Source organism: Pipistrellus kuhlii, unplaced genomic scaffold, assembly GCF_014108245.1.
Source record: "Pipistrellus kuhlii isolate mPipKuh1 unplaced genomic scaffold, mPipKuh1.p scaffold_m20_p_54, whole genome shotgun sequence".
Taxonomy (NCBI): Eukaryota; Metazoa; Chordata; class Mammalia; order Chiroptera; family Vespertilionidae; genus Pipistrellus; species Pipistrellus kuhlii.
Window position 1 is genome coordinate 457541 of NW_023425556.1, and position 72089 is coordinate 529629.

The following is a 72089-nucleotide window of genomic DNA, read 5'->3' on the forward strand; positions in this document are numbered from 1 at the left end:
GACTTACATCCAAAAGGCTGTTCAGCTGTTGGGTCTAATTAGCATATTATGCTTTTATTATTATAGATATTGTGGCTGGGTCAATAAGGTGTACCTGGCCTTATTGGTTGTTATCTGAGCTCACAATAAGAAGCTGGAATTACACTTCTCTTTTTTTGAAAATATACTCTTTATATAAAAAGAATATTACCATTTTTGCTCATATATCTTCCAAAACAGTTTTTGAAAGTGGACATACTCCTTTGCATATTTTGAAGTTGACATCAAAGATTTTTTTTTAATTTATTTAAATAGCAGCAAAAACATAGTTTCTAACATATTGTAAACAATAGTATTTTTAAATAAAATAGTCACAGCCCTCTTTAAAATGTATGTGCTGGATTCTAACTACCTTATACTTTGATGCTATCATAATCCATTTTTTATCTTTTAGTAATTTGTTATTGAAATATTACACATGTCCTCTTTTTCATTCCATTGATCCTTTCCAGTCTGCTGTCATAATCGACTTAAAAACAACACATGAATATGTTTTTTTCAGCCTTTGCTTTGAATAATTGAATTCATTGGGGTGAAATTAGTTAATAAAATTATATAGGTTTCAGGTGTACAATTCTACAACATATTATCTGTAAATTATATTGTGTGTTTACCACCTTAAGTCTCCTTCCATCACCATTTACCCTTTTCAACCTCTCCCTATCCCCTTTTTCCTCTGGCAATCACTATACTGTGGTCTGTTACTGTGAGGTTTGTTTTTTTTTCTTTCCTTAATCCCTTTACAAGAAACTCTGAAATAGGGTTTGTAGCAGAACAGCTGTAATCGATAAAAGCTACAGGAGCTGCCAAGAAAGAAGACACTTCCCACACACCGGATTTATAGCTTAAAACCAGCAGCCACCAGCTCCGCTCCATGGTGACTAATTTCACCTAACATAATCCTAGCCTTATTATATGCTTATTGTAATACATTAGCATGCTAAATTATACTCCCCTCTTCCATTGCCATCATTATGGGAAACAGAAAGCAGTTATAAGGACACAAAATGGCCAATGGAGCTCCCCTGAGAAGTCACTACCTCTTTCTGTGGAAGATACTGAATATTTCTCCCCTTCATTTAATACCCTTCCTCCCCCCCCCCCCCAATTAAATGAACCTCAATAAAAGAAGCAAATTTTGGTAAAGGGGGACAGCTCTGTCTGTGGAGTGGTCCTTTCTGTCTCACTGCTTCTGTCTCACTAATTAACTCAATTTTACTTTAAAAATCTATGCTGGCCTGTATTTTACTGACGGAAGTGAAGAACCCCAGTGGGTGACAGATGTTCAGGTCCCTGTACCTCAGGAAGACCTGCATCAAATCAGCATCATTCATTTTTTCTTCCAGAATTCATACTAGTATTTCCTTTCCACTTCACTCACTGAATTTTATCTTAACTAAATGTATTTTATTATTATTATTATCTTTTTGTTTATGTTAATTTTTACCCTAGGATATATTTCCATTGAGTTTTAGAGAGAGTGGAAAGGAGAGGGAGAGTCAGAGAGAGAAAGATGGATGTAGAGAGACACATCAATTGGTTCCCTCCGCATGTGTTCTTACTGGGGCCAGAGATTAGCCTGCAACTGAGGTTTGTGCCCTTGACCAGGACTGAAACTGGGATCCTTCAGTCCACAGGCAAACACTCTATTCACTGTGCTAAACTGGGTAGCCCTGCTGTCTGGGTTCTATCTGCCGGGCCTGGGGTTTCACAGTCATCACCTTGTGAAAGAAACCCCCAAGCCCTGCTGTCTCAGCTCTGTCTGCTGGGCCTGGGGGTGTCCCACCACCTCTGTGCTAAGGAAGCTCCCAAGCCCTGCTGTCCGGGCTCTGTCTGCCATGTCTGGGGGCAGATTCAGCTTCACTGCTTGGTTCCTGTGAACCTTCACAGGACTGACGGGCCCATAAGCTGCAGCACCGATGGAGTGGGGAGGCTAGATCTGCCCCCTCGGATGGACAGGCCCAGACACTCCAGCAGTGGGGCTTAGAGGACTTGGCGCTGCCATCTTGTGGCTATGGGGGCCATCATTTTTGTTGCAGAGTGATGGTTAATTTGCATATTACTCTATCATTAGATAGGGTATGAATTAATATTTATTTTAACCTTAAATGACTATGAGGTTCTAAGTGTTAAAATGTGTCTACTATACTGGATTATGATTAAACTTATTAGAAATATACAATTGAGCAAAACAAAAATATTTAACATTTAAAAAAATAATTATTAATCATAAAAAGTAAAATTTTATTAGAAGTACCTCTCTTAAAGCAATGAAGGGGAATATTTTCAATTAGCACATACATTTGAAGATGAATATTTATTATTGATAAAAATGACACAGCATTTAGAGTAAACTATTTTCCTATCTTTATTTTTCTTTATAAATATAATCAATGGGACAACTTATTCACTTATATAGCAGATTATAGAACTATAAGCCTGAAACCTACGTAATTTTATTAATCAAAGTTTCCAATAAATGCAAGCTTCTTTTTAAAGAGATTGGGATGGAAATAATTTTGTTATAACACTGTTTTTTCAATTATTTAAACTTCTTCCAAGTAATATAGTGATGTACCATTAAAGTTTTTAATGTTCTATCAGCTAATAACTTATGTCCAACTTCAATAAAAGCAAAAAATTGGAACCTATTTTATTTGCAAAACAATTTATTACTTAGTCTTTACTATTATTTATCTTCTTAACAAGAATATTTAAAATGACTCCTTTATTGGGCAACCCAAATACTTTGTAACCTGAGGCAGAGTCCTAAAGCAGTGTCCCAAGTAGGTAAGAGCCATGTTCTTCTTTTGTAAATAAAAGGTGAAATGCAAAAATGATAGTGAGAAAGAAAAGCCTCTATAGCATCTTCTTTTTATGCAAAACAATTTTAACAAAGACAATTTATTTCAGTTGAAACCTAAAATTTGATTCTTTTTAAACTATTGATGCTATAGTACCTCTTAGAGAGGCTTCATATGCCTTCAAGGTCACATGAACCCCATTTTGACATTATATGTTTTTAATTTTTAGCTCTAACATGTCATGATCTGACATTCTAAAATGGTCACTCTGGATTCCTAATTTGTTCCCTCTTCAGAAAAATGAAAAAGCTGAATCAATGGCATTTATGTAATTGTGGAAATGCTGGGAATAAGTTATTCCAAGTTCCATTCCTGAAACATTCAATGATAATTTATTGAGAACTATTATATGTTATGCATTGTATCAAATTCTGTTTGGGTAGGAAAATAAGATTACAAGGTTGTTACCCTTAAGGAATTCATAGTCTAGTGAGGGAAACATACATGTAAATGGACAGGAACCAAAGTATTTAGAAGAAGTGAAGAGGGCATTTAGGAATTCTCCAACTTTGGGTGATACCTTAAAAATAGGCCTGTGTATTTCTTGGATCACATGATCTCACACATAATGAACAACATAAACAGACCCAGGGAAAGAGAACCAGTGATCAGACTCTCAAACCTCAGAGGGAAAGTAAGGGTGGATGGGGGTAAGGGGAAGAGATCAACCAAAGGACTTGTGTGCATACATATGGGCCTAGCCAGTGGCCATGGACAACGGGGGTTGGGGGGCATATCTAGGGAGGAGTTTGAGATGGGAATGGGGGGAATAAGGACAATTATGTGAGACCATAATCAGTAAAAAAAAAAATAGGCCTGAGAAGCATTTACTTAAAGAAAACTTTCCATTCCTTCAGGGAATGAACAGACACTTACGTTTATGAGACTTAGTCATTACTGTAGCATAGAGAAGTAGCATATAGGAGCAAGCATATTAAAATTTTATTGATTTGGGACAATACCAACTAAAATAACTATAATATTGCAGGTTTTTAATGTTTGTTAAACCTAATTAACAATGCATATCCATTATTTTAGCAAAATTTGGAGTCCCACAGAACATTCCTAGATGTTAATTGTTCTATCTATGGTGAAAAAAGTATGGAATATGCTATCTTCTATATCTCTTAGGAAGACACAATGTTCCTTAAGGCAGTCTTTCGGAAGTCCTATAGTAAGGAAACCTATATAAATCTATTCAATCCAGTGCTTCCTAAACTTATGGAAACATGGCACAACTCTGTGCCAGAACAGTAGTTGATAGTACACCAGTTTGGGAAATATTGATGTTGATAGTCTCTTTTTCTGTCTTGCCTACCTAACATAGGCTAAATATGCAATTGTGTGTGTGTACATGCATGTGTGTTAGTGTGTGTGTGTGTGTGTGTGTGTGTGTGTGTGTGTGTGTGTATGACAGAGAGAAACCTAAAGATCCATTAGATATAACCCACTCAAAGTCAGGGGCAGCTGATTACTAAAATAGGTTAACTCCAATTTTTGGACATCCTATGATTCTGTGATACTGTTTTAGAAAACTAAGTGTAATTAATTTGATTTTTGAAAGGTTGTGATTCATTTACAGAAAATAAACCTCTATGTCTTGGATAGGCTATCAATTATTCTTTAAATCAACTGCCCATTGGGGTTAAATGTGCCAGCCAGTCTGCAATAGGCTTACACCTAAAAATGATAAAATGGATTCACTCAAATCGCTGGTGGTTCAATGTCTTAGGTGAACTTTTTCAGGAAATTTATTACTATTATCTTTTATGACATTAAATACATTTGCCCTTATTAAAAAGTTTAGTTGGTTAATTTTCACATCAATTATATTGATTTTTGTCTAGATATAAATATTAAACTACTCCTATGACTTTTTTAGAAAAAGAAAATGTTTATTTTAAAGACAGTTTTAAGAAGTGTTGTATCTTTCTTTTCAGCTTTCTTTCTCTCCAATTTATATTCTACCCCTCAGCCTGAGGGAGCTTTCAAAAATTCTAGTCTAACTATGCAATTATACTAATTAAGACATCCAATTATGTATAGAATGATGTCTGAATACCTAACATTGTTTACTAGATCTTACATAACTTGGATCTATTTTGTATTTATTTTTATCTCTTACCATTTCCTGATTGCTCACTTTGGTTTGGTTACACTGACGTGTATGCAGCCACTTATCTCTATATATAAAACCATTACCACAGGAAGAGTGGATGATCAGACAACCAGATGGCCAGCCGGGAGCTATGACATGCACTGACCATCAGGGGGCAGATGTTCAATGCAGGAGCTGCTCCCTGGTGCTCAGTGCACTCCCACAGCCAACCTCCTACAGTCCCTCCCCTGAGCCAGTCAGTCCTAATCGGGACTAAGTGAGACAGCCCCAATCGACCCTGATTACCAATCAGGCTGAGGGACACACCCATGCACAAATTCATATACTGGGCTCCCACTTTCACTTAATTTATTCCTTCTATCATGTACATACTTATGCTTATCTTCTCTTCATCTGGTTAGCCCCTCCATGCTTAATGTTCTCTTCTAAGATGTCATTACTTTAGGGCAGTGGTAGGCAAACTCATTAGTCAACAGAGCCAAATATTAACATTACAACAATTGCATTTTCTTTTGAGAACCAAATTTTTTAAACTTAAACTTCTTCTAATGCCACTGATTCAAAATAGACTCACCCAGGCTTGGGTATTTTGTGGAAGAGCCACACTCAAGGGGCCAAAGAGCTGCATGTGGCTCGTGAGCCACAGTTTACCGACCACGGCTTTAGGGTAACTTTCCACTACCTCTAACAGTAAGCAATGCATTCCTCAAAAGTACTCCCAAGAACTTATAGCATATATGCATAACCCATGCACACAGACAATAGTGTGGAGAAGGTCAGGGGAGTTTGTAGGATGGATGGGGTCAATGGGGAAAAAATGTGACATCTGTAATACTTTCAACAGTAAAGATTAATTTTAGAAAAGTACTCCCATTACATTCTTTGTATTCACACATCACTGTAGCTACCACACCCTATTGAAATGCCCTTTGAATAATACAATTTTAATAATTATTGGAGAGAGAAAAATGGAAATGACATATCTTTCAACTAAAGTAAAAAGAAAGATGGCACTCTATATTTCTTAAACGGAAATCATTTGTTTTAAATATTTATTTACATTTCACATTCTTAATTAGATTTAGCTTTCTGATAGTTTTCTAATATTATTAAGGTAAAAATGTTGATTTATGTATAGACTTCTTCAGTGGAGAAAAGCACACTAATCATTTTGTTTCAGTTTTGGAAAGAGTCTGAGTCTCAAAGGAGAGAGTAAAGAGTAGAATTTTTTAGATTTAACCAACAGCACATCATCTGACCTTGATGAATGAAGTATTGATCGGATTGGTAATGATTTTAGCATGTTTGAAGTTGACAGAGAAATAATTAGAATAATATTTTACAGAATTTTGATGTTTACTTAAAATTTCTAATGTCACTGGGGCATGACATAATAGAATGAAAGCTTAATACTAGTGTTACACTAAAGCAACCTAGCTGTATATTCACAGTCATAGATAAATCCATCATTTTCATCTCTACTTAAACCTGTTCTTCTTCCAGTCTTCCATATATATATATATATATATATATATATATATATATATATATATATATTAATAACACCATCATTTAACCTATAGAAACCCCCACATTATACTTGACTTATTTTTCTCTCATTGCTCACATTCAGTCACTTCATAACATCCTATCAATTATACCTCCAAAATAATTCCTTTTCTTCAATTCCCATAAATACTGTTCCATCTACAGTATTCATGGGAATTAAAGAAGGCGCTGCCTCCATCACTCCACTACTGCTGCCATTGCTGGCCACCAGTCTCCTAGCAGCTGTGGTTGCTGGCCCTCCTCAGCCCTCACAGCCACTGTGGTTTTGTTTGGAAGGATGTCCAGAAGATGTCTGGTCTGGTTGATCTAAATATTAAATAGCATATCACCCTTTTATTAGTATAGATAGCATACATAATTTATTTATTTAATATCCTGATATATAGGCATTCAAATTGTTTCTAATTTTTACTGTGACAATTAATAGCAAATAATTTTTTTAAATTATCTTTTATATAATTGTGCTTATATATTCATTTATGCAATTTATTAAGGATCGGTTTAGTGTCTTTTTATTGTATATTAAAATACTATCTTTAGATTTGTTATTTCCATTGTTGACTTAATACAGCACATCCTCCAATAACATCAATTTGCTCAAGGTAATTTTGTTATGAAATTGATGAGGGGACAACTAACTTTAAAATTTATATACAACCATAAAAGACCCTGAATAGCCAAATAGAACTTGAGAAATAAAAGTGTGTGTGTGGCATCACATTTCCTCATATCAAACTATGCTATAAGCTACAATAATTTTTAAAAAAATGGTGCTGGAATAAAAACAGAAATATAGATCATTAGAATATAATAGAGAGCTCACAAATAAATCCTCATTTGTAGAGTCAATTAATTTACTACAAAGGAGGCAAGGATATTAAATGGGATAAAGGCAGTCTCTTCAATAAGTGGTGTTGAGGAAACTGGAAAAAATAAAATTGGACCACTTTCTTTCACCATATACCAAAATAAATTCAAAATAGATTAAAGTCTTCAATGGAAGACCTGAGACCATAAAACTTATAACCGTTTTTATGAGGCCAATATAGTCATTCTCAGATGCACTTGAAGAAGCTGAGACATTACAGAAATTAACAGATATATCAGTGGCAGGAAATAGAAGATTTGAGGTTTAAGCACAGACACTAAGTCCAAAGACTTGTTAGTTTAATCACTGTTCAGGTCAAAAGAAAAATTACATCATTAACCTCAAAGAAATGCTAATAGAGTCTATATACAATAGAAATTATAAAATATCAATAATATGTTTTCTGGTTTAAGTATTGAGAATTTGAGTACACACAATTTCAGAATATTAACAAATCAATATTCTAGACCTATTAGTCTTAGAATCAGACTTTAGACTGGGATGAACTCACCACAATAAATGTAATTTTATAAAACCTATGACAGGCAACCAGTTAACTACTCCTCAGGACATCTGAATTACCAAACGATCTTCTTAAATTTAATGAGAAGTAGAAAATACCCTTACTAATATAATCACCTTTGCATATGCCAGTGAAAGAGCACAGAGCAACAGGTCATTTCATAGGTGACTCTTGGCAGGTTTTTTTTTTTTTTTTTTTTTTTTTTTTATATAGAGAAAAGAGACAAAAATGACATTCACAGGCACCACAAAGTGCACAACAGATGGCGCAATATCTGCCCTAGTCAGGAAATTGAACTTGTCTAGAAAGAAGCAATTTCTCTTACATATTTTCCTGGTAGAGCAGAAAATTAAATCAACACAGACACCTTAAATTTCTAACTTATTTAAAATATAAAAAGTTTTGGTTGGAAAATTGTTTAACAAAGTGTACAAATAATTTATTGTGGGGCTCTTTTGGTCAGATTTGGATCAAGAAAATAATTTGTTTAGCTGTTAGGAAGTCCTGGTTATTTCAAATGATTGAAATTTAATTTTCTTCTAAATTTTTTACTGATTCCTCCTAGTCAAAATAAAGATCACATCATTAACTTCAAGGGAATGTTAATAAGTAAAAATAATTGAAAACTTTATTAAGTTCAATTAATTGGTTTTAAAAGTGGTTTTGTCATGGTTCAGTAAGCAGTGTATTGTACATAATTTTAATGATCTTCAATTCAGCTCAGCAAATAAAATTTGCATAGTAAAGCAAAAATTGAGTTCTCTTGATAATTACCAAAATCATTGGCCTGTTTGGTATTTGTGATAAATTGGTTAATTAGGTTTTTATTGCATTTTCAAATTTAAGGGCTCTAAAACAAAGGCAATTTATTTCTCTATATAAACTAAAAAATATAACAAACTTGCTATAGTACACTTAATAATAGCTTTGGACATTCATCTTACAATTTTAATATTATTGAGATGGGCATAATCATAAGTTTCTGTCAAATGAAACCTTAATATTCAAAAGATTTAGGCTTATAATACAAAATCTTATTTATTCACTGCTCATCATAACATGGTATTAAATTCTGTGGGTCAAAAATTATACCATAAAAGTCAGGAAACGGCTATTTATGCAACATGCATTTGGGATATGTATTTTACAATTATGTTTGCCAGGCTTGTAACACTACTTAAAATTGATGGTTTTTATTTATCTTGAATGACAAATCCTCATTTCAGTGTAAGAGGTTATATATTGTTACATAAACACTGGCCTATAGAACATAAGCTGTGCTTTTGACATGTAGAGCCACACAAAATATTATAAGTTTTATAAAATATGAGTATTTTAATCAATTTAGAAATCTTGTAACACTGAAATGTTTGACTCTGTCCTCCTAACACTGGAACTATAAATAAAACTTTCTGAAGGTTAGTTAGCTTCTCTAGAGGAATCCTGGCAATAGCTGCATAAAATATGTGACTACAAGACAACAGTCACTATTGATATTTTAAGTGAAAAGATAAAATTATTGCTATCTAGGGTGTAATTATTACCAATTATAAAATATTTATTATGTACCAGGCAAAACAACAGGCATCTTTACACCTTATTTTTAAAATTCTAATAAAAGTCTTATAAGGTGGGTATTGTTATCTCTAGTTTGCAATTACTAATTGAAAAAGAGGTGATTCCAATCCATGTTTGGACTCAAAACCTTTGCCAAGTTGTGGTATTCTATTTAAGCATTATCTAAATCAAATAAATAAGAAAAAAAAACACAGTGATAACACATGATGTTTAATTTAAAAACCATGTTTATTCACAAAGTAGTTAAAATGTAATGTCACCAGTGTTTCATTCATTTAACATTTAGCATTGTTTAAAAGCATAGATCCAGTGGCTGCATAAGATTCTTGGATCTTATGCAGCCACTGGATCTGGGTAAATAAAATTTACCCAGATAAATTTAATTCTAATTTTCTTTATATCTGTTAGAAGACATATACATGTTAGTGATAAACAAAATAAATAGAGAAAAAAGAATACAGGCTGAGTCTCTACAAATTCAAGATGACTGAAATCATATCAAGTATCTTCTCAGACCATAGTGGCCTAAAATTAGAAATCAATTACAATAAAAATCAATGAAACACATGGAGGCTAAATAGCATGCTATTATACTATGATTGGGTTACCAAAAAGATCAAAGAAGAAATAAAAAGAATCTTAGAAACAAATGACAATGAAAACACAACAATCCTAAATCTAAGGGTCATAGTGAAAGTAATCCTGAGAGGGAAGTTCATAGCACTATAGGCCCACCTCAAAAAAGCATAAAAACTTGTAACAAGGCAGATGCCCCAGGTAGGGGACGGGCCACCATCATCTCAGCCATTGAAAACTTCACACCCTCCCCAGCGCCCTGGCAGTCTTCCTACCATCACCCCGTTATGGTTCGCTTCTGAATGTGCCTCTGTTGCAGCTCCTCCTTCCCTGTCACCAGCTGTCTGGTTCACCGCCTTGTCTTTCTCTGCAAGGACAGCAACGGTCTCCTCCCAGGTTTCTCTCTCCAGTCTCAGGCTCTCTGAACCTATCAGTCAGCCAGGTGGCTCTCAGGTCAGGGTGTGTTAAAGAATGAGAGTTCCCTGGGAAAGAGCCCTCTACCTAGTGGTCTCGAGAAGTGGAGCTGCTGTCCTGTTCATTGGAAGCTGTGTCTACTTTAGCTATTGGAGCTTGTCGTCAAAGATTTTATGAAGAAAGAATGACTTACCAACTCCTAAAATCAACAACTTCAAGGGCCCTCTGAAAATCAAGGGTTACAAAGATACTTGGGACACAGACACAAATTGGCAGAAGAATAGATGGATGGGATCTGAGCTTTGTCCCAAAGCAGAAAGAGAGAGCAGCTGAGGGTCATGCTAGGAGTGTTTATTAGCAAGCTAACAGACAGGCAAACTCCAGGAGAAGGTGAGGGACTGCTGATTAGGGTGCCCCTGACAGGGAAGCACCCACGGCGGGGCTGGGTCCCCTCCTGGAGCTACCTACTTGCTTGAACAGGAAAATCTTGCCATTTTTAAAGTAAAAGTGGATCTTGTCAGAGGCCTGAATATCCACAGCCACAGTGACCACCAAGCAGTTGTGAGCCCCAGAAAGCTGGTCCCAGGTGTCGCACACACTTGGACTCAAAGGAGTGCCCCACTGCACAACAAAAAGGAGAGAGAGAAATACATAACCAGACATCCTGATAAGAGAGATCATGGGGAGACAAAAACCAGCCCGCATATGAAAGAAAAGCAGGGATCACCAGAAAAGGAAGTAAACCAGTTAGAGGCAAGCAACCTACCAGAGCAAGAATTCAAAGTAATGATCATAAGATGGCTAAAAAGAATGGAAGACAAATTTTACAATATGAGTAAGAACCAAGAGGAAATGAAGAAGAACCAAGAAGAAATGAAAAGTGGCATTGCTACTATAAAGAACTCAATAGAAAGCATCAAGAGTAGACTAGAAGATGCAGAGGACAACATCAGTGAGCTAGAAGACAAGAGGGGGAAAAAATACCCAATAAGAGCATCTTCTGGAAAAAAAAAAAAATTAAAAAGCAGGAGGAGATCCTAAGGGAACTTTGGGACAATACAAAACAAAACAATATTAGAATAATAGGAGTTCCAGAAGGAAAGGGAACTTAGGAAGGCATAGAAAAAAAAAATGTTTGAAGAAATAATGACAGAAAACTTTCCTAAGATAGAAAAAATAAAATAAATAACCAACCCAAATCCAAGAATCTCACAAAGTCCCAAACAAAATGAATCCCAAAAGACCAACACCAAGGCGCATTATAATTAAATTGGCAAACACCAACTACAAAGTAAGAATCTTAAAAGCAGCCAGAGAGAGACAGAAAGTTACATATAAAGGAACCCCCATCAGACTAGCAACTGATTTCTCAACAGAAACTCATCAGGCCAGAAGGGAATGGAATGAAATATACCAAGTCATGCAAAAGAAGGGTCTGAATCCAAGAATACTGTACCCAGCAAGGCTATCAATCAAAATTGAAGGTGAAATCAGGAGCTTTATAGAAAAAAACCAGACTAAGGGAATTTATCCAGCAGGGAATTTAACCAGCAATGCAAGAAATGCTAAAGGGTCTGCTGTAAAAATAAAGAAATAGGAAGCGAAGAAGGAACACAGGGGTATAGAATAAAAATGATGACAAATAAGTACCTATCAATAATAACTTTAAATGTAAATGAATTAAATGCCCCAATCAAAAGACAGAGGGTAATGAATTGGATAAGAAAACAAGACCCATCTATCTGTTGTCTATAAGAAAACCATTTCAGAGAAAAAGAAGCACACAGAATGAAGGTGAAGGGATGGAAAAGGTTTTCCAGGCAAATGGAAATGAAAAAAAAAAAAAGCTGGGGTAGCAATACTTATATCTGACAAATTAGATTTCAAAGTGAAGGACATAAGAGATAATGAAGGCCACTTCATAATACTAAAGGGAGCAATCCAACAACAACAACAAAATAACCCTCATAAACATATATGCACCCAATACAGGAGCACCCAAATATATATAAACAAAACTGCTGGAGGAAATTAAGGGAGAGATTAATAGCAATACAATCATAGTAGGAGATTTTAATACCCCGCTATCACCTTTGAACAAATCATCTAAACATAAAATCAGCAAAGAAACATCAAGCCTAAATGAAGCACTAGACCAAATGGAATTAATCTACATCTTCAGAACATTTCACCCAAAGCCACAGAATATATATTCTTCTCTAGTGCAAATGGGTCATTTTTAAAGATAGACCACATGTTGGGACATAGTCAAAGTCTCTTCAGATTCCAGAAGATAGAAATCATATCAAGCATCTTCTCAGATCATAGTGGCATAAAACTGGAAATCAACTACAATAAAAATAATCCAAAGAAATCAAACACATGGAGACTAAATAGCATGTTATTAAACAATGACTGGGTTACCAGAGAAATCAATGAAGAAATTAAAAACATCCTGGCAACAAATGACAAGGAAAACACAACAATCCAAAATCTATGGGACACAGAAAAAGCAGTTTTGAGAGGGAAGTTCATATCACTACAAGCCTATTGCAAAAAAACAAACAAACAAACAAACAAACAAAACAAAACAAAAACAAAAAAAAAAACAACAAGAAAAGCCCAGTGTAAGCAGGAGGAAGGAAATATCAAAAATCAGAGTGGACATAAATAACATAGAGACCAAAGAAACAATACATAAGATCAACAAAACCAAGAGCTGGTTCTTTTAAGGATAAACAAGATTGAGGAACCCCTAGGCAGGCTAACCAAGAAACAAAGAGAGAGGACCCAAAGAAACAAAATTAGAAACTAAAGAGGTGAAATAACAACAGACCCCACTGAAATACAAAGGATTGTTAAAAAATAGTATGAACAACTCTATTCCAACAAACTGGACAATCTGGATGAAATGGACATATTCCTAGAAAAATATAACCTTCGAAAACTCAAACAGGAAGAATCTAAAAATCTCAATAGACCAGTGCCTTTGGGAGAAATTGAAACAGTCATCAAAAAGCTTCCAGCACCTCTTCCGCCATGCTGCCGGCATGAGTGGGATAGCCCATGCTAGCATGGAGATGGCTCTTTTGTTTATTGCATCGGACTCGGCTCCCTGGTGGTCCTTGGGGATCATGACTGGAATCCCCAGCCAGGACCATGAGGGACCCCCATTCCGAAGAGCCTGACTGGCCGCGGTAGGTGTGTGTTTGTGTTTTTGTGTGAGCGCTCTGGAGGGACTGCCCCTCCATCGGGGCTCTTACCTGGGTGTTTACCGGCTGCTGCGTCAGCCATGGTTTGAGTCCAGATTCGAATCTGTAATAAATTCTAGCATGCTTAATCAAAAAAATAAAAATAAAAAAAAATTAAAAAAAGCTTCCAGCAGACCTGATCTGTGAATGGGTTGTTGACAGGAGAGCAGTCTTTGGTTGTGAATAGGACTCAGATTCAAGAATTTGCCCTTGCAATGGCACCAAAGTTTGACATAGCCCCAGAAGACTTCAAAACATCACAACACTGGCTGGATAATTTCCTTCAGTGAAGTGAACTGTCTTTAAGAAGATCTACAATATTGTTTAGGTTGGAAGATACTCAAGTTATTAAGCGAGCACTTGCATTCAAGTCCTTTATTGATGATGCTGACTTCTCTAAATACAATCTTTCCAACATGATTGCTATGGATGAAACTGCAGTGTTTATGGGCCAATCATCTCTAACAACAATTGAACAGCGGAGCGCCTCCTAAGTGCACATTCCCTCCACTGCTTACGGAAGTGCACATGTTTCCTGTATTTTGGCAATTGATCTGGATGGCACAAAATCCCACCTTTAATCATTTCTAAGGGCAAGAAGGAAAAGATTGAACGTGTTTTGGGCATTTTTATTCTTGAAACTGAAAAAGCCTGGGCCACACAAGTAGTTATGAGGAAGTGGGTTGATTTAATGCTGTCGCTTGTTATGCGAGGGAGCCAAAGAGGTCTGCTAGTCTGGGATGCAGCCAACACTCACCGCGCTAAAGACATGAAGACATATATTCACGAAAGAAAAAATAGATCAGATAATGATTCCTACAGGAAAGACGGCCTATCTCCAGACTCTTGATATTGCAATAAACAAGCCATTCAAAGACAATTTGAGCATGGAAATTAATAACTACATTGAAAATAGAATGAGAGAAATCAGCGTGGAAACTTTGTGAAACCTAAACTGCAAGAAGTTGTGACTTGAGTGAAGAATTCATGGGAAAAAATCACTGACAGTTGCATTGCAAATGCACTGCGAGCAGGCTACCTTGACAAGAAGACAGTGCTTTTGCTAACCATGAGAGATTTGGTCCACTGATTCTGAAAGAAATGGAGTCACAAGAAATTCACCAGGAAATTCAGGAATTGAATTGTTATGATGATGTTCCAGAAGATGATGACATGATTGTCATTGAATAAATGAGTAAATTATTAATAATGTAGGATTCATAGTTTGTCTGGTTTGTGTTGACAACTACCATACTACCATACCGTATACAGGTAATAAATTTCCTTTATTTTCATTTAACAATAAATGTGTACTGTATTCTTCTTCATGGAAAAATAGGACATCCCCTGAAAATAAGACCTAGTGCATCTTTGGGAGCAAAAATTAATATAAGACACTGTCTTATTTTTGGGGAAACAGGGCATCTATCAAAATTTAAGCTGTAGGGTCTTGGAGGTAGCGGTGCCCACAGGGATGGACAGCCTGGTGAGGGATGGGGTCCCGGGGTGGCCAAGGATAGGAGGGGGTGGGAATTTAAACTATACATATCCATGATGGAACAAGTTCATATTCAGAAACATTCCACAGCAGACTGATTTTCCAAAAGTGTGATGAGAGAGTAATACTGGGCCCACATTCTCTTCCAGAATTCTGCCACTCCAGGTCAAGAGGTGGAGTCTGCCCCCCCCCCCCCCCCCCCCGCTCCGGAAGGCTGGGTGAGATTTGGGGGTTGCCTGGCTGCGTGTCTGACTTCTGGTCCAGGCTAGACCTCTCTTAGAGTGCTGCTCCCGGGCTCACCCATTATGTTATGAGGAAGCCTAGGCTCTCTGGAGAGGCCACATGCAGGGTGTGGATCTAGCTAAAGTCTTAGCCAGCAGCGGCATCATTTGCCAGCCCCGTGAGTGGCCACACTTCCCGGGACTCCAGCCCCGCCGGGAGGTGCTGCAGCATGAGCAGAGCAACCCCACTGAGCTCTGCCTGCCAAACCCACCAGATTTGTGAACAAACATAAATGTTGTCTCAGATTTGAGCTAATTTGTTACACAGCTTCAGCAATTGAGAGAGAGATTTTAGTAATATGAGAACATGCAGCTGCTGGTGGTGAAAACCAACAGACCCTTGTCAGAGACTGTGGGCCGTGGCTGTTGGGCAGCCCACCATGCCTGGAGGACCAGGGCAGGCCAGAGGGATTCTGCAGAAGCTGCCTGGCCTGGCTGGGGAGTGCTGACGCAGGCCTCCGTAAGCAGCCCTCTGTGGGGAGCGTGTATGACGGGCCAGTGCTGGTCCACAGAGGTGAACAGGCAAAAGCCCCGGAAAGGCAGTCACAACGGTGAAGGAGAAGAACAAAGCCGGAGGGCTGTCACTGCCTGACTTGAAGGCTCACTCCGAAGCTGGTCATCAAGAGAGAGTGGTCTTGGGGAAAGGACAGGCAACTAGATCCAAGTGCTCTGCCTGCACGAGGGGTGCGGGACTGTGGAGGGAACAGGATGGAAAGTGAAGGGCCCTGACCTTGGACCGAGCTCTCCTCATCTGCCCGTCTCTGACTGCAGGGCCCTGGGCAGGTCACCTACCATTTCTGAGCCTCAGTTTTCTCATCTGTAAAGTAGCGAGAATGATACCTACCCCATGGGGGGCTGTGAGCACCAATGAACCTAAATTTGGTGCCAATAGAGGGCCCTGCTAATGTGAGACATAACTTGAACACATTTACTGTGATCAGCTTTGAGGGAACAGAGCAGTGCAGAGGCTTTCCACCGGGTCAGTGGTGACCCAGAGCACCCTGTGTCCGGGTGTGTCGGGAAGGGAGCATGAGGGGTCCGCAGTTCCCCTGCAGGTCCAGCAGCGGTGTCTGGGCCCCTCCCACCTGCCCCCAAGTTCCTGGCCTTCCTGCCCCAGGTGGGCACTCCCATGGGGTCTGTCCTCCCAGGCATGCAGCTGCCTGGCTTCCCCGCTGCCGCCCATCAGCTGAGCCTTTAGTGAAGGGCATGTGATTAGGGTAATTCTACCTGAAACTTGTGCTTCCCAAGTTTATTTCTGCTTGAATATTTGCTCTTCCCACCCAATGGAATGTCTACTGCTCCATCGGACTTGCATTCCTACCTGAAGGAGGAGGTGTTTACCAATTGTCTCCTGAGAGCCGTTAGTTCTGGATGGCATCTCACTGGCTCTGATGCCCCGATTGTCCAGGGGGAGCCATTCTGGAGGCAGAGGCTGCAGCTTATGAGGTGACTGGGCAAGCTGGCTTCCGAGGGGTCCTGGCAAATGAATCATGGCCGGGTTTTCAATAAAAATGGAGAATTGAAAAAAAAAAAAAAAAAAAAAAAAAAAGCTTCCAGCAAACAAAAGCCCAGACTAGATGGCTTCATAGGAGAGTTTTATCAAATATTCAAGGAATAACTAAAACCTATCCTCCTCAGACTATTCCAAAAAAATTGAAGAGGAAGGAACACTTCCAAACTCCTTCTATGAAGCCAGCATCACTCTAATATCAAAACCAGATAAAGACAACACAATGAAAGAGAATTACAGGCCAATATCCCTCATGAACATAGATGCCAAAATCCTCAACAAAATTCTAGGAAATTGGTTCAGAAAGATCATACACCATGACCAAGTAGAATTTATTCTGAGAATGCAAGGATGGTACAATATCCGTAAATCAGTAAATGTGGTACATCACATAAATAAATTGAGAGATAAAAATCATATAGTCATATCAATCAATGCAGAAAAGGCATTTGACAAAATCCAACACACTTTCTTGATAAGAACACTCGGCATGGTTGGAATAGAAGGATCTTATCTCAACATAATAAAAGCTATATATGATAAACCCACAGCCAACATCATACTCAATGGGCAAAAACTAAAACCATTCCTCTAAGAACAGGAACAAGCCAGGGATGCCCACTCTCACCACTCCTGTTTGACATAGTACTGGAAGTACTAGCCATTGCAATTAGACAGGAAGAAGAAATAAAAGGCATCCAAATTGGAAAAGAAGAAGTAAAGTTATCCTTATTTGCAGATGACATGATATTGTACATAAAAAACCCAAAAGACTCCATCAAAAAACAAATAGATTTAACAAATGAATTCAGCAATGTAGCAGGATACAAAATTAATGCCAATAAATCTATGGCATTTCTATACACCAATAGTGAACTTACAGAAACAGAGACTAAAAAAGCAATCTCATTTACCATTGAACCAAAAAACTTAAGATACCTAGGAATAAACTTAACTAAGGAGGTGAAAGACCTTTACGCAGAAAACTGCATGACAGTGAAAAAAGAGATAGAGGAAGAACATACCATGTCCATGGATTGGTAGAATCAACATCATCAAAATGTCCATACTTCCCAAAGCAATTTATTTTGTTGTTGTTCTTATTTAATTAAATAATTAATTATTCATTTTTTAAATCAATCTTTATTGTTCATATTATTACAAAGGTTCCTCATTTCTTCCCCCTTCCACCAGGTTCCCACCCAACCCTTCGCCCTCTCCCCACCCCCCATTGTCCTCATCCATAGGTGCACAGTTTATGTTCAGTCTCTTCCTCCCTCCCTTTCCCCAAGAACAGTCAGTCCACTCCCCTCCCATATTGCCGACTCTACTACAATGAACCGCTATTATTGTTCATCAGGTTTTTCAATCTCCTTTTTTTTGTTATTATTATTTTTTTAATTAATAAACTTTTACACTTCTAAGAATAAATTTTAAAATCTAATAATTTTAAACCTTGTTGTTGTTTTTTTTCTGCCCTGGGAATTGAGAGGAAACTTGTTTACATGTAAACTTGCCCTTAGGCTATCAAAAGGTGTAGCCAATCAAGTGTAAATGGACACATTGTTTAAACATAGCTGCTGGTTAGAATTGGATTACCTGTTCTGGGTGGGAAGGGCTTGTCATTCCCTTTCTCCATTAAAATTAAGGTGTTAGCTTTAAAACCTCTTTTGGGCAAGAGACCTTAAACTTTCAGAACTTTAAATTTTTCAGATTGTAAATCAGTTACTTAGCATTTTCTCAAATCAATAATACCTCCACATGCCCAAGGATACACTTCACACAAAAGACATTTCCAAATAGATCAACCAACCTCATCCAGGCCCCACACAAGGCACTCACAGATCAACACCCCAGCCCTATACTAACTCAACACATCCAGATCTAAGCCTTCCTCATTTGATTCAGCAGACCCACAAGTTCCCCCAAAAGTTTCCAGCCATGTCTAAGAGGCAGCCGTGGGGTGGAGGCATGCAAGGAGCGAGCTGTTCCGGGCCTGGATGCTCCAGGCCTGGCCTCTGTTGCTCTGGTCGGTTCCACAACCAGCTGCTCTGGGCCTGGCCCCACCCGACCCGGCTGCTCTGGGCCCGGCTGATCCGGGCCCGGCCGCTCCGGGTCTGGCCGCTCCGGGCCTGGCAGCTCCGGACCTGGCTGCTCCAAGCATGGTTGCTGCTGCTCCGGGCCTGGCAGCTCCCAGCCTGGCAGCTGCTGCTCCGGGCCTGGCCACACCCGACCCGGCTGCTCTGGGCCTGGCTTCTCTGGGCCCAGCCGCTCCGGGCCTGGCAGCTCCCGGCCTAGATGCTCCGGGCTTGGCTGCTGCTGTTCTGGGTGTGGCTGCTCCTGACCCAGCTGCTCTGGGCCCGGCTTCTCTGGGCTTGGCCACTCTGGGCCTGGGTGTTCCTGGACTGGCCACCCTGGGCTTGGCTGCCTCCGCCTCAGGCCTGGCTGCCACTGCCCCAGGTCTGGCTGCTCCAGACCTGGCTGTTGCTGCTCTGGTTCTGACTGCTGCTGCTCTGGGGCCTGGCTGTTGCTGCTCCAGGCCCGGCTGCCACTGCCTTGTGCCTGGCCACTCTAGGCCTGGTCGCCGCCATTCCAACATTCTGTCCTTTTAAAAAAAAAAAAAAAAAAAAAAACAACCACGCATTTATGTTGCAATGTTGGCTGGTGAGTTGAGTTCTGACTTAGTCTTCGAGTTTTCAAGATCTTCCCCAAAGCAATTTATAGATTCAATCCACTCCCCATTACAATACCAATGGCATATTTCACAGACTTAGAAAGAACTCTCCAGAAATTCATTTGGAACAAAAAAATACCCCGAATAGCCACAGCAATCCTGAGAAAGAAGAATAAAGTAGGAGGGATCTCAGTACCAGATTTCAAGCTTTATTACAAAGCCACTGTTCTCAAAACAGCCTGGTACTGGCATAAGAACAGACATATATCGATAGATCAGTGGAATAGAATAGAGAATCCAAATATCAACACAAATCACTATACTCAATTAATATTTGACCAAGGAGGCATGAACATACAATGGAGTCAAGACAGTCTCTTCAATAAATGGTGTTGGGAAAATTGGTTAGATACTTGCAAAAGAATGAAACTATATGACCAACTTACACCAGACACAAAAATAAACTCAATATGGATACAGGACTTAAACATAAGACAGGAAACCATAAAAATACTAGAGGAATCCACAGGCAGCAAATTCTCAGACATATGCTGAAATAACTTCTTTGCTGATTCTGCTGCTAGGGCAATGAAAGCTAAAGAGAAAATAAACAAATGGGACTACATCAAAATAAAAAGCTTCTGCACAGCAAAAGAAACCGTCAACAAAACAACAAGAAAACCCACTGTATGGGAGAACATATTTGCAAATGTTACCACTGATAAAGGTTTAATCTTCAATATCTACAGACAGCTTATACAATTTAATAAAAGGAATATAAATGATCCAATTAAAAAATGGGCAATGGACCTAAATAGAATCTTTTCAAAAGAATACAGAAGGAAGGCTAAGAGGCACATGAAAACATGCTCAAAGTCACTAATTACTGGAGAGATGCAAATCAAAACAATAATGCGGTACCATCTCACACCTGTCAGAATGGCCAACATCAACAAATCAATAAAGGACAAGTGTTGGCGAGGTTGTGGAGAAAAAGGAACCCTCCTGCACTGCTGGTGGGAATGCAGGCTGGTGCAACCACTGTGGAGAACAGTATGGAGTTTCCTCAAAAATGGAACTCCCATTTGACCCAGTAATCCCACTCCTAGGAATATATCCTAAGACACTAGAAACACCAATCAAAAAAGGATATATGCAACCCTATGTTCATAGCAGCACAATGTCCAATAGGATTTGGAAATAGCCTAGATGCCCGTCAGCAGATGATTGGATCAAAAAACTATTGTATACTGTGTTTATGGTATACTATGTTGCCTTAAAAAAGAAGAAATTCTTATAATTTGCAGCTACCTGGATGAAATTGGAGAACATTATGCTGAGTGAAATAAGCCAGGCAATGAAAGAAAAACACTCATTTATGGATAATAAGGAACATTATAAACTTATGAACAAAAAGATAGATACAGAGACATTAAAGAAACAAACAGACTGTCAAATTACAGCGGAGAAGGTAGGGAGATAGGAGGAGATAAGAGATCAACTGATGGACTTGTATACATGCATATAAGCATAACCAATCGATGAAAAACTATGGGGAGGGAGGGCATGTATGGGAGTGGTGAGGGTGGGGATTGGTAAGGTATGTACACATATAATACCTTAATTAAAAAGGTGAGAGAGAAAAAACCCCACTTATAATAATGTTATCCAGTCCTACAACTTAAATAATTAGAAAGAGAGCAACAAGAAAAACATAGAGTAAGCATAATGAAGAAGAAAATAATAAAGATCAGAGTGGAAATATATGACATAAAGACCAAAAAATGTATACCAAAGATCAATAAAATCAAGAGCTATTTCTTGGAAAAGATAAATAAGATTGATCAACCTTTAGTCAGACTCACCAAGAAACAAAAAGAGAGGACCCAAATAAACAAAATCCAAAATGAAAGAGGTGAAGCAACAACTGACTCCACGGAAATACAAAGGATTGTAAAAAAAAGAAAAAATACTATTAACAACTCTATTCCAACAAACCAGACAACCTTGATGAAATGGACATATTTCTAGAAAAATAAAATCTCCCAAAACTCAGGAAGAATCAGAAAATCTGAAAAGGCTGATAACTACTGATGAAAATGAAGCGGTAATAATAATAATAAAACAAAACATACAAAAACAAAACTTCCAGCAAACAAAAACCCTGTTTTGTGAAGATTCACATGGGAGTTTTGCCAATTATTCAAGGAAAACTAACACCTAACCTCCTCAACTTATTTTTATAAAATTCACGAGGAAGGAACACTTCCAAGCTCTTTTTATGAGACCAGAATAATCCTAATTCCAAAACAAGATAAAGATACTACAAAGAAAGATAATTATGGGCCAATATCCATTATGAAAATAGATGCTAAAACCCTCAACAAAATTTTAGCAAATCAGATCCAGCAATACATAAAAAATTATATACCATAACCAAGTGGGATTTATTCCAGGGATGCAAGATTGGTACAATATCTGCAAATCAATAAATGTGATACAGCACATGAACAGATTGTAAGACAACAATCACATTGGTTATTAAGATTACAGAAGTTTCAAGTGTACAAGTGGTGCCTCACACAACGAACTTAATTCGTTCCAGGAGCAAGTTTGTTATGCGAAAAGTTCGTTATGTGAAACGCGTTTTCCCATAATAATACATGTTAAAAAAAATAATTCGTTCTGTAGCATAAAATATGCTAAGATGACATAAAAAAAGATAAATTTTTTGTTATTATTTTTATTTAGATACATCTAAAAACATAATTTAAAAAAAAAACACACACACATTTTTTTAATTTTAAGACAGACTAAGTAGAGTCTACCGAATCTTGCACATCTTCATCCATTTTCTGCTTTTTGGCCGATGGTTTCATGAAAAACCTGTCCAAAGTCGTTTGTTTTTCTCTTTTCTCCAACATCTGCCGGAAATAACGGACAAGAGTATCGGAGTAAAGATCGTTGATCCTGTTTGCTTCAGCTGAATCCGGATAGTGGGCATTGGTAAACTCCTGAACTGCTTTCCATTTGACCAGGATGTTCTTGATGTCAGCAGTTGGGATTGGTTGATTGTTTGATTGTTGCTCCTCGTTATCAGATGACGCTTCCCTTTGAGCATTGTCCTGTTGCTGGACCAGAAGTGCTTGGAGCTCTTCAGTTGTCAGCTCTTCTTCGTGTTCCTCAATAAGCTCCTCTACATCCTCTTCCTCTACCTCTAATTCCAACCTTTGGGCCACTGTGATGATGTCCTTCACCACTTCTGTGTCATCAACTACTGCTTCTTCCTGGGTCCACGAAGGCACAAGCATCTTCCAAGCAGAAATGAGGGTCCTTTGTGACACTTCTTCCCAGGCCTTCTGTATAAGTCGTATTGCCATAAGGACATCAAATTTCTCCTTCCAAAACTTTCGGACAGTCATATTGTCTCCACCAAACTCGCATTCTTCAAACACCTTATTAAAGAGGGCTCTAGTGTAGAGTTTTTTAAAGTTCGCAATAACTTGCTGATCCATTGGCTGAAGAATGGATGTGGTGTTTGGTGGCAAATACTGCACCTTGATAAAAGGATAATTTTCCTGCAATATTTCCTCTAGGTCTTTTGGGTGAGAAGGGGCATTGTCAAGTATCAGAAGGGCTTTGAGCGGCAGTTCTTTTTCCAGCAAGAATTTCTTCACGGCAGGAGCAAAGGTTTCCAGAATCCATTCGTTGAAGATAACTTGGGTCACCCAGGCTTTTTGATTGGACTTCCAATGGACGGGCAGTTTGGACTTAATAACGTTATTTTTCTTGAAAATTCTTGGATTTTCAGAGTGATAAACCAATAGAGGTTTGATCTTGAGGTCTCCGCTGGCATTAGACGAAAACATAAGGGTAAGTCTGTCCTTCATGGCTTTGTGTCCTGGCAATTTCTTCTCCTCTTTTGTAATGAAGGTTCTGCTCGGCATTCTTTTCCAGAAAAGACCCGTTTCATCGGCATTGAACACTTGTTGTGGGCAGTATCCTTCATCCTTAATACATTTTTGAAAGTTAATAGAGAACTTTTCTGCTTCTTTCTTGTCAGCACTGCCAGCCTCACCATGCATAGTAACGCTGTGGATTCCACACCTTTTCTTAAATCTAAAAAACCACCCCCTGCTGGCTTTGAATTCTTCTTCATTATCTTGATTGCTGCTACTTCCAGGGACGTTTTTCTTTAGATCATCATAAATTCTCTTGGCTTTGTGACAGATAATATCTTGGGTTGTTACGTCACCTTTCACCTGCCTGTCCTTAATCCAAATCGCTGATAGCCTCTCCATTTCCTAGTGGATTGAAGACCTATGTTTTTCATGAAATAGTTTTGATACTCCTTTGGCTACTTTGGCTGATTTGATTGCATCCTTATTTGTCAAAATGGTGAAAATGGTGGTCTTGCTGAGGCCAAACTCTTTGACGAGGTCACACTGTTTTACCCCACATTCACTCCTTCTAATTATTTCCTGTTTCATTTCAACAGAAATCACCTTCCTGCTTTTTTTAGAAGCCATGATATAAAAAAAATATTGAGTTTAACTTAAAAGGACGACTGCCGTGATACGTGTGTGATTTAATTCGTAATGAAGAACGATTGCCGCGATACGTGCTTAAGTTAAGCACAGTGACTAACGACTGCCTGCAGTGCCTGCGCGGAAGGATGCAATACATCAGCAGCGATCGTGGAAGCTCGGGCAAAGCGGTCGTGGAAGCTCGGGCGACTTCGTTGTGTGAAACGAAGTTCGTTGTATGAATCATGAAATGAAGTTCGTTGTGTGCAGCGTTCGCTGTGCGAGGCGTTCTTTATGCGAGGCACCACTGTACATTTCTGTGATACATCATCTGTATATGGCACTGTGTTTATCACTCAAAGTCAAGTGTTCCTCTGTCACCATATATTTGACACTCTTTATCCTGTCTTACCTCTCTTAACTCTGCTTCCCCTCTGGTAACCACCATACTGTTTTTGTCTACAAGTTTTTTGTTTGTTTTGTTGTATTTGTTGATTTCTTTTTTATATCCCACATATAAATGAAATCATATGATTCTTGTTTTTTTCTGTCTGAATTATTTTGTTTAGCATGATATTCTCAATATTTATCTAGGTTGTCCCAGATGGCAGTATACACTGAGGGGCCAGATTATTATGATCTCTGAATGCATAAAAATCTATCCACTCGGTGTATATTCTATATAATAAAAGGCTAATGAATATCCTGTGTTTTGGGTTTTAAAAATAATAGAAAAACTGCAGGTTTAACTCCTACTGGCTCCAGACTCCCCAGTAGCCAGAAGCTCTGCTGCCTTTAACAGCTGGATGTTACCTGAGTCCTCGGTCTCTGATTTAGCTCCTGTGTTCCAGGTCAAGAAACCCAGCCTGGGTAGATTAGATATAGATATAGATATAGATATAGATATAAATATAGATATAGATATAGATATAGATATAGATATAAATAAATATATAGATAGATATATAGATATAGAGATAGATAGATGATAGATAGATAGATAGATAGATAGATATAGAGATAGAGATATATGATAGATAGATAGATGATAGATAGATAGATAGATAGATAGATAGACAGATAGAGATAGATAGATATTCTGTGGTACTCAATATGATTCATTAAAAATATTTCCAAATGTGTGCAGGAAATACTGCCTATTCAATCTACTTCTCAGTGTTTTACAATACATATTAGCACATTATAATTCTATGAATTCCTGCAAGTATAAAATTATTTAACTTTTTAATGTTTCCCAAATTTATTTGATCATGGAACCATTTTTTATTTATTATAGCAGCTACTTACATACCATACCATTCAGAGAAAAGTTATGTTAGATCATCTTATTTTATTATTTGGTACTGCTATTGCCTTATTTAGTTTATGTACACTTTATCAAGTATTAAGAGTAATATGTTAATCTCCTTATACTTATTCTAAATGATCTTCTTGCTTTGTGTCCTTACAAATATCACATTAATGGGTACAAAGCTTGGTTTATTTTTGGTCTAAATATATAACTTTTTTTTCTTAGAACTAAACAGTTTATTGCCAGCTGCCAGAATATTGTAATAATAAATAATACAAAATGCTCAAAGTCAATAAAATTATAATGAAAATGCTAAAATTTTCCAAAGGTACACATTTTTGGACTTTAAGACTATTTTATTTTTATTTTTGAATGTTATTTTATAGTTTATCAGTGTTTTCCAAACTTTTGACATATGTGTACCCCTTCTATAATTTTCGTAATGCTGAGTACCCCTCATACTCATGAGAACGTAGAATTAGGTGCAGCTAAGCATGGTGCAGTGCATATCCCCACCAAACTCCAGTGCAACGCATATCCCCACCAAACTCTTCCCGTACCCCTGGGGGTACGCATACCACACTTTGGGAAACACTGGTCTAAGGTATTACAAATAGTAATACATATGTCTCTCTTTTTTTTTTTTCCTCCATTGACCTTCCCCCAGCCTCGCCTAACCCTGGCACATACCCTCCCCGCTTCCCCCAGTGTCTTGCATCCATTGGTTATGCTATTATGCATGCATACAAGCCCTTAGGTTGATCTCTTACCTCCCTACCCCAAAGCTCCCCAGCTTTCCTGATGTAGTTTGACAGTCTGCTCAATGCTTGCATGCCTCTGTATCTATTTTTGTTCATCAGTTTATAATGTTCTTTGTTATCCAAAAATGAGTGAGATCATGTGGCATTTTTCTTTTACTGAATAGTTTATTTTCCTTAGCATAATGGTCTCCAGTTCTATCCATGCTGTTGCAAAGGGTAAGAATTCCTTCTTTTTAACTGCAGTGTAGTATTCCATTGTGTAGATGTGCCACAGTTTTCTAATCCACTCATCTGCTAATGGGCATTTAGGTGGTTTCCAAATCTTAGCTATGGTAAATTGTGGTGCTATGAACATAGGGGTGCACTTATCCTTTCTGATAGGTGTTTCTATTTTCTTGGAATATATTCCTAGGAGTGGGATTATTGGGTCAAATAGAAGTTTGATTTTAAGGTTTTTTTTTAAGAAAAACTCCATATTGTTCTCCACAGTGGCTGCACCAGTATGCATTCCCACAAGGGTTCCTTTTCTCTGCATCCTCACCAGCACTTACCATTTGTCGATTTGTTGATGATAGCCATTCTGACAGGTGTGAGATGGTACTGCATTGTTGTTTTGATTTGCATCTCTCTGATGATTAGTGACTTTGAGCATGTTTTCATAGGCCTCTTGGCTTTCTGAATGTCCTCTTTTGGAAAGTGTTCATTTAGGTCTTTTGCCCATTTTTTGATTGGATTATGTATCTTTCTTTTGTTAAGTTGTATGAGTTCACTGTAAATGTTGGAGATTAAACTCTTATAAAAAATAACATTTGCAAATATGTTCTCCCATGCAGTGGGTATCTTGTTGTTTTGTTGATGATTTCTTTTGCTGTGCAGAAGCTTTTTATTTGATGTAGTCCAATTTGTTTATTTTCTCCTTAGTTTCCATTACTCTAAGGACTGTATGGGTACAACGGTCTGCTATTTTGCTGCCTATGGCTTCTTTAAGATTTTTAGGTTTCCCATCTTACGTTTAAGTTCTTTATCCAGTTTGTGTTTATTTTTGTGTATCATGTAAGTTTAAAGAATATACTATTGATCAAAATTTTTCTTTTTTTTTTGCAAGTATCTGTGTACAGTTTTCCCAAGACCATTTATTGAAGAGACTTTCTTAACTCCATTGTATGCTCTTGCCGCCTTTGTCAAATATTAATTGAGCATAATGGCTTGTGTCAATTTATGGGTTCTCTGTTCTGTTACACTGATCTAGGTGTCTGTGTGTCTGTTCTTGTGCCACTACCAGGCAGTTTTGAGAACAGAAGCTTTGTAGTATAGCTTGATCTCTTGTACAGTGATTGCTCCAACATTGTTCTTCTTTCTCAAGATTGTTGCAGCTATTCAGGTTTTTTTTTTTTTTAATTTCAGATGAATTTTTGGAGAATTTGTCCCAGGTCTTTGAAGTATGCCATTGGTATTTTAATAGGAATTGCATTGAATTTATAGATTGCTTTGGGTAATATGGACATTTTAATGATTTGATTTTTCCAATCCATGAACATGGTATAGTTTTCCATTTGTTCATGTATTCCTCTATCTCTTTTTTTCACCGTCCTGATATTTTCTGAGTACAGGTCCTTTATCTCCCTTGTTAAGCTTATTCCTAGGTATCTCAGTTTTTCTGTTGCAATTGTAAATGGGATTCCTTTTTAAATTTCTCTTTCTGTGAGTTTATTATCACTGTATAGAAAAGCCATTGACTTCTGGGTGTTAATTTTGTAAATATATACCTTTATAAAAGAAGTTCGATGAAGTTAGTTGATAAAATAATGAATTTTTAATTTGGAATTTTAAAGAAATACTAGAGATTGGGTGCATGAAATTCATGCACTGGAAGGGGGACCCTCAGCCAGTACTGCATCTCTCACAGTCCAGGATATCTCACAGTCCAGAGCCCCTTGCTCCTTACCACCTGCCAGCTCAATGCTCCTTGCAGCTTGGCTCGCTGTTCTTTAGCACTGCTACAGAGGCAGGAGAGGCTCCCACCACTGCAACTGCACTAGCCAGCCATGAGCTTGACTTCTGGCTGAACAGCCCTCCCAGTGTAGGAGCGAATTGACCACCAGGGGGCAGCTTCTGTATTGATATTCTGCCCTCTGGTGGTCAGTGCACATCATAGCAATGGGTCCCTCCATCAATTGGTCGATTTGCATATTAGGGTTTTATTATATAGGATATTTTTATTGACTTCAGAGTGTGGGGGAGAGAGAGAGAGAGAGAGAGAGAGAGAGAGAGAGAGAGAGAGAGACCAATGATGAGAGATGTTAACATAAAGACATTCAAACCTGGAAAGAATTTTGTAAGTTTATTTGAGCCAAACTGCTGACAATTCTGGGGAAGCAATATCTCAAGGAATTGGGATAATGCTCCAGAGAATGGTGGTTTCTCATCTATTTTTATACATTGCAATCAAAGGAGTGGACATAGGTGGGTTACATGAAATCCATTGGTGATAGATTAGAGAGGCTAAGGAAGCAAAGCTGTGGGGAGGGCGGGGGGAATCCTGGGATTGGAGTAAAAAGTAAAATGATAGCCACACAATTAGGTGGTACAGGACAGTTAACAGTGAACAATTAACATGATGACAATAACAATGAAGGAATTTGTGGTATCTGTCATGGCGCCCAGGCATATTAGGTTGTGCCCCAATGGGTCCAGAAAAAGGGAAGTTACAAGTTATCCAGACATTTGAAGGATATGCTATCATAGATGCAAAAAGACATATAGGTTCAGTTCAGGTAAAGGTTGACCTTGTCAGGGAAGATACCAGGCTAGGAGGTGACTACCCACCATAACTGCTTTTAGTTAAAGTTTAATTTAAGACAATCCTTTGTGGTAATTTTAGGTCTTTGAGTTTGCAAGACTGTCATGCAGGCCTTTCCTGAACTTGTCAGGTTAGCATGTGGTCATTTTGTCAACAGAGAGAATCATCAATTGGCTGCCTCCTGCACACCCCCTACTGGGGATCAAGCCCTCAGCCTGGGCATGTGCCCTGACCAGGAATCGAACTGTGACCTCCTGGTTCATAGGTAGATGCTCAACCACAAAGCCACACCTGCTGGGCTAGTTGACAATTTTTAACTATTCAATACTTATCAGCTATTATGGATATTACTGCTGTTAAGTTCATGTCTATATTAATCAGGCTTTCATAGTTATAACTTCTAAGTATCTACTTTCTATACTTGAATGCATAGTAATTGGAACGTAAGCTACTACAGTATGAACATTCTTACAAAAAATCTACATTACATAGAGGCAAAGAGTATAGCATCTAGATTTAGACTACTAGATTTTAGGTTTGCTATACCACTTAGTGAATAATACCAGAATTGTCACAGTGAAATGGTTGCTCAGTGATGGCTTATTGTTAGTGTTATATTCAGGCCATTTTTAAATTAATGAGAATGCTTGATGAATTGATGTGGTTAATAACTTGGGGGCAACACATTTTTATAATGACTAATTCCTTTAGTGATATCGGTTCATCTTGCACAAAGAATTTCTCTCTTTCACACTTTTGTATCTTCACTAGTAGTCCATAAGACTGCGTAGGAGAAACAAGTTTTCACAGAGTAGACAGGAGACTCTTAGAGAGAGAAAAAAAAATGGCAGCAGAATAGATGGACTTGTCCTGAGCTTTGTCTTAGAGCAGATAGAATGAGCAGCTGAAACATATAACACCCACCCCAAATTAGCAAAGGAAACTGAGCTGGTGAGACAGTTTGCAGCCAAGAAGGACGGGGACCCCTGGATAAATGTAAATTCAAGGATCTGGGCAGGAGAGTCTGCCAGACCTCTGAGTCCAGAGGGTCAGATGGAAATGTCACGGCACCGAGCCATGTTCCTTGGGACAGGCTCAATGTCTGACTTCAGAAAGGAGGTCCTCAGGACTGCTGGAGGCAGGGGATTCTAGATTTGGGTCCTCTGTCATGAAAGGCTGAGCTCAGAGGGGGAACCCTGAAGGGCTGACCAGACCATGCAGTGCCAGCAGAAGCTGAGCTCACAGAGGACCAGTCTTTCCCCTCTTTGTGGCCTGTGCTTTTTTCACTAAACCTAGTTCTTTTTTTTTTTTTTTTTAATAAAGAAGAACAGTTTTTATTTTTTTATTTTTAAATATATTTTATTGATCTTTTACAGAGAGGAAGGGAGATAGATAGCTAGAAAAGTCAATGAGAGAGAAACATCAACCAGCTGCCTCTTGCACACTCCCTACTGGGGTTGTGCCCGCAACCAACATACATGCCCTGACCAGAATCGAACCTAGGACCTTTCAGTCTGCAGACCGACCCTTAACCACTGAGCCAAACCGGTTTCGACTAGACCTAGTTCTTAGGGATACAGACACTCATGTACCTAAGGTGCAGGAGAAGGTGCAGATTTGTGGTGTTTGGAGAAAGGCTGGGGAGAAGAGAGTGTCCAAAAGTGGCAGTGAGTCTGGCGCTGAACCATACCTGAGCCAGGGACCTGGGCAGCAATTTTCTCCTGAAGAGATAGCCCCTCTCTCCAGTCTCTAGGCAATCAATACAGCCACATCCAGATCCCACCCTAATGGTACAAAGGAGTTTTAAAAAAAATCTGAATAGTTCCTGAGAGTCCACAGGAACTGGCCTAAAGAGAGGCCTTCATTCCCAGCAACAGGAAACTGAGAAACAGTACAGAACAGAAGACTGGGATCTTAAGCCAGGCAAAAGATGACACTTCACCATTTTATTTTTATTTTTACTTTTTAAATTATTATTTTGTCATCTCTCTCTTTTTCTTTCTTCTTTATTTTTTTGTGTTGCTTTGTTTTCAATTTCTTTCCGCATTATATTTTCATCATTCTATTTTATTTTATATGTTTATACCATTTTAAATTAATTTTTGTAAATTTATTATTAATATTATTATTTCCTTCTCATTCTCTTTCTTCTTATCCACTTATCCCCTTTCTATTTACTCTATACTGAACTGAGATGCTCTCCATATTCATCCAATTCTTAACTTTATTTTCTGTATATAAGCTCAGCCTCTATAGATTTGCCCCCAAACTGTTTGCTGGGTGTTTGGTGTCTGTATTTTTGGGATTTATCTATTGGTTCTGTAGTGTTTTCCTTTTCTTTTCTTTTATCTCTTATCTTTATCTCTGTCTTTGATATCATTTGTACTCTATTTTCTCTCTCCTAATTCTCTTTTCTCAGGTGGTCACTTATATTGCAGTTATTGGTGTCTTGAGTACATTCCTGTTTTGTTCCCTTCGTGTCATGTCTTATCCAGGAGAATTTTATCCTGTCCGGCCATTGTGCTAGAGAGCAAGCCACATAATCAGACATGTGGAGAGGAAACTCTGTGCATAAATGGGTCAATAACACCCCAGACCCAACTACAGATGCAGGAATAAGGAGGCAGTGAGGGGGAGAGTGTGAGTGAGTAAGGGAGGAAAAGAGGAGTGTGTGGTCTTGTGGTATGTGTGTGTGTGTGTGTGTGTGTGTGTGTGTGTGGCAAAGTTAGATCCTGCAGGTCCTTTGGGGACAGGCTAACTGAGATCACCTAACGAGGCAGCCTCTGTTACCATTGCAAACAGTACTAGGAGGCCAGGTCTTCCTCAGAGGCCTTGCCTTTTTGAAGGGGAGAGCTGCTATAACTGGGAGCCGAGAAGAGCCTCCATCCCGGGTGCCCTCAAATAACACCTGGGACTCTAGAGCCACCCTGCCAGGGACCTACTACCTTAGCTATGATCCCAAAGTCACAGAGTCTCCAGCCACCTGTGAATTCAGAAGCATGCTCCCCTCTGACCAGACCAACGCTTTAGCCCAGGGCACTGTGATCACATGAGCAGCAGACACGTGAGCTGCCTGCTCCTGTCCAAGGATCAATAGCCCCATGAGAAGATCACTGAAGGCCAAAGAGCCTCAGCCTCACTTACCCTGCCCCTGTCCAAGTAGCAGCAGCTGTGTGAGCATACCACTTCCCGTCCAAGGAACAGCAGATGCATGAGAAGCCTGCCCCCATTTGAGGAGCAGCAGCTGCAAGGACTGCCCACCCCTGTCGGAGGAACAGCAGCCACATGAGCAGATGGCTCATATCTGAGTTGTAGCAGCCACGTTTAGCTTGCATATGTCCAATAAGAAGCAGCTGGGGGAGCGGTCTGCCCCTGTCCTAGGAAGAGCAGCAGCTTCATGTGCAGCTCACTCCTATTTGAGGAGCAGCAGCCACATGAGCAACCTGCCCCCCTATGAGGAACATTAGCCCTGTAAGCAACCTGCCCCTGCCCAAGGAGCAAAAGCCTCACAAGCAGCCCATCCCATCCAAGGAATAGCAGCAACATGCAGCCAGCCACCATCCCAGGAATAGCAACCACATGAGCAGTCTGCTTCCATTTGAGTAGCAGCAGCTGCGCACAGCCCACCCCATCCGAGAAACAGAAGCTGTGTGAGCAGCCTCTCCCCACCAGCTAGAGGAGCCACCACTGCTGTGAACAACACCCAGCAGAGGAGCTGCTGCCAACTGAGTAACAACCATAACCAGAGGTGCCACTGCCACTCTCAAGGAGCAGCCCCTGCATGACTCAACAACTAGATCAGTTCATGAGATCAAAAATGGGTAGACAAAGAAACCCACAAAAGAAAGAAAAGGAGGAATAGCCAGAAAATCAGCTATGCAGAACAGAGGCATGTGATATGTCAGAAAAATAATTCAGAATAAGGGTCATACAGTTCACTGGATGGATGAAAAAAATCAACAAAATATGTAAGAATCAAGAAGAAATGAAGAGCGATATAACTGCAATAAAAAACACCATGGAAAGTTTCAACAGTAGAATAGGAGAAGCGGAGGACGTAATTAGAAGACAGGGAAGCAAACCACACCCAAACTGAACTGCAAAAATTGGAGAAAAAAAATTAAAAGACAGGAGGAAAGCCTACAGGAGCTATGGGACAGCATGAAATAAAGCAACATACAAATAATAGGGATGCAAGAACAACAGGGAGAGGAACAAGGGTTAGAAAACCTATTCCAATAAATAATGTCAGCAAACTTTTCTAATGTTAGGAAGAAAAAAGTCACGAAGCACAGAAACTCTCAAACAAGATGAACTCAAAAAGACCCGCACTAAGAGACATCATAATTATGATGGCAAATGTACAGGACAAATAGAGAATCTTAAAGGCTGCAAGAGATAGAACATTATGTACAAGGGATCGCCCATTAGATTATCAAATGATTTCTCAACAGAAAACATCAGACCAGAAAGGAATGGAAGGAAATTTACAAAGTGATGCAAAGCAAGGGGCTGAATCCAAGAATACTCTATCCAATAAGGCTGTCATTCAAAATTGAAGGGGGAAAAAAAAAGCTGAGAGTTTATCACTACCAAGCAAGTAATGCAAGAAATTCTAAAGGGACTGGTGTAAAAGAAGAAATAGAAAGGTGAGAAGGAACACAGGCACACAAAACAAAAATATTATAGCTCCAAGCAATACCTTTTCAATAATAACTTTAAACATAAACGAACTCAGTGCTCCAATCAAGAAATATCAAGTGGCTGAATGGATAAAAAAAAGACCCATATATATGCTGACTACAAGAGACCCACCTCAGAACAAGTGAAGGGATGGAAAAAGATCTTTCAGGCAAATAGAAATCGGAGGTGGGAATTAAAAACTGAGGTAGCAATACTTATATCTGACAAAATAGACCTCAAAGTGAAGGTCATGATAAGAGATATGGAAGGCCACTTCATACTACTAAAAGGATCTATACAACAAGAGAATATAACTTTGATAAACATATATGCACCCAATCCAGGAGCACCCAAATACATAAAAAACAAACAAACAAACAAAAAACACCAAAAAACAAAAACAAAAACAACAGAACAACAACAACAACAAAAAAGCTTCTGGAAGATATCAAGGGAGAGATCTACAATAATACAATGGTAGAATAAACCACTGACACCACTGGATAAATCCTCTAGACAAAAAATCAGGAACAACAATCCTAAATGACTCACTAGATCAGATGGACTGAATTGACATCTTCAGAACATTTCACCCCAAAGCCACAAAATATATGTTCTTCTCAAGTGCACCTGGAACATTTTAAAAAATAGACCACATATTGGATCACAAGTAAAGTCTCCCCAAATTTAAGAAGATTGAAATCATACCAAGCATCTTCTCAGACCACAATGGCATAATAGTAGAAATAAACTACAACAAAAACAATTTAAAAAAAATTCAAACACTTAGAAGCTGAATAGCATGCTATTCAACAATTATTGGGTTACCAAAGATATCAAATATGACATTAAAAACATCCTGGAAACTAATGACAATAAAAACAAAATAATTCAAAATCTATGGGACACAATGAAAGCAGTCCTGTGAGGGAAGTTTATAGCGCTACAGGCCTACTTCAAAAAACAAGAAAAAATATTAATAAATAATTTAACACTACAACTCAAAGAATTAGAAAGAGAGCAACAAGAAAAGCCCAGAGTGAGCAGAAGGAAGGAGATAATAAAGATCAGAGCAGAAATAAATGGCATGGAGACCAAAAAGCAATGCAAAAGTTCAAGGAAACCAAGAGCCGGTTCTTTGAAAGGATAAACAAGATTGATGAATCTCTAACCAGGCTCACCAAGAAGCAAAGAGAGAGGACCCAAATGAACAAAATCAGAAATAAAAGAGGCGAAATAACAACAGACTCCACAGAAATACAAAAATTGTTTTAAAAATACTACGAACAACTCTATTCTAACAAACTAGACAACCTGAAGAAAATGGACATATTCCTAGAAAAATGCAACCTTCCAAAAACCAATGAGGAAGATTCTAAAAACCTCAATAGGCTGATAACTATGGAATAAATTGAAGCAGTCATGAAAAAGCTTCCAGCAAACAAAAGTCCAGGGCCAGATGGTTTCACAGGGGATATTAACCAACATTTAAGGAAAACTAGAACCAATTCCCCTCAGAATATTCCAAAAAATTCAAGAGGAAGGAACATTTCCAAGCTCATTCTATGAAGCCTAACACCAAAACAGATAAAGACAACACAATGAAAGAGAATTACAGGACCATATCCCTCAGGAACATAGATGCCAAAATCCTCAACAAAATTCTAGCAAATCGGCTCCAGCAGTACATCAGAAAGATCACACATCATGACCAAGTCAGATTTACCCTGGGGATGCAAGGATGGTACAATATCCGTAAATCAATAAATGTGATACATCCCATAAATAAATTGATAGATGAAAATCACATAGTCATACAAATTGACGTGGAAAAAGCATTTGACAAAAGCCAACACACTTTCTTGATAAGAACTCTTGGCAAGGTGGGAATAGAAGGATCATACCTCAACATAATAAAAGCCGTATATGACAAACCCATGGCCAACATCATACTCAATGGGCAAAAACTAAAACCATTTCCCCTAAGAACAGAAACAAGACAGGGATGCCCACTCTCACCACTCCTATTAAACATAGTACTAGAAGTACTAGCTATTGTGATCTGACAAGAAGAAATAAAAGGCATCCAAAATGGAAAACAAGAAGTAAAACAGTCCTTATTAACAGATGACATGATACTGTACATAGAAAACCATAAAGACCCCATCAAAAATTATTAGACTTAATAAATGAATTTGGCAATGTAGCAGGATACAAAATTAATGCCAAAAAATCTATGGCATTTGTATACACTAATAGTGAACTTACAGAGAGACTGAAAAAGCAATCTCAATTACCATCATTCCACAAAACAATTAAGATAACTATTAGTTAGTAATAGTAATAAACTTAACTAAGGTGGTGAAAGATCTATACATGGAAAACTACAGGACACTAAAAAAGGAGATAGAGGAAGACATAAACAGATGGAAGAAGATACCGTCTTCATGGATTGGTATAATAAACGTAATCAAAATGTCCGTACTACCCAAAACAATCTATAGATTCAATGCACTCGCCATTAAAATACCAATGGCATACTTCACAGACCTACAACGAACTTTCCAAAAATTCATCTGGAATAAAATTATACCCCAAATAGCTGCATCAATCCTGAGAAAGAAGAACAAAGTAGGTGAGATCTCAATACCAGATATCTCAATACCAGATATCAAGCTACACTACAAAGCCACTATTCTCAAAACAGCCTGGTGCTCGCACAAAACAGACATATAGGTCAATGAAATAGAACAGAGAACCCAGAAATTGACCCAAACCACTATGCTCAGTTAATATTTGACAAAGGATGCATGAACATACAATGGAGTCAAGACACTTTCTTCAACAAATGGTGTTGGGAAAATTGGACAGATACATGCAAAAAAATGAAACTAGATCACCAACTTTCACCATACACAAAAATAAACTCAAAATGGATAAAGGATTTAAACACAAGCCTGGAAACCATAAAAATACTGGAGGAATACACAGGAAGTGAAATCTCAGACATATGCCAAAGCATATGTCTTTACTGATACTGCTCATAGAACAATGGAAACTAAAGAGAATATAAACAAATGGGACTACATCAAAATAAAAAGCTTTTGCACAGCAAAGGAAACTATCAGCAAAACAATTAGAAAGCACACTGCATGGGAGAACATATTTTCCAATGATAATTTAGATAAGGATTTAATCTCCAACGTTTACAGGGAACTCATACAACTTAACAAAAGGAAGATAAATGGTCCAATAAAAAAATGGGCAATGGACCTAAATAGACACTTTTCAAAAAAAGACAGAAGGAAGGTCAAGAGACATATGTAAACATGTTAAAGTCACTATCTGAGAGGTGAGAATCAAAAGGACTATGTGGTACTATCTCACACCTGTCAGAATGGCTATCATAAACAAATCAACAAAGGACAAGTGCTGGCAAGGATGCGTATAAAAAGGAAGCCTTGTTCACTGCTGGTGGGAATGTAGTTTGGTGCAGCCACTGTGGAGAACAGTAATGGAGTTTCCTCAAAAAACTAAAAATGGAACTATCATTTGACACAGTGATCCCACTTCTACATATCCCAAGAAGCTAGGAACACCAATCAGAAAAGATATATGCACTCCTATGTTCATAGCAGCACAATGTACAATAGCTAATATTTGGAAACAGCCTATGTGCCCATCAGCAGATAAGTGGATTAGAAAACTGTGGTACATCTACACAATGGAATACTACACTGCAGTAAAAAAGAATAAATTCTTACCCTTTGCAACAGCATGGATGGAACTGTAGACAATTATGCTAAGTGAAATAAGCCAGTCAGAGAAAGATAATTATCTCATGATCTCACTCATTTAATGAATAACATAAACTGATGAACAAAAATAGATCCAGAGACAGGCAAGCATCAATTAGAATATGAAACCTAAGAGGGAAGCAATGGAGTCAAGACAGGCAGTCACAAAATAGCTTATAAGGGGTAAGGGGGAGAGATCAACCAAAGGACTTATATGCATCCCTATGAGCCTAACCAATGGACACAGACAACAGGGCGGGTGTGTGAGGGCATGAGTGGAGGGGTAGGGGGATGATGGGGGGATGAGTACTCATATGTAATACCTTAATCAATAAAAAAATTACAAAAAAGACAGAGACTCTAAGAATGTCTAATCAAATATCCTGCTAAATACAAGTATAAGATACTTGAGTTTTCAAAAATAATATAATGTTTTATTTATTAGTTTTTGTTTAGTAACATACATTTTATTTATGATATTATGTATATTCTTATAAAGATGTGTTTAATATTTTTCTTTTTCTTAAAGATTTAAAAATAATTTTAAATTTTCAATTACATTAATATACAATATTATATTAGTTTCATGTATGCAACATAGTGATTAGGCAATTATATAACTTTAAAAGTGATCAGCTTGATAAGAGCACTACCCATCAGACACCATACACAGTTATAACAATATTATGGACTGTATTTTCCATGCTGTATCTTACATCCCAGTGACAATTTTAATAACTGGAAGTTTGCATATCTTAATCCCTTTCCCTTTTGCACCTATTCTTCCGAACTTCCTTTCTATCTGGCAACCATCATTCAATCTTTTTACACAGCAAAAAGCTTACAGTAGTTTTCAGGGTCACTTTCATAAGGAAAAACTCTGATCTGCAACACACTGAAGAATAATGATTACAACAAAGAAGCAAAATCTGAAATAACTTTTTAGTATCGATATTTCTGTTTCTATAAACTTGCCCCTAAGTTTTACCATAAAGATAAAAAGTATTAGAATAATAATCGAATAATCATCATCACCTGCATTACCACCATTTGCCCACCATCCAGAAATGAAATATCATTGCTGACATGTATACATAAGGAACTGTTTGATATAGAAATTGGAACTCAAAAGAACTGTTGGCCCAGAATGAAAGTCACTACAGACTGATTCATTTGCCTCTCAGCATAACCATTATTGCTTGTCTCAATTTTGGTTCTTATAAGTGTATTTCTAATAGCACATGATCTCACTCATCTAGAGGAAATGATGAACAACATAGACTGATGAACAAGAACAGACCCGGAGTCAGGGAAGCATCATCAGACTGTCGGACCTCAGAGGGAAGGTAGAGGAGGGTGGGGGTAAGGGTGAGAGATCAACCAAAAGACTTGTGTGCATGCATGTGAGCCTAAGCAGTGGTCATGGACAACTGGGCATTGGGGGCATGCGTGGGGAGGGGTTTGGGATGGGAATGGGGGGATGAGGACAAATATGTGATACCGGTACCTTAATCAATAAAGAAATTAAAAAAAAATCATCATTGCCGAAACTGGTTTGGCTCAGTGGATAGATTGTCGGCCTGAGGACTGAAAGGTCCTGGGTTTGATTCTGGTCGAGGGCATGTACCTTGGTTGCTGGCGTATCCCCAGTAGGGGGTGTGCAAGAGGCAGCTGATCGATGATTTTCTCTCATTGGTATTTCTAACTTCCTCTGTCTCTCTCTTACTCTCTGTAAAAAATCAATAAAATATATTTTTTAAAAATTTAAAAATTAAAAAAAAAGAATCATCAGTGTTGGGTATATAAAAGGGGCAATGCACATATGCTTGATATTGGGCCCAACTGTTTTAGTGATTTAGTTGAAGTTATCCTTGCTAACAGCTTACCACTCAAAAGGACAGCATTGTTATTATTTTTATTTAATTGCAATAGGGTTCTTTATTTTTTGTTGTTTTCCTTGAATGTCAGTATAATTATAAAAGAAGAATTAAGGCTTTTAGACATGTAATAACTAAAGTTTTGGACACTACATACTCTATGGCTGATGAATGTCCACTGAAGCTTCCTGTGGTGTTCTCAATGAAATATAATAAAGCAACTATAAATTGAACAAGTAGTTTGAAAAATAAAAGAGTCACGGAAGAATAACTAGCTGTTCCATCCATGTCAGTTACACTTCAGCTTATTGTTGGGGATAGTCTTTAGGCTCAGTTGAGTAGACACTGGCATTTATTTATTACCATGAATAGCAAAATATTCTTCTTCTGGTCTTAAAAACACTCTTTTTATTTTTTTATTTATTTCAGAGAGGAAGGGAGAGAGAGAGAGAGAAAGAGAGAGAGAGAAAGAGAGAGCGAGAGAGAGAGAGAGAGAGAGCGAGAGAGAGAGAGAGAGCGCTAGAAACATCATTGATGAGAGAATTATTAATTGGCTGCCTTCTGCATGTGTACTTGACCAGAATCAAACCTGGGAACCTTCAGTCTGCAGGTCAATGCTCTATCCACTTAGCTAGGGCTTAAGAGTACTTCTTTACCACAGATACAGTGATGTCTGCCAGTTTTCTTTAATATAAAGGCAATGTTTTCACCTTTGCAATTAAATAACTTGTAACTTATAGGTAGCTAGTTTGAGAGTGTATATCCTTCTCCCTAGAACACTTAAAAAAAAAAAACCCATACAATTACCAGTAGAATGTATTGTTTTTCTGAATCAGTTATTAATATGATAGCTATATAAATCATGATTTTCTATAATCCTCTATTTCTAAGGTGGAATTTTATTGGTTTTATTTTTAGTAAGTCATATTGCCATTGGTGAGAAAGAAATTGTAATGGTTTTCATTTCTGTGAAGTCAACCACACATCAAAACTTACTTATAAGCAATATTCAGGTTCTATTTTTTAAAATTTTTGTTTCTATATTTTTATTTTAAAATGTCACATCCTAACTGTACTGCTGTGGATTAGTCAACTGATTAATTATTTTGATTTGCTTGGGGAGAAAGTGATTAATCAACATAAGCCAGAGTAAAAGTTATCTAGTACATTAATTATAATTATGAAGCTTGGAATTCCAACTCATTTTGTGTGGGGGTTTCTTTTCTATAATATTTTGCAGGAAAACCTATTATCATTATCATGATTACTCCCTTTCTTTTGCCAACCATAGGAGGCTATTTGTGAAGTAATTTGACTACTTTGAACTAAAGTTTTGTTGCTGTTGTTGTTGTTGTTGTTGATTTTGTTGTTGTTCTTTTACCAAATGTCCCAGTTAGGCTCAGTAAGGATTTCATTGTGATGATTAACCCATGAATAATTGAAATAAACAGATTTTACATGATTTTTATAAATAAATGGAGAATAGCTATCATCTGGATATTTGTGGGAGGAAGAACAAAGAATATAGCTTCTTAGTTTTAGAGTAATTATATTCTTAAGGAATATAATAATTTATTCCCTTATACATTTAGAGACTCATTTTTAAATGTTTGCTATTTCAAAATGCACATAGACTTTTTTGTTATGCTTATTACTGAATGACACAATATTTCTATGACATTAGAATGTAGTTTTTCAACAATTTTACTGGCAATGATTCAGTTCTAAAATTAACTAATAATGACAATTTATTTATTTAGAAGTAATAAGTTGTTAAAAAAAAAATCAGTGCCTGTTCTAGTTCATTAAAGTTTAGAAGAGACCTCCCTTAACCATAATATGTTTTTTATTATGTGTTACTCCTGGATTCAAATGGTTTAGATGAAATGGTTTTTAAAAATATTCATTTACCATAAAATATGGTTATATCAGAGCTCTCACAGAAAGCAAACGATTCCATTCTGGCTTTTTGAATCAGGAAACAAATTTATTAAAGAAAATTTAGCAGTTAATAGAATTGTTAGAAGTGCCAGATATGTAGACTTGAAGAAAAGCTTCCAATAACAATAGGAGGACCACACTGTAGGACTGGACATATGAGGAAACTGCTGCTGCTGCCACAACTGTTCTGCCCACACACAAGTTTCTAGGAACTCAGATCTATTGTGACTGGTATAACTCACTGACAAAACTGTTGAGTCAGCCCCTCTGCTAGGGACAGGACTTACTTGGAAGCCAGGGACTGGAAGAAGTCACAAGCAGCCGCAGGTAGGTGGCACATGCTTTATTGCAAACAAAGCAGCCAGCCATCAGGTGTTCAGGAGCTCGTTTTATACTAGCTCAAAGGAGGCTTCTTGCCAATTGGTGACATCAGTGTTAAAACAGGTGGGTTATATTAAGAGTGCGCCTTCGCAGTGTGTATACTGATGATACTGCTGTGTCATTGCCTTTGCACACGCTTATGGCAAATGGGTCTTTAACATCCGGTGTACTCTGGTCAGGGAACCCACAATTTCCCACTACTGAGGCCAGAACAATGCATGGCCCACTCAGAGCCAATTTCCTCACACTGCTTAATTCTGAAGTCACAAGTTGATGGATCTGCAAAATCATATTAAGCCTTGCTTAAAGGTAGACCAGGAAAATGAAGTTTTCTGGATTCTACATTGGGAAAGTGGTCATCAATATGCGAGACACCATCAAAACATGAAGATGGTGTTCAAATGATGGACAGCCTCGAATGACAGATAACATCTGTATGCAATATTCTACAAAGAAGACGCAATTGCTTGCTACTAAGTGGACACACACGCATGTGCACATACACCTTTCCACTACATAAAGAATAGAAAGGCAGCCCAGAGTTCCAGATGTTTTGCTTGGTATCTGGATGGCTTGGATAAGATAGCTAACCACTCTAAGCTATAGTTTTCTCTTTGAGATGGAAATAACACTAGCACCTACCTCATAGGGATTTACTTAGTATTAAATAAAATTATTCATTAAATCTTCTAGCACTCTGCCTTGCTTATAGTAATGCTATGTGAAAGTAAGCTTTTATATTTGATCAACAGTTCTCAAATCAGTCCCTTCTCTCTCTCTTTGGAGAAAAAGAAGCAGAGAAAGAAGATTGTGGGAAACTGTACTCCCAGATATGCACCTGGAAGCCTAAGATACATTGTTTCCACAACTCATGACAGTTATTGCTCAAGCTCTGCTTATGGAACATCTTGCCGTTGGGACACAGCTGCACAACAGGATGCTCTCTGTTGAGATAACATATTCCTGACTTCTGAGGTTTAGTTACTTAGCTACCTGCTGATGTCCTTGGAGGAACTTCCTCATTCTCCCTGACTATATCTGCCCCCTTTTACCCTGCAATAAACGAGACTTGATCAGAAAGCCTGTCTTGTCTCCATCTCTTGTGTCTCTTGCCCCTCATTCTCACTCCCCCTCTAGGGTCCACGTTGACTTACCCCCGGGCTGGGGCAAGTGGCGCCCAACGTGGGCCAGAGCACGAGGGACTCCGTGAAGAAAGCTATTCAGAGAAGCCGGCAAAAGAGAAACTAAGAGGAGGACGAGATTAAACGGGAACCTGCTGTTTCTTCTGAACCTCCGTAAGTTGAACAGTGATTATGGGACAAGAAATAAGTCAGCATGAAATGTTCCTAGAAGGACTCAAAAAGGCTTTAAAGGCACGAGGGGTAAAGGTTTCTGTAAAACAATTATTAAGATATTTTGATTATATTAAGGATGTTTGTCCATGGTTTCCACAAGAAGGTACTATTGATGACAAAAGATGGAAACGGGTAGGGGACGCCCTTAAAGACTACAGTGGTGCCTCACACAACGAACTTAATTCGTTCCAGGAGCAAGTTTGTTACGCGAAAAGTTCGTTATGTGAAACGCGCTTTCCCATAACAATACATGTTAAAAAAAATAATTCGTTCTGTAGCATAAAATATGCTAAGATGACATAAAAAAAGATAATTTTTTTGTTATTATTTTTATTTAGATACATCATGATATAAAAAAATATTGAGTTTAACTTAAAAGGACGACTGCCGTGATACGTGCGTGATTTAATTCGTAATGAAGAACGATTGCCGAGATACGTGCTTAAGTTAAGCACAGTGACTAACGACTGCCTGCAGTTCCTGCGCGGAAGGATGCAATACATCAGCAGCGATCGTGGAAGCTCGGGCAAAGCGGTCGTGGAAGCTTGGGCGACTTCGTTGTGTGAAACGAAGTTCGTTGTATGAATCATGAAATGAAGTTCATTGTGTGCAGCCTTCGCTGTGCGAGGCGTTCTTTATGCGAGGCACCACTGTATTATCAGACTTTTGGTCCAGAGAAGGTCCCAATCACTGCTTTCTCTTACTGGAATTTCATAGATGAAATTTTATCTCAAAAATAAAAAGACCCAGTTGTAGCAGGGGCGATTGAGGCAGGGGAAGAAGTACTGAGACAGGAGGGGAGAAAGGGTAAAGTTTCCCCCAAATTTAAAAATTCTAAACCCAAGGAGGAGGAGGATTTAATGTCATTTGATAGTGAGGACGATAGTTCTCACCCCGAAAAGGAAAAAGACTCACAAGTAAAACCTCAAGAACAGGGCGCCTCCGTAGTGGAGAGGCCAGAAAAAACCCCTAGTCATACCCTCAGGCCCCCGTCTCCCTCCAGTGATAAGTGATCTCCGGGGGCTAGACCTAAGGAAAGGAAACTTTATCCCCCCCTTCAACATGTCCTCCCGGTCTCAGATGACTTAGGAGACAATGACTGGGCTGATCTTGAGGAGGAGGCAGCCAAATACCATAATCCTGACTGGCCACCCCTAGCCCAGAGTCCTCCTCCCTATACCCCTGCACCTAGTGCGCCTGCCTTGGCATGTCCTGCCATAGACCCTCAAAAACAACTCGAGACAAAATTCTATTTTTAAAAGAGCAAATAAAATTAGAAAAAGAACATCAAGAACTAATCCAGCAACTCGAAGAATTAAAGACAGGCAAAGCTGAGGAAATTAACAATATAGAGCCCAAGCCTAAGATTCAACCTAAACCTGAGGTTTCTATGAAGCATGAGGATGTAGAGGCTTTCCCCATTACAGAGACCACTGATGCTCAAGGGCAGGTATGGAGACACCATAATGGTTTTGACTTTAAAGTTAAAAAAGAAATCAAGACAGCTGTAGCCCACTATGGTGCTACTGCACCCTATACCATGGCTATTGTAGAATCAGTATCAGAAAATTGGCTCACCCCTGGAGATTGGCAGTCCTTGGCTGCGCCACCCTATTGGGAGGCGACTACTTATTATGGAAATCAGAGTATGTAGCAAATTGCCCCGACACTGCTAGACGCAATGTGCAGGCTGGAAATAACTGGAGATAAGATATGTTAGTTGGAGAGGGGGATTATGCTACCAGTGACCAACAAATGCAGTTTGATGCAGGCCTCTTTGCTCAAATCCAGGCGGCAGCTACTGAGGCTTGGAGAAAAATACCCTCTAAAGGGGACGTGAGCGCCTCACTCACTGGTATCAAGCAAGGGCCCGACAAGCCGTTTGCTGACTTTGTCCACCGCCTCATTACAGCTACAGGTAGAATTTTCGGTAGTGCTGAGGCAGGGACTGATTTCGTTAAACAACTTGCTTTTCAGAACGCTAACGCGGCATGTCAAGCAGCCATTCGCCCTTATAAAAAGAAAACTGATTTATCTGGCTACATCCGCCTTTGATCAGATATAGGAGCCGCCTATCAGCAGGGTCTTACTATGGCTGCTGCCATGCAAGGTTACAGTCAGACAGTTCTTATCTCACCAGAACAGAAATAAGTGTTTCAGCTGTGGGGAAACTGGTCATTTTGCAAAGGATTGCAAAGCAGGTAAAACAGCAACCTCTAAGTCACCTGCCCCAGGGCTCTGCCCTAGATTTAAGAGGGGAAAACATTGGGCTAATGAATGTAGATAAAAAAAGGATGCCCAGGGCCAACCCCTCCCTATACCACAGAGTCAGAACCAGGGAAATGGGAATGGGGGCCCGCCCCAGGCCCCCAAACACAAACAAATTTATGGGGCAGTCAGCTTCGTTCAGGCGACCAACAATCCATTTCAGGCCTCCTCCGGGCAACAGCAGAAAGTGCCGGGTTGGACCTCAGTTCCATAACCCATACAGTCTTAACTCCAGAGATGGGGTTCAGGAGCTTTCGACAGGGGTATTTGGGCCCTTACCTAAAGAAACCTTTGGACTCATAGTTGGTAGAAGTAGTAGCACTGTGAGCGGGCTTCTAGTATACCCCGGAGTAATTGATAAGGACTATACTGGAGAGATCACAGTAATGGTCTCCTCCCCTAAAAACGTTAATACTATACCCTCAGGTCAGAGATTTGCTCAGCTATTACTCATTCCTCTCCTCTCTACTACTAACAAAGCACTCACTGATGCCCGAGGTCCTCAGGGATTTGGTTCATCTGATGTCTATTGGTCTGAAGTACTTTCCACCCAGAAGCCCCTAATGACTTTATGGTTAGACGGGAAAGTGTTTTCTGGCCTAGTTGACCCGGGTGCTGATGTAACTATCATAAAAGGGGAAGATTGGCGCCAAGCATGGCCAGTAGAAGACACTCTTACTCACCTCAAAGGTATAGGGCAAAGTAGAAACCTCAAGAGAAGTTCCAAATTTCTGACTTGGAAGGACCAGGAAGGTAACCAAGGTACTATCCAGCCGTATATTATCACTAGGCTCCCCATCAATTTGTGGAGAAGAGATTTACTAGCTCAGCTAGGGATGATCATTTGTAGCCCTAATGAAATTGTCACTTTTCGAATGTTTAAACAAGGATATAAACCGGGGAAGGGATTAGGAAAAAATTCCACAGGGAATACCCCATTGAGCCAGTTCCTCGACCCCCTCGGGCAGGACTCGGCCATTTTCCATAGGGGTCATTGACACTCCTGCAGGCCATGCTGACAAGATTACCTGGCTGTCAGATGATCCAGTATGGGTCGATCAATGGCCCCTGTCCCATGAAAAATTGTCAGCAGCCCAGCAGCTGGTGCAGGAACAGCTTCAAGCTGGTCACATTATCCCCAGCAATTCCCCTTGGAATACTCCCATTTTTGTCATTAAAAAGAAGTCAGGAAAATGGAGACTTCTCCAGGATCTTAGAGCAGTTAATAAAACCATAGTCTTAATGGGAGCCTTACAACCGGGCCTTCCCTCCCTCATAGCTATACCCCTTGGGTACTACAAAATTATAATAGACTTAAAAGATTGTTTTTTCACCATCCCCTTACACCCTGATGACCAAAAACGCTTCGCATTTAGTCTCCCCTCCATTAATTTTTATGCCCCAATGCATAGGTTCCAGTGGCAAGTCCTCCCTCAGGGCATGGCAAATAGCCCTATGCTATGCCAGTCTTTTGTAGCCTCGGCCATTCAATCTATTGGAGACCGTTGGCCTAACTTATATATCATTCATTATATGGATGACATGTTAGTAGTGGGAAAAATTGGAGAAGTTCTAATTTGCTATGCTGATCTCCAGCAGGCACTAAAATCTCATGGCTTACAAATTGCTCCTGATAAAGTCCAACTAGAAGACCCTTATACTTACCTTGGCTTCCAAATGAGAGGGTCCACTATTTCCTCTCAGAAACTAATCCTTAGACTAGACTGTTTAAAAACTTTAAATGATTTCCAAAAACTATTAGGAGATATAAATTGGCTTATGCCTTATTTAAAGCTTTCTAAACATGAACTTAAGCCTTTATATGATATCCTCCAAGGAGACAGCCGTCCCACCTCACCGAGGGAACTTACTGATGAAGGGCGTAAAGCCATTGCCACAGTACAACAGGCTATCCAAAATCAGACCATCACCTTTATGGACTATGATTCTCCGCTACAATGCATCACATGCAAGACCACCCTCTCCCCCACTGCAGTTTTCTGGCAGACAGCGCCTCTTATGTGGGTTCATCTCCCAGCATCTCCTAAACGGGTCTTAAACCCTTACTATAGAGCAGTCTCCAACCTGATCATGATGGGTAGAGATCATGGCAAGTGTTACTTTGGAAAGGAACCTAACATTATCATTCAACCTTATTCCAAAGAACAAATAGACTGGCTAACACAAGCTACCGAGTTCTGGCCAATCGCTCTTGCCTCCTACACGGGCTCCCTAGATAATCAGTATCCTCCAGACAAGCTCATTGATTTTGCCAATAGACATGATTTTATCTTTCCAAAAATCACTTCTGCAAAACGTCTACCCGAGGCCTTGTCCATTTTCACGGATGGTTCCTCTACAGGCATAGCTGCCTATGTTTGGGACTCTAACACTATGCAATTTCAGACCAGTAGCTCTTCCGCCCAAATAACCGAGCTGCATGCTGTCATATCAGTTTTTTCAGCCTTACCCACGCAGGCCTTTAATCTATACACAGATAGCACTTTGATCGCCCAGGCCGTACCCCAATTAGAAACGTGCAGACAAATAAAACATAGCTCTCAGGCTGGTAAACTATTTTGCCAATTAAAAGATTTGATAAAAAAAAAAAAAAAAAGAGTTCTGAGTCCTTTTTTATTGGACACCTTCGTGCCCATTCTAACCTGCCTGGGCCACTGACAGTAGGTAATCAGTTAGCAGACCTGGCCACCTGTCCCTCCACATCAGCCTACTCACTAACTATGGATAGCCCCTCCCAAATAAGCCCATCAATTACATCATCTTAACACCCGCCCACACTGTTCAGCTTATGTTTAATATTACCAGAGAACAAGCAAGACAAATTGTTAAAACCTGCCCTATTTATGCTCTACATTTATCTACCCCTCACCTGGGGGTAAACCCACATGGCTTAATTCCTAATGCATTGTGGCAAATGGATGTCACACACTTCCCTGAATTTAGAAATCTCAAATATATACATGTCAGCATTGACACTTATAGTGGGTTTATATTCACAACTCTACAAACCAGAGAGGCTACAAAAAATATAATAGCTCACCTCTTGACTGCCTTTTCAGTTCTCGGCTGCCCCCAACAAATCAAAACTGATAATGGTCCTGGTTACACTAGCTCCAGTTTCTCAAAATTTTGCAAACAAATGAACATTACCCACATAACAGGCATCCCATATAACCCTCAAGGTCAAGGTATTGTAGAGAGAGCTAACCTCACCCTCAAAATTACTATAGATAAAATAAAAAAGTGGGAATGGTAACCCATCAAGGGGTCCCCCAGAAATCTAATCTCACATGCACTTTTTATTCTTAATTTTTTAAACTTGGATACTGATGGGTTATCGGCAGTTACCCGATTTTGGCAGACAGAAACTAAGACACAATTCGCTTCCATAATGTGGAAGGATCCCCTGAACAACTCAGGGCACGGGCCAGACCCTGTGCTTATCTGGGCCGAGGATCCCTATGCATCTACTCCAAAGAAATGAAATTGGCCAGATGGCTCCCTGAACGCTTAGTAAAACAAGTAGATAAGAACATTGAGAATGATGACAACTTAACAGACTCCAGGGAAGAAGACTCTCCCTGAGATGAGTTTCTCTTTATCCACAGGTCATGGAAATAACTACCCAGATCCTAATATAAGGAATACTGTCCATCCTGATACCTGTGGCCGATGGTGGACTGGAACCCCCGATAAGCAAGCAAGAGCTACTCTTGAAGCTGTTGGGAACCATTGCAACTGCAGAGAAGGAACACTGCTGCTTCTACGTCAACAAATAAGGAATAGTCTGAGACAAGATCAAGAAATTACAGGAAGACCTAGTAAAGAGGCGAAGGGAGCTGTTCCAGAACCCCCTTTGGAGTGGGCTGAATGGATTCCTCCCCTACCTCCTTCCCTTGTTAGGACCCTGGCTTGGTTTTCTGATCCTACTATCACTAGGCCCCTTTTTATTCAACAAACTCATGGCATTTCTTAAACAACAAATAGAAGCCATCAAAATGAAACTCATACAGGTCCATTACCACAAACTTGAAATGGCCGATAGGGACGTGTACGTGGAGACTTACTCAGATGCTGTCTGAAAGTAAAACTATTCTCCCGTACCCTTGGTGAGCTGGGCTGGTTAGCCAATGACGGGCAACTGGAGACTATACCCGAAAAACAAAATAAGACCTCCGTACAATCTAAGACAGGCGCTGGGCCAATAGCTGCCCAGTTAGCCCATGATGGGTAAGATACATAGAGGCCAGATATATGCGATCTCACGACCTAAGACAGGCACAGTCCCCTCAAGGAACGTTCCCTGGCCAATATAAAATAATAAAGGGGGACCTATGGGAAACTGTACTCCCAGATATGCACCTGGATGGCCTCTGATACTTTGTTTCCACAACTCATGACAGCTATTGCTCAAGCTCTGCTTATCAAACATCCTGCGGTTGGGACACAGCTGCACCACAGGATGCTCTCTGTTGAGATAACCTATTCCTGACATCTGCGGTTTAGTTGCTTAGCTACCCGCTCATGTCCTTGGAGGAACTTCCTCATTCTCCCTGTCTATATCTGCCCTCTTTTACCCTGCAATAAACGAGACTTGATCAGAAAGCCTGTCTTGTCTCCATCTCTTGTGTCTTTTGTCCCCTCATTCTCACTCCCCCTCTAGGGTCCACGTTGACTTACCCGCGGGGCGGGGCAGAAGATAAAATTACATGTGAGATAGACATTTATCTAGGGTTGCCAGGCAAGATTTACACAGTCCATTCAAGGAACAGGCAGAAAACACTGTTTCTGGACCTTAATAAATACAATAAAGAGTAGGAGGAGGTGATGTCAGATCAAACAACATTCTAATTCATAAGAGGTTTTTTAATCCCAAGGTAATGACTTTGTTTTTAACTTTGATTCAACATAAAACAATTAGAGTCTCCCAACTTCTAGTAGCTTATACTTTCTAAAAATAATGACAATAAACTTTGGACAAACCTAAAGCAACAATAAAAACAGTAGTTTGAAAGCATTGAATAAAACCCAAAGCAAATGGAAATTAGAGGGGATTCAACCCTTGAAGAAAGGAGACCAGATTGGGTAAGATCCACACTTACTTCACTTTTCCTTTGGAAGACTCCCCATTTCACATCCATTTGGAGTGCGGACTTCAGGAAGAATGAGAGAACAGAGTTATGGATGGAAACAACGAGAAGATATTCTCAAAAGAAGACTGACAGGTCTCAGAGGGGGCTGGAAAAGATTAACCAAACAACATATATATGTACAGGCATAGTCCAGGGACACAGACAACAATGTGGTGAAGACCTGGTGTGGGAGAATATTTCTGTAATATTGTAATCAATAACAAAAGAAAAGAAAGCATGGCAAATTTAAAGACAGAACAGTAGAGGAATGACACCAGGTGTTAGACCGGTGGGGTCAGAGCTGACCTGGGTACTTGGGTTCTGGCTAGGAAAGAATTCAGGGCCAAGACTCAAACTATAAGAGAACATTTATGTATAAAATCACAGAGGTGGAAGAAGTAATTCATAGGGGGTGGGGGAAAGGGCTTAGGAAACACATTATAGAACTACAGGAAGGGCCCTGGAGCTTGGAAGGTAATGGTATGGAGCCTGTGAGCATGGGGAGGTAGAAGAGAAAGGCTCAGGCTCCTGTATGCTCCTCGGAGCGGGGGTGGGGCTGGGAGAGGGAAGCACACTAGGTTCTCAGTTCTAAGGGTTTTAAGGGTGGAGATTTTAGGGGCAGTTCCGAGGAGGATCTCAATGGAATATTCAGCAGCTTTCCAGGTGTGTGCTTTCAGGGTCTAGGTCTCCACTGATTGATTGGTGGGAAGGGGGCAGAGGGTCATTATCCAATGTTGCTGGTCCTGAGGTGAGTATGGCTGTTTTGGTTGCTTTTCTGGGACTGGAGCTGAAATACAACTGAGGGCCATATGTTATGTCTAGGGAGGAAAGGTCTGGGGGTCCAAAGTGCATGACCATGATATGCTAGGTGAAGAAAGGTCATCCTAGGTGTGAGCATCCCACCCTACAATTTTCCTTTGCTGGGCACCTGGGGCTTTCCACTCTCGTGACCTCTGTACCTGGCCTATCGTCCTTGCTCTGCTCATGTCTGTCAACTGCCTACCACAGGGTGAGGGTAGGGAAGATCAAAGTGACTTTCCTGCTTTCTCAAATTCCTTCAGTTTAAAATACTCAATATTCCAAGGTGCCATATTTGGGGGTAGCATGTTCTGAACCCCATCCTTAGGATAGTGATTAGCTTCTGGAACCAGGCTCACCATGTTTGAATTCCAGCTCCAACACTTTCTGACTTTGCGACTTGAGTGAGGCTCTTTAACCTATCTATGCCTCACTTATTTAATGAAATAGAGATAATAATAGAGCCTATTCAATAGGATTCTTAGGAAGATTAATTCTAAAAGTGCTTAGAACTGTAGTGGTACAGAGTACTAGGTGTAGTGGTTAATGATGCAGATTTTTTTCAATAGGTGGAGTTACACATATGTTGATATATATGTGATTTGATATGTATGCTATTTTGTTGTATTGAAAACAAGCTTCAGAACTTCACATGTCAAATTTGCTGAAGGTGTTAACATCATAGATATTTTTACGCTTACAAATGTTGAACTTCATGCCAAAATAAAGTGCATTTGCAGGAAGTTTTAATTCATCATTTAATTTGGGGGGTGGGGGGGAAGTTATCGTATACTTTGGGAAGCTTATGGTGAACATGCCCCATCGCAAGATACTTGTGAACACTGGTTTAAACGCTTTAAAATTGAAGATTTTGATGTGAGAGTCAAAGAAGGTCCAGGTCAACCGAAAAAGTTTGAAAACCAACAATTATCGATACAAGCATTATTGAATGAAGATGCATGTCAAACTCAAAAACTACTTGCAGAAAGATTAAACGCTGCTCAGCAAACAATTTCTGGTCGTTTACAAGCAGTGGGAAAGATTTTAAAGGAAGGAAGATGGGTGCCACATCAACTGAAGGAAAGATAAATGGAAAACCGAAAGGGTATCAGTAAAATGTTGCTTCAACAGCAAAAAGAAAGTTCTTTTTGCATCGAATTGTGACTACCGATGAAAAGTGGATTTATTTTGAGAATCCCAAAGGCAGAAAATCATGGGTTGATCCAGGTCAACCATCAACACTGACTGCCAGGTCAAATCGCTTCAGAAAGAAGACAATGCTCTGCGTTTGCCGGAATCAGGAAGGTGTGGTGTATTATGGCACTTCTAAAACCAAGTGAAACCATTAATACTGATGACTACTGACAACAAATAATCAATTTGAACCACGCTGTTGCAGGAGACCAAAGGGCTTCTTTTCCTATCTCCTTGTGGTCTTGGTCCTGTAAATATGGATTATGCTTCCGGTGCTTTTCTGGGGCTTCACAAGAAGGCCCTCACGTGTTGGGGGTCTCCAGGCCATATCTGATGGTCTGGCCTAGAGCCAGCGTTAATAATCCTCCCTCTGGCGCAGTGCACTGTTCCCAGTTTTATTGCCTCTGCAACAGGTTCTGCAAGTCCAGTTTCTGGGAAGGAGGTAGTAACTTAATTATAGGTTATCAAGAATATACACTGAGCTTGCTCGCATGGATTCCAATTGCTATCTCCCAAATATCAGAGTTACATTGGAATTAGCCCTTTTTAGCTTTCTCAAAGCTATGATCATGAAACGACCAGAATGTGCCAGCAGGCACGGCAAAGTAATTTTGCTTCAGGATAATGTACCATCACTCACTTCAAAACCAGTTAAAGACACATTAAAAGATCTTGCCTGGGAAGTATTAACCCAACCGCCATATTCACCAGATGCACTCCTACAGATGCACTTTCTGAGAAGCACTTCAAAACATACAAAGAAGTGGAAAATTGGATCTCTGAATGGTTTGCCTCAAAACAAGAAAAGTTCTATTGGGACAGTATCCACAAATTACCTGAAGGATGGGGAAATGTGTAGCTAGCGATGGACATTACTTTGAATAAGGCACTTTTGATGTTTCTCTTGGAATTTTTGTGTTTTCTTTGCTTACAAAATTTGCATTATTAACCGGTGCACCTAGTAAATGATATACACTGTAAATCATCTGCACTGAGTGGCCAGATTATTATGATCTCTGAATATATAATCATAAGGCCACTCAGTGTATATATCCTATATAATAAAAGGCTAATATGAAAATTGTCCCCTCTACCAGGAGTTCGACCATCAGGCAGGCAGGCCAACCACTCATGTCCCCTCCCCCTGGCCAGACTGGCCAGACCCCACCTATGCACGAATTCATGCACCAGGTCTCCCTAATATTTATATATTTATATCCCGAGAAGACAGATTATTATGCATTCTGAGATCATAATAATCTGGCCACTCAGTGTATATGTGGTTTAGAAAATAAATCTATTCACCCTTTTGTTGCACATATATACATTGAGTATTGAAGTGCCAGACATTGATTTTGGGTCATGGAATCTATCAGAGAACAAGTCAGGTGAAGTTCCTGCCTCATGGGACTTCCATTCTAGGAGGAGAAACATACAACAGACATATCAATGTATGCTGTAATCAGGGAGTAGTTCGTGTTCTGAGGAAAAATAAAGTGTGTTAAGCCCTAGCAGTTTGTTCAGTGGATAGAGCATCACCCAGCAGACTCAAGGGTCCTGGGTTTGATTTTGGTCAAGGGCCCAAGCCCTGGTCACAAATAGGGAGGCAACCAAGTGACATAATATTGTGGCAGAATGCAAGGGAGAAAGATCCGCCAGCACTCAGAGAGGAAAGTTTAACCTTATTTCTTAGATCTGCTAGTCCAGGGGATTTCCGGATCCAAAGCTTGAGCTGAACTTGTGGGGAGGCACTGGCCTCGATACCTCCTCCTGTGGCGGGCCCCTGAGGGTCCCTGCAGCACTTCCCAAGTCAGTCAGAGTGGGGAAGTAAGACTGCAGTCTTAACCAGATACTGAATTAGGTAGCAAGCCCCCCCCCCCCATATTTCCCTTTTCATTGTTAACGTAAAAGCATTCAAATCTGTAAAGAATTATTGTGAGTTTATTTGAGCCAAACTGTGGACAATTGCAGGAAAGCAGAATCTCAAGGGATTGGGATAATGCTCCAGAGAATGGTGCCTCTCTACCTTGTTTTATAGATCACAATCAAAAGAGGAGACCTAAGTAGGTTACATGAAATCCATTGGTGATAGATTAGGGAGGTGGGAGAAAGCAAAGCAGGGAAGCCTCTGGGATAGGGTAAAAAGTAAAATGAGAGACAGGCACTTCTTTTACTTAAGTGGGTACAGGATAGTTAACAGTCAACAGTTAACTGGATAACAATGAGAGGACTTGAGGTCTCTGCCCTGGTGCAGTTTGTTGTGCCTTGAGTGGTCTGGGAAAAAAGGAAGTTACAAGTTACTCTGACATTCCACATGTAAGTTATCTTAGATGCAAAAAGACATTAGGCTCATTAAAGATTGAAGTTGGTCTTTGTCGGGGAAAATACTGGTCTGGGACATGACTACCCACTATAAACTGCTTTTAGTTAAATTTTTCATTTCAGAACAACCTTTGTGGTTACTTTAGGTCTTTGAGTTTGTAATGCAAAGCCACCATAGGGGCCTTCCCTGAGCTAGTCAGATTAGCATGTGGCCTTTTTTTTCACCTTCAGACACACCCATGTTTCTCTCTGTCTCTCACCTTGCCATTCACTCTCTCTGAAAATCAGTGGAAAAAATGGTGAAGATTAACAAATAAAATAAAATAAAATAAAATAAAATAAAATAAAATAAAGTAAAATAAAATAAAATAAAGGAAGCTGTTAAAAAGGTGATGATGATACTGGATTTTTGAACTGGAAATGTGCAGTGTTCCCCTGGGCAGGATGGTTCTCTGGGCTCTTGTCTGGTGGAGTAGAAGAATGAAACTATGGACGAGAGGTGATGTAGCAAAGGTGAAAATTTATTTTATTTTATTTTTTAATATATTTTATTGATTTCCTTTGCCCCCCTCCGTTCCTCCCATACATACCTTCCCTCTCCAGAGTTTTATGTCCATTGGTTGTACTTATATGCATGTATACAAGTCCTTCGGTTGATCTATTATCTCCCCCAGATCTCCCTCCCCTCCCCACTGTAAACTGACAGTCTGCTTGTTGCTTTACTGCCTCTATATCTATCTTTTGGTTCATCAGTTTATAATGTTCTTTATTATCTATAAATGAGTGAGGTCATGTGGTGTTTCTCTTTCATTGATTGGCTTATTTCAGTCAGCATGATGCTCTCCAATTCCATCCAGGTTGCAGCAAATGATGAGAATTCCTTCTTTTTTATGCCAGCATAGTATTCCATTGTGTAGATGTACCATAGTTTTCTGATCCAATCATCTGCCTATGGGCACCTAGGCTGTTTCCAAATTCTGGCTATTGAAGATTGTGCTGTTATGAACATAGGGGTGCATATATCCTTTCTGATTGGTTGTTTCTAGTTTCTTGGGATATATTCCTAGGAGTGAAGGTGGAAATTTATTGAAGAAGAAAAAGAACAGACTCCCACATGGGGAAGGAAAAAGAGTCCCCCACTGAGTTCCTTTCTCCTGGTTTATAAAGGCTGCAGTTTTGTGCCTCAATATCCCCTCTGATTGGCCACGATTCCCCTTTGATTGGTCACTAGAGCAACGCCTGAGCTCAAAGGTCAAACTCAAATGGGCCTTGTGTGAGACCCTCCTTTTTTATTTTGTAGACCTTTGGCTACCCCCAGTTCCCTTGTCTTGTGGAAATGCAACTGCTGCCTCTGCCAACTTCCCTGTGTTATGGAAATGCAACCTTTTGCAGCTTTGAAGCTTGTGCTTTTCCCATGGACCCCCTCAATTTAAAACATTCCCTAAACCTGCCTCCTCCCCCCTAAAAATTCCTGTTTTAATGTGGTGGGAGTGGGACTGTTTTATCCATGATGGAAACTGTAGGTCTCCATAAGTGTATTTGAGAATTGCAGGAGAAGGAGCTGTCCTGGGTCCTGGGGAAAGGTGGGGGTGGAGGGGTGGTCAGTGCAGGACAGCGGTGGGTGACCTGCCAGCAGTGAGAAGCGTGAGGCGGGACCAATGGCGGCCAGCAGTACAGAGCTTGAGGAGGGACTAATGCCAGCTAGCAGTGCACAGCGAGGGGAGGGACTAATGGCGGAATCAGAGTGTCAATGTAGCAATCGATAGAGGGACCAATGGTGACCAGTCAGGAGAGACCAATGGCCGCCAGTAGTGCAGAGCATGGGGAGGGACCAATGACAACCAATCAGAGCGTCAGGAGGGACCAATGGCGGAACCAATGTAGGGATCAATGGAGGGACACATGGAGGGACCAATGGGTGACCATCCAGGGCATCAAGAGAGACCAATGGCGGCCAGTAGTGCAGAGCATGGGGAGGGACCAATGGCGGCCAGAAGTGCAGAGTGTGAGAAGGGACCAGTGGGTCTGGAGGAGCGGCTGAAGGTAAAGCAAGGCCAAAGGCCACTTTCTGTCTTTGAACTGCAAAGTAGCCTCATGAAGATGAGGCTTCCAAAAATTGGATAAGAATTCCCAGCTTGTCCTGGGCAGACACAGAGCATGTCCTGGGAAGGCCGCCCAGGTCTCTAAAGGAGCAAGGGACCCTCAGTGCAGTGATGGTTGCTGAGTGCCCGCGCAGTCCACACTCCGTCCTGGCATCGGTAGAGACCCTGCCTTCCTCCCGGGCGCTGTGCCCAGCAGCAGTGGGCATATTCCCGTGGGGCTGGGATTCCTGCGTGGGAACTGATTTCTGATTTCGCGGTGCACCATGGGTATGCAAATCGCAGGCGGTGCTGGGCTGGCCTCAACACCAGCTGCCCAGTGGGGCTAGGGCCAGCGCCTTAGGGACTCTGGCTGTTGCCCCTCCTGTCTCTCTGTGGGTCCGCCTGGGACCCGAACTGGGTTTGCCTGGAGAGTAAAGGCGTTTCCTGACACTGAGGCTCAGGGGTTAGCTAACTGCCGCAGGCCACTCAGCTGGTTAGTGGCACAGTGGGCTGACAGTGTTGTGCTGTTCCAGATTGGTGAGCTCTCAGGCTCCACCCAAAAGCCCTGCTAGGGACCCAAACACCCTGGACCCAAATCCAGCCAACTTCCATCCCTTGGATGCCTGGGATACACCCCTTACTCTAGGTTCTCGTGGTCTTTTTAAGTATGTTAGTGTTGATCCAGCTGCATTTGGCTTATCCAGTTTTTTTTTTGTTTGTTTGTTTTGTTTTTGTTTTTTCTTCACTTTTGATCAGAACATGATTATATGGCCTTTGGGGTAGCGGGTGAGGTGTGAGAAGGCAGTGCTCTCAGGGTGGTTCCTGGTGAGTGGGTGGCTGAGATTGAGCCCTAGAATAATTGGGGGAAAGCAGAAATTAAAAAGACAGGACAACTGTAATTATTCACACTGACACAAGGGAGAAAAAAATACTGAAATATTAACAGAGCTTCGATTACACATAGTATCAAGCAGCCTAACGTATATAATTGAAATCCCAAAAGGAGAGGAGAGATAAAATGGGACCAGAAATATTTGGGAAATATTGGTTAAAATTTTTCCAAAAATGAGCAACTCATATGCCCACGAAGTTCAGTAAAACCCTAAACAGCATCAATATCCAAAACTGCCACACCTTTGTGTTTTTTGTGTGTCTTTTTGTGTGTGGGGGGGTTTTTGTTTGTTTGTTTGTTTTACTTTGGAGGAATGAATTACAATATAACTCTGTGGAGCATTCTTTGTAAAATTTAACTCCAAATCTCCCTGAACTGCGCTATTGTGACTGTGTTAATGATGACCTACTCTTCTGTATATGCCTATCAGTAAATCTCCATTAACTTTGATTTGCAGATTTTCGAAGGGTAAAGCTCATCACAGAGGTCAGTTTCTCCTGTCTAGCTATATTATGTCCATCAGGGAAGTTGCTAGCCCATTTGGGGCTTCCGTGCAGAAATAGATTTAAAAGCCACATCCTCCCTATAGCACATGAGGTCCTTTACCAGGACAGAAGGTTAAGTGAGAAGAGCAATTTGATTTTTCATATGCCCTCACTGCCCTTACTAGACTGTATACAGGACTTGTTTTTTAAGTTAGCAAACTTTAAAATTGTCCTTCCCATCCATGTGTACTCTAATACTATATTCCTTATAAGAATGGGACTATGAAAAAAATGTGAGTATGCACGTTATGTGTACATCTGTGTGTGTGTGTGTGTGTGTGTGTGTGTGTGTGTGTGGTGCTTGAGAGTATTGTGAAGAAAGAAGGTAACTATTTAGTGGTAAAAGAGGGAGAAAGTCCTCAGAATAGTTGCTGCCAAAATTCCTCCTCACCCCCTCTGCCAATAATAATAGCATCACAGCTCTAGCCAGCTTGAGTCAGTGAATAGAGCTTTGGCCTGCGGACTGAAGGGTCGCGGGTTTGATTCTGGCCAAGGGCATATGCCTGGGTTGCGGGTTCGATCCCCAGTAGGGAGCATGCAAGAAGGCAGTCTATTAATGATTCTCTCTCATCATTGATGTTTCTCTCTCTCTCTTTCTCTCTCTCTCTCTCCCTCCCTCCCTCCCTCCCTCCCTTCCTCTCTGAAATCAATAAAAAACATATATATAAAAATAACAACATCACAACAAAGAGGCATTCTGTTCAGTGCATTTTAATTTTTAGAGGTAACTTTTAAATTCTCTTTGAAAATTTATTTTAATTATAGTTGACTTACAATATTTTGTTAGACTCAGGTGTATAACATAGTGTTTCAACATTTATAAGACTTACAAAGTAATCACTACATTGAGTCTAGTAACCATCTGTCACTGTACATGATTATATTATTGACCCCATTCTCCAAGCTATAAATTATAGCTCACCATATCTTATTTTACAAAGAGAAGTTTGTACATTTTAATCCATATCCTTATTTCCACCCGACCCCCACTTTGGAAATTATCAGCTTGTTCTCTCTCTCTCTCTCTCTCTCTCTCTCTCTCTTTTCAAAATAAGGTTTATTTTTCTGGATATAATTGTCCACTAATTATTTTTGAATTTCACAAATAAATGTAAGTATAAATAAGACAATAAGTAATTATATGTTTATTGGCCATCTGTGTGTTGTCTTTGGAGAAGTGTCTACTCAGGTTCTTTGTCCATTTAAAAAAAAAAATTAAAACATTTTATCATGATAAAACAATTTGCTTGTTAAGAAAACCAAATACCAAGAGAATTCACTTGTTTTCCCAGTTTGCTGCTTTTGGTTGTCAAAGGCCATATGGGATCCATCTTCTTCCCATCTCCAAGATAAGATCATCAAACTAAAAGAACTTTAAGTTATTAGGACATACTCAAGTTTTCTTCTTCTTCTTCTTTTTTTTTAAGAGAAATATCTAAAGCTCTTTATTCAAAGTAATGTCCATCACTGGCTACACATTTTCCCCATCTTCCAGGTAATTTGTGGATACAGTCCCAATAGAACTTTTCTTGTTTTAATGAAAACCATTCAGAGACCTAATTTTCCACTTCTTTTTATGTTTTAAAGTGCTCATCAGAAAGTCCGTGTGCCATCGATCAAACAAGTGGTAATCTGAAGGAACAAGGTCTGGTAAATATGGTGGGTAAGTTAATACTTCCCAGGCAAGATCTTTAAAATGTCTTTATTTATTTATTTATTATTTTTTAAATAAATCTTTATTGTTCATATTATTACAAAAGTTTCTCATTTTTTCTCCTCCACCAGGTTCCCACCTCACCCTCTGCCCTTTCCCCTCTCCCCACTGTCCTCATCCATAGGTGCACAGTTTATGTTCAATCTCTTCCCGCACCCTCCACTCCTCTTTTCCCCGAGAATTGTCAGTCCATTCCCCTTCCATACCTCTGATTCTATTATATTCACCAGTTAATATTGTTCATCAGGTTTTTTTTTTTAATTCCCGTGGTTTTTAGATTCACTTGTTGATAGTTACATATTTTTTGTTCATAATTTTTATCTTTATTTTTTCCCTCTTCCTAAAGAACCCCCTTCTGTAATTCATATAATTCTGGTTTGTCGGTGATTAACTCCTTTAGCTTTTTATTTTTTATTTTTTATTTGTGAAGCTCTTTATCTGGCCTTCAATTCTGAGTGATAGCTTTGCTGGGTAGAGTATTTTTGGCTGTAGGTCCTTGCTCTTCATGGCCTTGAATATTTCTTGTCATTCCCGTCTGGCCTGCATGGTTTCTGTTGAGAAATTAGCTGACAATCATATGGGTGCTCCTTTATAGGTAACTACCTGCTTTGCTCTTGCTGCTTTTAATATTCTCTCTTTGTCTTTTGCTCTTGGAATTTTAATTATGATGTGTCTTGGTGTGGTCCTCTTTGGATTCCTTTTGTTTGGGGTTCTGTGTGCTTCCTGGACTTGTAAGTCTAATTCTTTCACCAGGTGGGCGAAGTTTTCTGTCACTATTTCTTTCAATATGTTTTCAGTATCTTGCTCTCTGTCATCTTCTGGGACGCCCATAATTCTGATGTTGGTTCGCTTGAAGTTGTCCCAGAGGTTTCTTACACTATCTTCAACTTTCTGGATTCTCATCTTCTTGCTTCTGTGGAGGAGTGTCCTCTGGCTCTTTGTGTTCCAAATCTTTGACTTAATTCTTGCAATCTTCCATTCTGGTTTTAGGATTCTGTATAATACTTTTGATTTCAGAGAATGTATTCTTTATTTCTTGTTGATCCCTTATTATTTCTAGTTGATCCCGTTTCATATCCTCATAGGTCTTGTTTATTTTATCAGCCTTTTCTAGGGGATTCTTGAAAAATCTTATAAGCGTGGTTTTGAACTCTATATCCAGTTGCTTTTTGTCCTCCATTTCTTTCATTTGTGATCGGTTTCCTTGTCTCGGCATTTCACTGCTTCCCTGAGTTGGTAGGGTGGGAGGATCAGCTGTATCTATGGCAGGAGACAGCCTTATTCGACTAGACTTGGAAAACTGCAAGATCCTCTGTGCTTAGCTTGGATGGGGCAGAGTTTCATGGTGGAGCCTACAGCCTTGGCTTCTGGTTAGTACAGCCCTATGAGATTCCTAAGTCTCAGTGTTCCTCAGTGTCCTTTGGTACTCGCTGCAAGCACCTCTGAGAGAAAGGTGCCCTAGAATTTCGCCCGCTACCAGACAGTCTAATCTCTCCCCCAATGAGCCCGCAACTAGGGTTCAGTGCAGTTGGAAGTGGGGTTAAGAGCAGTCTGGAGCTTATATCTTCTTCCCGCTAGGGCAATCCAGTGGCATAGTCAACAGTCTGTCCTCTGTGTGAAATTTGTGTGTCTCCGAGGCTCTGCCTTTCACTGTTCCCCTGAGCTTCCGCCTTACAGCCCAGATTCCCTCTGTATGTGTCTGGGTCCCCAGGGTCTCGCTCAGAACTGGGGTTCAGCACAGTCAGGAGCTTTTATCTCCTTCTGCTAGGGAATGCCAGCCAGGCACTCAGCCGCCCCTCCTCTCTGGCTCTGTCCTCTCCGCGCACGCAACGTGTCTCCTTACCTTAGGCTTTTACAGCTCCACTTATTTTCCTTCTGGTTTTCTATTTCCTTCTCATTGTAGAATTTCCAGTCAGTCAACTTTCCTGTAGTTCTGGATAATGTCCACTTTATATTTTAGTTGTATTTCTTAAATTTGTTCTGTGAGGCTGCAATTAGGCGGTTACCTATGCTGCCATCTTGGTTTCTCTTGTCATCAGCTTGTTCTCTCTTATCTGTGCATCTGTTTCTCTCTCATTTCATTTATTAATTTGTTTTGATTTTTAGATTCCACATATAAGTGAAATCATATGATATCTGTCTCTCTCTGTCCAATATTTTCACTTAACACAGTACTCTGTGTCCATCCATGTTGTTGAAAATAGCAAGATTTCACTCTTCTTTATGGCTGAGCAGTATTCCATTTTGTATATGCACCACTTCTTTGTCCATTAATCTATCAATAGACATCTAGTGTGCTTCCAGATCTTGGCTGTTGTAAACAATGCTGAATTCACATAGGAATGCATACTAGTATATCGTTTGTAATTATTGTTTTCATATTCTTTAGGTAAGTACTCAGAAGTGGAATTGCTGGGTTGTGCATAGTATTCCATTTCTAAATTTTGTGGAGCTTCAGTGTTTTCCATGAAGGCTATACTAATTTACAATCCCATCAACAGTGCACAAGGTTGCCTTTTCCTCCGCCATTAATTCTTTAAACAGGTTTTTTTGTCCACTTTCTCTCACTGTTCTCCTTCTCGCACACCCGTGACTTGAATGTTGTTATGTTTAATGTTGTCCCAGATATCACATAAACTATCCTCATTTAAAAAGTGTTTTTTGTTTGTTTGTGTGTGTGTGTGTGTGTGTGTGTGTGTGTGTGTGTGTGTTTTCTGTTATGAATGGATCTCTCCCTACTACAGCTTAATGCATTGAAGGTGAGGTTGCCATGTTGCCATGTCTCGACCTCTCCTCCCTATTTCTCTTATTTGTTGTGCAAGAAGCTACCTTGTCTTCAGCTCACTGACTCATTCTTCTGTATCAACTAATGTGTTATGATTCCTTGTACTGTTTTTTGTTTTTTTGTTTTTCATTTTAGTTATTGTATTTTACAGTTCTAAGTAGTTCTGTTTTATATATTTTTTATGTCTTTGTTGAAGTCCTCACTGAGTTAGTCTATTCTTCTACCGAGTTTGTTGACTACCAGTGTTTGAACTCTTTATTTGGGAGATTGCTTGTCTTGTTTCATTTAGTTTTTTGGGGAGATTTTGTTCTTGTTTTTCATTTGGGACATATTTTTGCCTCCTCATTTTGGCTCTCTCTATATTTGCTTCCATCAATTAGGCAAAGCAACAATCTCTCTGTGTCTTGGAGTGGCCATGTGCAGGAGCTCCTCCTTTGTAAGCTGTGTGTGCTGGGTTTCTTCGTCAGGCCTACTGGAGCTGGAGCTAAAGTCATCCAGAGCATGTGGAATCCTGGCGACAAGCCTCTCTGGGGCTTCTTTGGCAGTGTGCTTGAGGTTGTAGTTGAAGTAGGCTCTAGCCACTGGGATTTCCTGGGCCAAGCTGTGCTGAGGCCTAGCACTGTAAGCCAAGTGAATGTGGGCTGCAGGAAGTCCTGGGGACAGGCTGGACCTGGGCTTCCTTTACAGATTGGCTGAAGCTGTGACTGGAGTGGGCACAGGCTGCAGGAACTAGCCACTTGGGGACTATCTTTGCAGACTGGTTGAATGTAGTAGGAGCTACCTCAGGCCTCAGGTATTCCTGGGGAAAGCTGCACTTGGTTTGAGTACTGTACCTAGGGCATATCTGAGCCACATTCAAGCTTTTCTGGGGTGGCTTTGGCAGGCCACTTGACACTGTAGATGAAGCAGATGGGGTCTGTTGGAGGTACAGGAGAAAATATATGCCTGAACTTCTTAGCCGGCCTGTTGAAGTTGGAGTTGAATTGGATTCAGGCCAAGGGTGGCACCTGCTGCAAGCTGTGCTGGGGCCTGGAGTTGAAGCTGGAGTGGGTGTGAGCCATGGGGTATCCTGGAACAAGCTACACTGGGACCACCATGGCAGGCTGCCTAGAAACTGTAGCTGGAGCAGGCTGCAGGGATATCCTGGGGTAAACCATGTAGGAGCAAGGAGCTGTAGCTGTAGTGGTGATGGGCTGTGCAGATTTTCATGGACAAGTTACAGAGCTAGTGTAGGTCTGGGGCTTGGGGCACACTCTGACATCCTTGTCTCATGGTTAGAGTGTCTGTCTCATTCTCCTGCCCATGTGATCAACAGGAAGGGAGAGGGCTGCAAGTGGCACTATCCAGTGTCTCCAACCATGAAGAGATTTCCCACAATTTCCATCCCATCTGGTAGATGCTTCTAGTGTTAGTAAATGTTTCCTTCCTGTGTAGGTGCCCTGTAACCCACTGTGTGTTGTTTACTGTGCCCCAGGACAGGTGAGTCGGTGTGCAGGCCCTTCAAGTGATCTCTCCCTATTACAGCTTGATGCATTGAAGGTGAGGTTCCCATGATGCCATGACTCCATCTCCACCCCCTCTTCCCTGTTTCTCTTATTTGTTGTGCAGAAGCTGCTGAGTCTCTCCTAGTTTTTTTTTTTTTTTTTTTTTTCCAGTGGAATTTCTCTCCGTGTAGGTATACAGTTGAGGTTTTCATGGGAAGAAGTGAGTTCAGAGTCTTCCTAAGCTGTCATCTTGGACCAGAAGCCTTCAGATCCTGCTCTTCATTATTTAAGTTTGTTAATTATCTATGTATATTTACTAAGTGTAACAATATTCCTGTGATAAAGATTAGGAGTAGTTGCAATAAAGAAGACAAGGTCTTTCAATGGGCTGACTATAAAAACTCTGAGAAAAACAATTGCTCCAATCCTGAACTTAACGTTTCACTGGTTCAACAGTGTATAACAAATTACCAACAAATCAGAAATGCTTTAAATGTCAATGTTAAAACAGAACACCAGTTACTAATCCAGTCTGTTAATTTATTACTTATTTTTGCTTTAGTGGAAAAGTGGGTATTTTTATAAATGCCTTTTCAAACTACCATATAATTTATAATGCATAAGAAATGCCTTCAGTGCCCCACAAATTGCACCCAACCCCCTGAAAATACTTCTAATAATAGACTATTAATCTCTGTTATTGCCCTTCATGAATATAGCAGATAGAATTTAACCTATCAAGAAAAATTGGAAGGAATTATTAGCCAAATATTTATTTAAATAGCACTTTTCTGCTTCACCTTGTGACCAATGGTAGCATTGTTATAACCCTTTTCAATAAAAAACCTTTTACTGTACCAGCCTATGATTATCAAATAGTCTCTGCTCAATTAACTCTATAAAATTTGAGTTTGCAATGATAATAAGAGAAAATGTTGCTCTAAATTTCTTTACTTTGGAAATTCAGGCAGTCTTTCAAATCATTCATATATATATATATATATATATATATATATATATATATATATATGCCAGATTATTATGCATTTAGATATAATAATAAATAAATAATCTGGCTATTCAGTGTATACACCACAGCTTCTTTGTCCAGTCATCCATCCAAAGACACTTAGGTTGCTTTTCTCACTCTTGTCAGTGCACAGATCTAATCAGGACCTGAATACATGATTCATCTATTCATATGCATACAAGACCTTGTAAACAACAAAACCCCTAATTATTAATTTACAACGAGGATTATAATTGTCATGCAGGTCATACATTATATTTGTCATACAGGATTAGAATTGTCAATGTGAATTACTCATGTTGTCCTGTTCAATACATTCTCTCCTTGCAATGAAGTCACACAGGAAACAAATCTACATCAGCAAATACTATTTTATTCACCCCCTACAAAAGAGTCTGTTATTAAGAGTCCCTATATTCAGCATCTTGTCTCTTCAGTCGGTAGCCAAACATTGGAAGATAAATTATGTAATAAATCATGAAAGGTTGCCTTCTGAGCTTTGAATCAAACAAAGCGAGTTAGATGATCAAAATATTAAGTGCTATCAGTTCAAGGTAGTTGATACATCCTTGCAAGTATAACTGGAAATGCTCAAACTGTGATGGTTAAGATTCTCTATTTCTTATACATTTTTCAACATATTGGGTCACTGTTGGCCTCTGTGGCTCACCATTTTGTATAGTTTAAACTTGCCTATGTCAGCCAAAACCGGTTTGGCTCAATGGATAGAGGGTTGGCCTGCGGACTGAAAGGTCCTGGGTTCGATTCAGGTCAAGGGCATGTACCTTGGTTGCGGGCACATCCCCAGTAGGGGGTGTGCAAGAGGCAGCTGATCAATGATTCTCTCTCATCCATGTTTCTAACTCTCTATCCCTATCCCTTCAACTCTGTAAAAAATCAATAAAAATATTTAAAAGATAATAAATAAATAAATTTGCCTATGTCTGCTCTTACAGATATGTGTTGATCTCAGATTTGAAGGTCAGAACTTAAAAGGAGTAGGAGGCATCTCATAACTAATGCTACATTACTGCTATATCTCTCTCCTGTTGTCATCAGCATCATCAGTTATTATCTGGTCAGGAAAATAGAAATCACCATAGGTATTTCAAGCAATGGTAATTTAATTCAGAGACTTGGTAATGTGTATTGGAAGAGCTAAAAACCACCAAGGGCTCTAGGTAACACCATTTTTCCTTTTGCTTCTCTAGCCTCGGATATGATTGTCTCTTCTATCCTAGGAATTTTATTTTATTTTATTATTTTATTTTATTTTATTTTATTTTCCAAATATGGAATGCTTCATGAATTTGTAGGTCATCCCTGTGCAGGGGCCATGCTAATTTTCTCTGTATCATCCCAATTTCAGTATATATGCTGCTGAAGTGAGCACAGGACTAGGAATTTTAGAGTGGGATGGGAGGTTATGTTTTTATAGTTGAAAAGCTCTGCTAATTTTTATTTTGGCATATATACCCAGCTAATAAACTACTTTTTAAAAAATACGACTGCCATCTATTAAGGGATAAACTGAAACATCTTCAGTTAAAATCAATTTGAACAATAGCATTGATTTACAAAGGCACTGGACATCGTTTAGCAGCTAAATTGAGAGATAAAGGTTTCATCATATAATATTAGTTAGTATAAGGATGCTTTATCAAATAAAAGAAAAAAAAGTTGCATAATCTTTAGTCTCCATTCCTTCATTTCATTAAGGTCGTTCATTGGAAATTGGTCATTTTTTAATGGATAGCAAGGCTCAGCAGCTGAGCAATAGGCTTGAAAATTCTGGTATGATAGCTTTGAGGTTTAATTTTGGCTAAATGCTTAACTGGGTGACTCTATAAAAGTTATTATAAATGGTGACATAAAGCTAGATGGAACGATTTCCCCCTTATGTCTATACTTATTTCTGCCTTGTCAATCCTCCTACTTGTAAATATCCTGAACAAAATTAGAAAGTGTCTGAGGATACAATTTGGTTTCTGAGATCCCTCATTCATTTATAAATGACTGTACATTAGACCAAATAAGTCTAACAGATTTGGAGTTTTGTGTTAAGTTGTTTATTGATAGCTGAATAAATGTTGATGCAAGTTTTGTTAAAGGCATAAATTGGATCCCTTGTTGCATAGCAATGTCAAGGTTTAGCTATGCCTTATCACAGGGATTGTAAACTCAAATGCCTAAACGAGTAAAACAGGTAAATAGAATCAATGAAGCTTTTGGCACAGTCTTGTATTTTCATATATATGTGCAGATCTATAAATAATTAAAGAAACCCAAAATGTATATGTAAAATCTCATGACTTTTAAATGTTGACAAAAAGTTTAAAGTATTTTTAAAATTACAATGGAATAAGCAAAATATATTGGGTGGTTTGGATTTGGCCCAAAGGACCCAACTTTCAAATTGTTGGTAATGTAGATGGAATAGGATGCAGGGTATAAACTGATGGCTCATGTATCCAACTGACCTTGCTCAGGAACCATTGTTTTGAGCTGACAACAGCCTCTTGCATTGCATTAAATAAACACCCACTATGTATATGTAATATCAGGTATTATGCTGTTTCACATGCATTACCTTGTTTAAAACATGATTCTTACTAGTTAGTTAATTTTCAAAGTATTATTTATTTTTAAGCTTTATTGGGAATTGATAACATTGTGGACGTTTAAGGTGTACAATGTGTTAATTTGATACATTTCTATATTACAGAAATGATTGCCACCACAGCATTAGGTAACAGCTCCATCAAGTCACATTGTTACCATTTGTTTTTGTCGTGAGAACATTTAAGATCTCCTCTCTCAGCATCTCTTAAGTATGTAATACAGTATTATTATTTGCTATAATCGCCATGCCATACATAAAGTCCCCAGAACTTCTTACTCTTATAACTAGAAATTTGTACCCTTGGACCAATATCTTCCCATTTCCCCCAGCTCCACATCCCTTGGTATCTATCACTCTACTCTCTGTTTCTCAGAGTTAGGCTTTTTTAGAGTCCACATGTAAGTGATATCATACAGTATTTTTCTGTTTCTGTCTTACTGTTAGTTATTATTATCCAATTTTAAACATTAATAAGTACCAGAAAAGGATTCAAATTGGATCTGACTGATTCCAAAGCTTATCTCATAATGATTCTACCATACAAACTTTTTAGGAACCCCAGGGTTATAATATATACACAATTTACAGACCAGGCTAATGGTATCCTGAGATGGCTGAAAGGAAGATAAATGGTGAAAATATTGTTGTAAGGCTCATGGAAAGAATGTAAGCCAATGAATGATTCCAACATTTTTTTTTTCTATGCTATATCTTTCTACCCTCCTAACTTTATCAGAGACCGAGAGACCCTATCAGTTACCAACCCATCTCCTATTTTGCACTTCTTTTTTTCTACTCCCCATCAACTTTTAATGCTTACTCTTTCTTCTTTAATGAATAATACAAATAATAGCAACTCCTTTGTCTCAATATCCTCTTCTAGCTACTTCTCTATATCCTGACTTCCATAGCCAAACTTATAGAATGAGTTGTTTGTGCTCTTTATTGTCATTTCTTCACATTATTTAATCCGTTTATTTGACTTTTATCCCCAACATTTCTCCAAAATTACTCATTCTAAGTTCACTAATGATATACATATCACTATATACAGGCTAGTTGTTCCAGTCTTGGCTTCTAAACATTTGATGGTATTGAAAACACTGTACTTCTGAAAGAATTATTTTATTTTGGCTGCTATTGCCTAACTTCCTTTTACCTCTTTATCTTTACTTCTTACTGCTCTTTGAAAGTTTACCCTCTTCTATTGTATTAGACTGAGCTCTTAATTGGTAAATTTACTCAAGACTCTATGTTAAACCCTGGCCAGTGTGTCTCAGTTGGTTTCGCACCATCCCATGCACCAAAAGTTTGATTTGAGGTCAAGGTACCAGTGTGATTCGAGGTCAAGGCACATGCCTGGGATTGCAATCTAGATCCACAGGAAGCGACATGCAAGAGGAAGCCACCAGTGTTTCTTTCTCACATCAATATTTCTCTCTCTTTCTCCCTCTTTTCCTCTCTTTCTCTAAAATCAATGAAAATATATTTTATAAAAAGACTCTTGGCTAGTATGTTAAGGCCTGTTTTCTTCTAGGGTCCCTATTATTCCTCGGCTAGCTTATATGCTCTCATGGCTTTACATGCCATTTATATTTTGATGTATCTCAATTATATGCCGCAAACTTATAAATCTTCCGTGATTAATACAGGTAACTACTTAACATTCTTGCTTGGATAATTAATGTGTATCTCAAATAGACATCAACAAAATTTAACTGTTCTTGTCCTTATCTTATCTCCCCTCCCCCCTAAATATTGCCCAACTTTGGAAATGACACCACTGTTCATCTAGTTTGCTTAAAACAGAAATCTAAAAGTCATTGTTATTTTTGCCAAAAAAATAAAAATACTTTTGGGGAAACATACAAAATATTACCAAAAATAAAAATCAAACACACAGGCAAATATATATCAGGCAAATGCAAAGAATAACAGTATATGAGTAGTATTAAGAGCAAAAGGAATTAAGTTTGATAAAGATTAAAAACTAATATTGGCCAACATATATTGATTGCTCGCCTTTTGCCAGGCTCTTAAAAAGCATTATTGATATCATCTTCTATTGTCATACCCCTTATAGCAAATTAGTCCATCAAGTGCTGTAGATCCTATTTCAAAATAATTTTTAATATTTTCCAATTATCTTAATCTACAACAGTCTAATCTAAGCCACTATCATCACTCATCTACTGCAACAGACCTGAATTAGTATTCCTATGTCCATATGCTTTTTTGGTATTGCCTATGTCACATAGGTCTTTAAAGTGAAATATGTTCAAGTTCATAAGATCACAGATGTCTTCATGTCTCCTACATAAAGATGAGTAAAAATGGTGGCATTAGACTAGACACTTGCACCAATTAAACGTCTTGCCTAATCTTTGTCTTCATTAAAAAATGAAGGTGTGAGGCAATAAAGAAGACACAAGAGCACTAAGTCACCCGGCAGGGGAAGTCAAGCAGTATGTTTGTGCAGCTCTGCATTGAGGGCAAGGACCTCAAAGTATCACTCTGTCAAACCTCCACTATCTTGTGTTGGAAATCTTCTAGGGAGAAAAGCAATAGAGATAATAGAGTTAAGCTACTGAAACTTTAATCCCTAGGAATTTGGGAGGCTATGTCTCAGCAGGTAATGGGATACAAGTTCGAGAGTGATAGAGGAACATGACATAGTCCACAGGGAGAGGGGGGAGCATAATGGTGAAAACCTGTGACACTGATTAGGAAAAATAATTTCCTTAGAGTAACTGCCTATATTGGAATTTGTGATTCAATGGTATATGCATTTACAAGGCTTTTGTAATGTTACTAATTTCTATCCAAAATGGTTGCAACTTATACCCTCACCAGTAGTGTATGGTAGTATCCATTTGACTTACAACACTTTATTTTTTTTTTATTTTTTTAAAATATATTTTATTGATTTTGTACAGAGAGGAAGGGAGAGAGATAGAGAGTTAGAAACATCGATGAGAGAGAGTCATCGATCAGTTGCCTCTTGCACACCCCCCACTGGGGATTTGCCCGCAACCAAGGTACATGCCCTTGACCGGAATCGAACCCGGGTCCCGTCAGTCCCCAAGCCGACGCTCTATCCATTGAGCTAAACCGGACACCGGAGTGACTTACAACACTTTAGTTGAGCAATTGAGTAAAAAGAAATGCTTGCCTTTTGCTCATAGCTATGGCTACACTGACTCTACCCTTTTATCTCCTGTTATTCTAAAATATATTGTTCGCATTTTTTGTTTAGTTCTATTCTTAAAGTCATATTTGGGTAAAGGAATGGACAAATGAAACACTATCATTTTTCAAATGCTTGCAGTATACCATGTACTGATCTGAGGTAATTTATAAATATTAATTTTATTTTTAATTCTCAAAAAGAGTCAGGGAAAACAGATTTATTTATCCACAATCTCATAAGAACTGGCAAAACAAAGATATCAACCTAAGTAATCATGCTCAAAATTCTGTGCTATAAAGCACTATGCTATACTACTACCAGGTTATTCCTTTGAATTATCACAAGTATAATTTTTGGCTCAATTGACAACTTCATCTATATTAAAATATTTTATTACTAGAGGCCCAGTGCACAAAATTTGTGCATGGGTAGTGTCCCTAGGCCTGGCCAGCGATCAGGGCCAATCAGGGCCTTCTGGATGCTAGCCAGGGCCTTTTAGATCCAATTCCACTGGGATCAGGCCGAAAGTGGCAGTCGGACACCCCTCTCATAATCCAGGACTGCTGGCTCACAACTGCTCTCCTGCCTACCTTCTTGATTGCCCTAACCGCTCTGCCTGCCAGCCTGATCACCCCCAACCACTCCCATGCCAGCCTGATTGATGTCTAACTGCTCTCCTGATGGCCTGTTTGCCTCCAACTTCCCTCCTCTGCCAGCCTGGTCACCCCTTACTGCCCTCCCTGCAGGTTTGATCAACCTCCCTTGCAGGCCCGATTCCTCCCAACTGCCCTCCCCTGCTGGCCACCTTGTGGT

The 72089-nt window shown here is 39.4% G+C and overlaps 2 long non-coding RNA genes and 1 other non-coding gene across 3 annotated transcripts in view; 1 reads left to right on the top strand and 2 right to left on the bottom strand.

Annotated features, from left to right (window-relative positions):
* The window catches only part of LOC118706731, a 16786-nt gene extending 9549 nt beyond the window's left edge, over positions 1-7237 (bottom strand). The window contains exons 1-2 of the long non-coding RNA XR_004984111.2: positions 7227-7237; positions 694-699 (exon numbers count right to left, since the gene is read on the bottom strand). This is a non-coding gene — a long non-coding RNA (uncharacterized LOC118706731). The remainder of the gene's footprint in view (positions 1-693; positions 700-7226) is intronic.
* Positions 7238-12331: 5094 nt separating this feature from the next.
* On the top strand, positions 12332-34140 carry LOC123651443. Its single transcript, XR_006740167.1, has 2 exons — positions 12332-12402; positions 34052-34140. It is a non-coding gene; the product is annotated as an uncharacterized LOC123651443 (long non-coding RNA).
* A 32609-nt stretch (positions 34141-66749) lies between these two features.
* LOC118706745 lies at positions 66750-66856 on the bottom strand. The gene has a single exon (XR_004984116.1). It is a non-coding gene; the product is annotated as a U6 spliceosomal RNA (small nuclear RNA).
* Between the last annotated feature and the right edge of the window lie 5233 nt (positions 66857-72089).